This window comes from Mirounga angustirostris, unplaced genomic scaffold, assembly GCF_029215605.1.
Source record: "Mirounga angustirostris isolate CCGP_5_RB_7025 unplaced genomic scaffold, mMirAng1.0.hap1 SCAF_5, whole genome shotgun sequence".
Lineage (NCBI taxonomy): Eukaryota > Metazoa > Chordata > Mammalia > Carnivora > Phocidae > Mirounga > Mirounga angustirostris.
The window spans coordinates 91,851,020-91,911,967 of NW_026991713.1; the positions used below are offsets into that span (position 1 = coordinate 91,851,020).

At 43.0% G+C, this 60,948-nt stretch overlaps 2 protein-coding genes across 5 annotated transcripts; one reads left to right on the top strand and one right to left on the bottom strand.

The window, feature by feature from the left end:
- Positions 1–1,698: 1,698 nt before the first annotated feature.
- CDKN1B (cyclin dependent kinase inhibitor 1B) lies at positions 1,699–6,814 on the bottom strand. Its single transcript, XM_045873836.3, has 3 exons — positions 5,835–6,814; positions 5,179–5,308; positions 1,699–3,060 (listed from the first exon to the last, which is right to left on the bottom strand). Exons 1-2 carry the CDS (start codon positions 6,307–6,309, stop codon positions 5,187–5,189), a joined length of 597 nt encoding a protein of 198 aa, XP_045729792.1. The 5' UTR covers positions 6,310–6,814; the 3' UTR covers positions 1,699–3,060; positions 5,179–5,186.
- An 18,167-nt stretch (positions 6,815–24,981) lies between these two features.
- GPR19 (G protein-coupled receptor 19) lies at positions 24,982–60,730 on the top strand. 4 transcript variants are annotated; one of them, XM_064591551.1, is made up of 5 exons: positions 25,574–25,768; positions 26,319–26,404; positions 38,940–39,096; positions 50,122–50,216; positions 59,240–60,730. In XM_064591551.1, exon 5 carries the CDS (start codon positions 59,262–59,264, stop codon positions 60,507–60,509), a length of 1,248 nt encoding a protein of 415 aa, XP_064447621.1. In that variant the 5' UTR covers positions 25,574–25,768; positions 26,319–26,404; positions 38,940–39,096; positions 50,122–50,216; positions 59,240–59,261; the 3' UTR covers positions 60,510–60,730. The 4 variants fall into 4 exon arrangements, with proteins under 4 accessions (XP_064447623.1, XP_064447621.1, XP_045729794.1 ...); XM_045873838.3 differs by lacking the exon at positions 50,122–50,216 and having other exon boundaries at positions 59,240–60,726; XM_064591553.1 differs by lacking the exons at positions 25,574–25,768; positions 38,940–39,096; positions 50,122–50,216 and adding an exon at positions 24,982–25,232.
- The last annotated feature ends 218 nt before the right edge of the window (positions 60,731–60,948 follow it).

A 60,948-nucleotide genomic window follows, 5' to 3' on the forward strand; every position in this document is an offset into this window, starting at 1 on the left:
GGCGCGGGAACTGCGCGCAGTGACCCCGGCGGCGCGGGCGCTGCAAGTGGCAGACGAGCCGCGAGACTCGATGGGCTTTTCGCCCGGGGCGCCAGCCAGCCGGACCCCGCAACTGCCGCGGCGGTCGGGTGCGGGGCTTCGGGACAGTTTGGGGAGACGAAGACGCACCGGCCTGGGGAGCGGGTGGCTGGCGCCCGCGGCCGCAGCCCGTCATAGGGGCGCCCGCTGCGATCCCCGCCGTCTGGGGTCGGGGAGAGGACGCTCCGAATCTCGGGGACGCACTTGGAGAGTTGACACAGACGTGTAAAGGACCGACCCGGTGACTTGGGGGCTGCGTTCCTGTGAACGTGCCTGGCGCGGCGAGCATCCACTTCTTCCTGGCCCAGCACTCCTAAAACGCAGTCTCTCAAAATTCACATTAAAGATGCCTCTTGAGGAAAGGAAAGTGGGGTACAGGCAGCAATTAAGAGGATTTTTTCCTTTGTCAGAGACACTTTTTTAAAGTACTCTTTTTGGCTCAGAGAAACTAATTTTATTTTATTATTTCCTGACTCTCCATTCCTTCCTCCCCATTTTGAATTGTTTTTCTTGCTTTCTCAGTGTCTTCCTGAAAAACACCCCATCTGCGTGTTTTGAATAGAATCACAAAAACACCTTTAGCCTTTAATTAAAATAATACCTACTTGGAAGATGTAGCCCAGCCACCAAAGGACCTTCTTTTTCCCTTCCCAGCAGCCGAAGAGAGTCAACCTTTTTTTTTTTTTTTTTTTTTTTAAGCAACTTCAGGTCAAAATAAGCTGAAACTCTCTTGTTTAGAGCCCCTTTTGGGGTGCAATAATGTAAATGCAACTATTTGAGGTGAACAGTTTAACCTAAATTCAGATTTTTGCAATTTAGCCATCTGCAGATGCCTAGAAAAAATAATTTACTTTTACACCTTAGCTACATTTTTAAGAGAATGTAAAATAATAGGCATCATTTTTTAGTAAATTTGACTTTAAAATGCCTTGTTTAAATTTTTCTTACTTAAATAAAAACTATCTATCTCTGCCACGTGGATATGAGGCCCCAAACCCTCAGATTTGGTATTTAGATTAACCAGTTTTAGGTTGTGTAGATTATAACCAGGAAATTTCAAAATTGAGGAATTTGTTATGACCAGTTTAATTTGAAGAATACCTTTTCTATCTAAATTAGTGTGGAATGCATGCCAATTTCTAAAGGACCTATGTATATCTTAATACTTTGGACAAGAGGTGTAGATTAAATGGTCTGAACAATTGCTCTCATTTCTCACAACACTTCCATGTGTAAATACAGAATTTAGAGAAGTCACCATGTTACTTTCATTTTCAATCCTGCAAATGTGTGATCAGCCAGCCTACACTTACGTAAAAATTTTTGGTTCTGACACATATCCTATAAGACCTAAATATTTGAACTAATGGAGATTTGACAATCTTATTTATATGAAAATGTGGCTTTTCCACTTCACATGTCTAAAGCTTTGCTCACTCAAACAGAACTAAGTGGAAAATAGTGTCTACTACATTCAGAGCCACATAAACATCACCTCAGACGTGGGCCTAAATTATCAAGATTATTTGCTACTTCATGTTATATTTGTGTAAGTAAGACTAGAATGCCAGGTCAAATACCTCAAGCTTAATAAAGTACATTACAGTTCAACTCAATGAATAGCTATGGAAGTTTTCTTTATTGATTGCTTGATATGTAACAATAATTGGCATCTTTTTCACACATTACAAAAAATTATACTTGGCTCAGTATGCAACCTTTGAAGCATCGCCATTATTATTTAACAGAAGAAAGGAAAAAACCTATTCTACCCAATACAGCATTTACAAATGCACAAAACATGCCACTTTGGCTTGTATATGGTCTAGATTAAAAAAAAAAAAATCTCTTTTTAACATAAATAAGTTAGTATAATTTTTCAGTGTCTTTACAGAGTTATGTACACAGGTACACTTCAAATGGTTTTGTTTCATACACATACACAGGCAATGTAAAAATACTGTTTAAAGATGTAGTATCCATTTCAGTAATTCTACGTGTGCTTTTCTCTCTACACACTTTGCTTTAAAATCACCATTTCCTTTGGGCAAATTAACAAACAGAATGAGAAACTTTAAATTAAAAATTATTTCATTATTTTTTATGTGAAGTTACAGATCTTTAAAAAATATCCAAAGATTTGAATCATTTTTGACTGTGTCTACATAGCCCAAAGTCCAAATAAAATTAAGAAAATTTCTCAACAAACCTGATAAAAAATTAGACGGTTGATTCTGAGCATTCAGAACTCCCCCCATACATCCCACATTTTTGCCCAGAATTACCTGAAATGATTACCTAACTGCTGAATAATTAACTGGTAAATTCCAATTTTAAGAGGAACTGAGGGTGGAAGGGGGTAGGACTGAGGATAGTTTTTTGCTGTTAAAAAAAAAAAAAAAGGCCATTTGCCAGTATATAACGGAATCATCGTATCTCCCAAATGACAACAAGCTTCATGTAAAAATAATTAGCCATTATTTGCAACCAGTGTTCAAATACAGATGATTTTTTTAAATGAAGTATCAGTTTTCACTGAAAGAGACATTACATCTTTAAAGAAAACAATTCAAACCCTTCCCCAAAACTGCTTCTCTCCATGCAAGTCAAATATTTTTCTCCTTGCTCTAAATGGAAGCAAGCTCTTCATACCCCCCCATGCCAATTCCTCAGCCCCACCCTACCCTCCCTTCCCCCCGGAAGTTTATATGCTACATAAAAGGTAAAAACTATATACACAGGTAGTACAATGAAGCAAATAAGGAAAAACCTAATTGCACAATGCTACATCCAATGCTTTTAGAGGCAGATCATTTAAGAGTGCCTAAAATTTTAGTGTTAATTGTGTTGCTGCTTTTCAGTGCTTATACAGGATGTCCATTCCATGGAGTCAGCGATATGTATTTAAAAATTTTAATTTGTATCTTCCTTGCTTCATCAAGCAGTGATGTATCTGATAAACAAGGAAACATGCTCTTAATTCTGCAAAAGAAAAAAAAAGAAAAAAGAATTAGGAGAAAAGCACTAGAATAACATTACCAATGACGTACAGGAATCATTTTGTCACTGTCTTAATTGTGAAATACCTGAGCGATGGAACAGAAAGTGTGTCCTGAATGTTGATGACTATAGTCCTCTCCATACAATGTTTCCTTCACTGGATTTTTATCCTCCTCTGTGTCGTGTATTTTTTAGTGCAGTGGGGCTCACCAGTGGGCAGTTTTGCCCCCCAGGGGACATTTGGCAATGTTTGGAGACATTTTTGGTTGTCACATTGGGGGTGAGGAGGGTGCTGCTGGCATCTGTCGGGAAAGGCCAGAGATGCTGCCAAACATTCTACTAATGCACAGGACAGCATCCCACAACAAAGAATTATTCAGCCCAAAATGTCAATAGTGCAGAGGTTGAGAAACCCTGGTCTAGAGAATCGGGGTCAAAGACAGTAAGAAAGCAAGGAAAATTAAGAAACTGTAATACTTAAGAGTATCAGAATCTTCTAAATTTGAAAAATAACTGGAACTATAACATAAATGCTCTCCAAAGAAAATTCTACTAATGTCTTTTAAAAACCTTCCCGTTTCTTAGTCATATGCAAAATATACACATGAATGCTTTTGAGTAGGTTCTTACTACTATTTCTAGTATTCTCTGAACTGGCAATATTTACTAACAAATGCCTCTCTGTATGTCAGAATGGGGTCACATCAAAATCCAGTAGGTGTGATTCACTGCGGCTCATCTGATGAGCTAGGCTACAGGTCACAAACCACAAGTCCCAAGCTGCAGGTTGCTTCAGAAAATTTTTTTCATCCCATTTTCCCACTTCATATTCAGCTGTAATGTAATATAGAGGTTCTACAGTGATGTTTTGTATAAGCTTTGAAAAATGCGTGATGTGTGTGAAGAAACTATGATCTAAAAACACAGGAAACTGGAATCTCACCTTAATCTCTTATGTTTTTTATTCTTACCTTTTTGTAAATGGGGATTTTTAAAATAATAACATCTACTAAGATCTCTTTATATGTGAAGCTATGAGTGTTTTGGGGGGGGGGGGGGAAGAAGTCCTGGTCCTTGTCCGTAAGAAGTTTTCAAACTATTAACATATGCACTTTGATCATTATGGACAGCCAATCCACAGAAAGTTGAGGGCTGAATTATTCAAATTAGCTCTTCATATTGATCAGATTTTAGTAGATGGAAAACAATCTCCCTTCTCTTGTGTGGGGTAGACCTACCCTTGCCAGCCCTTATATCTATTATCCGTTTTCCCTACAAATATCCCAATCATCCTGTTACAGCACAATTAGACAATTAGCATACACATGCTGACGTGTTCCTGGATTGCTTACTCCAGCAGAGTTAATTTAACTTCTGCTTTGCAACTTCAGTGTTGTCAGAAATTCTGTAGGAAGCTTAGTATTTTTCCATTTTATAGCTTTCCATTTTGTTTTGTTTTGTTTTTTTAAATACACAGCATTCCTTTCCTGTTCCCCAAATTTGTAAGCAAACAGGGAAAGTGGCAGTTTGTGAAAATGATAAAAGAATGTAACATATCTCTCTATTCACATTGTTAATGACTGGATTAACCAAATACAAGCCATCTGTACCTAACTTTTCCCTCAAATTTTAAATTTAATGACTTACTTGCCATGTTCCCACGTATGGCTCAAAATCTATTACTGACTCAACTTGAATCTCTGGGAAATGAATTCTCATGAAGTGGGACTGAAGCATATCCCAGTTCTTGTTCCGTTGGGGGAAAGAAAGCTATTGTTCCCAACAAGTTTTGGTGGGATTCACAAGGAATGGACCTTCCTACTCATCGGGCCTTGGTCACAAGTACCTGGCTAGGACACTTGCTCTGGTTATTCCGTGTTTCAAGGAAAAATGACCTCAGGACGTAGAAACTGTGAAAAAATTCCAGTATCCCCACCAGGGAGTCCCAGCCTTCCCTATTCCTACTTTTTTGACCTCACAAAATATAAGCAAAATAAAAACCCACAAGCTCTAGTCTGCCAGCAACCACTAAGATCGGGTATCTCGGGGTTTGAAAGCCCAATTCGGGTGTCAGTTACTTGCTCCCAGTAATCAACCCACCGAGCAGTTTACGTTTGACGTCTTCTGAGGCCCGGCTTCTTGGGCGTCTGCTCCACTGAACCCGCGTTCGGGGAACCGTCTGAGACATTTTCTTCTGTTCTGTTGGCTCTTTTGTTTTGAGGAGAGGAATCTAAGGGCAAGAGGGAATTTTAAAAAGAACACACACAACCTTTATTAGGAAAACAATGGCTGACAGAAGTTGGCACAAGTCAGGGGATGAAAAACCCACACCTCCACCCACAATCCTGGATCCCTCATTCTCAGTGGCCTTTAAGGGCACAAAATGAGGTTGTTTTCACATAACAGAAAGTGTATTCTACGCCCCAAAGCCCTCTCTCCACTGCAATGCAAAGAGGGAGGCCGTTGATAAACATCCCAACGTAATCACAGACCCACCGCCGGCTAGCGGGTAGGAACTGCGATGTTTTCGGCTGGAGAAATTACCAGATCATACCATCTCGGGCTCCTGACTTTAAAAATCACCCACACACAAGCGGTCAGCCGGACAGCATCTAAAACCTAAGATTAGGACAGTTCGCTCCCCCAAAGCTAAGGCGGAATACTCCGAAAAGAAAGCGGAGGTTAAGGACCCTCAAAGCAGGCCAAAGCGGTGCCCCGGACAGACAGACATTTTCTGTTTGGGGAAGGGTCATTACCGTCTGTGGCAGGTCGCTTCCTTATCCCAGTGCACGGCTCCGCTAACCCGGTCTGGTTGTCGGGCGTATCAGTCTTTTGGTCTACCAAATGTGTGTCCTCTGAGTTTGCCTGAGACCCAATTAAAGGCACCGCCTGGCGGTTCCCGCTGACGTCCTGGCTCTCCTGCGCCGGCACCTTGCAGGCGCCTTTGGGTGGCCGCGGGGGTCTGTAGTAGAACTCGGGCAAGCTGCCCTTCTCCACCTCCTGCCACTCGTATTTGCCCTCCAGGGGCTTGTGATTCTGGAAATCAAAATTCCACTTGCGCTGGCTTGCCTCTTCCATGTCTCTGCTGTGCTTCTCCAAGTCCCGGGTCAACTCTTCGTGGTTGACCGGGCCGAAGAGGTTTCTGCAGGCGGAGGGCTTGGGGTACTCCGCCTGTCTGGCGTCCATCCGCTCTAGGCTCGGGCTCCCGTTAGACACTCGCACGTTTGACATCTTCCTCCCCGGTCTTCACGGCCGCCTCGCGCGCGCGCTCGGAAAACAAAACTGAACAAAACAAAACGCCCCGACCCAGCCCGAACCCCTCTTATAAGCCCTGCGACCGCGCTCGGAGCCAAGAGAAACAAACCCGGACAAGCAACTGCCCGAGCGTCAGGGGCGCGCTGGCTCTGGGGGAGGGGTGAGGGGAAGCCCCGGCCAGGCAGCCGAGAGCCGCCGCCGATCAAGTGTACCGGCGAGCGGGAGGGCGGGGAGGGGAGGGGAGAGGAGAGAGGAGGGGGGTGGCAAAGCCAGTCCAAGTCCGGGCTGCAGCGAGCCCGCGGGTCCCGCCAACCGAGCGGCTCTCCAAACCTTGCCGGCGTCGGAGTCGCGGAGCGGCGAGGCAATGGGGAGAGGGGAGGGGGAGAAAAACACCCTGAAAAGACGAGCCCCCTTTTTTTAGTTGCCCAATATGGCGGTGGAAGGGAGGCTGACGAAGAAGAAAATGATTGACACCGCAAGTCTATTTAAACAGAGGAGGAGATCCATTGGTTGCGGCGCCGGGAGCCGCCCCGCCGAGGCTGGCGAGCGCGGCCTTAAGGTGGCCCGGCGCGGCCGCGACGCCTCCCCGCCTGCCCGAGCGCGCCGACTCCGACAGCGCCGCCCGGAGATTGGCTGGTCGCGTGACTGCCGGAGGTGTGCCGCTGCCAGCAAACCTGCTCCGGCTGGCCTTGGAGAAATTAAAAACGAGACAAACAAACTCGCCAAACGGCCGGGAAGCCGGGGAGGGGCGGGGGCGGCGGGGGCGGCGGGGCCTCGGGTTCAGGTCCCCGCGCGGCGCTGCGCTGCCTGGCGCGCCCGCTCCTCGCCGGGGGGACGGAGGGGCAGGATCAGATGATCTCGAAGGTGGCTAGCGGCTGGTTTTACGCCTCGGTGGCGATCTTGTTTTCCCGGCACTCGCCGAGCCTGGGGCGCGGGCCGCTGGGGGCGGAGGCAGACGGTGGGAGCTCTGCCCCCAACTGTGCTCTCGCCGGTGGCTCCCCGCCTCTGGCACTGTGGGGAGGCAGGGTAGCCTGCGCCCGGGGGCTGGGAGCCCCCCCCCCCGCCTGGGTACCTCAGCTGGGGGTGAGCAGTGGTTAGCTCACTCTTAACCTAGAAGTCTCTGCTGTTCTGGGGGAGGCGGGGAGCTTTGGGAAGAAGCCAAGGCGACCGTAGGCGCAACACTTATAATGTATTCTGAACCCAAGCTCTCCCTCAATAAAAATAAGGATTTCAAGATCAAAAACTCCACTGGTCTCCCAAGTCCCTAATAAACTTTGTAGCTGTCTCAGACACGCTTACGTTTCAAAAGCGAGGTTACACCCCTGACCCAGGTTCTGGCTTCCCTAGCACAGTTAAAGCCATTGACATGGGCTGCGTGTGGGAACTCGTCTCCTCTTTGTATTTTTCAATTCTTTCCCGGGTTGTAGCAGTTTCCTCTACCTGAGTCCGCCGCCAAATACAACAGCCCCTTCCTTCCTCCACCTTTCTCTCGCACCAGATTCACTCCCTCGGCCCTCCCAGAACAAAATTTAGATGCAAGGGAATGCCTTTAGAGGGCTACAAGTCGTTGAAGGGTGAAAGTAATCTGAAAGTCCAGATTATGAAATGATTCATAAAACCCACCGCAACCATATTCTCACGTCTGATACTATTACTTGGGCGTTTCTCTACCCGCCCCTTTGCAGCTGGAAATTACCTACCAATACGATCCTGAGCAGGATGGTGGGACTTAAAACCGTATGGGGAGGGCTGTCATATCCGTGACAGAGCTCAAAGGGTCTTTCACTGTGTCCCCACTCCACCCCATCTCACCCCCATACGTGTAATCTTGGTTTGGGCCAAAGTCAGTACATTTAACTGGAAACTAAGCTCCTTCGGTTCTAATCGTCCACAGCAGCAGTGTTTTCTTACGCATTTATGCTACAGATGAGTTTGATTTTTAACTTGCTTTCTTAAGCACATATTGTTTGGGCGCTCCACTTTGTGTGGTGCCGGCCTCACCTCCGCACCCCAGAATGTAAGAGCTGACAGGGCCCTTCAGAACCCTGTGGCTCAACCCTCTCTTTTTACCAACTGAGGAAATTGAGAGCAGGAGAGGTTTCCTGTCCCGGGACACGTATCCAGTTGATAGCAGAGCCAGGCCTGGAGGCAGGTCTCCGAACTCTCAGGCTGGTTCATTTTCTCTTTCTTTCCTTCCTAATGGTTCAGGTTTTGTCTGGATTCGCCTGGGCTACCGTCTGCAGGTCCTCCTCTCTTACAAGTGATTCAAAATGGCTCCTGCTCATCCCCTGCGCTGCCTGCAGATGTTTCCTTGATGTGGCCTGTGGTCACTGATATTTATACGCAGCGGTCACTGGCCTTTCCTATCACTATGCACTAGTTCAACTAAAATGCAGATTCCAAAAGGACAAGGGTGATCCCCAGAGAGCAGTGAGCGGGGAGAGGCAGTGCCCCAAACTTGTTTCAAAGTCAGGACTTCCTACCTGCTTTACAGAAAATAGTTCACCTGAGATCCAAGTGAGAGCTCTCCTCTTCATTTTTCCACATGGAATGCGCTACTTAATTTAGTGGACTGGAGAAGGGGGGAGAAGGATAGGAAAATTAGGGTAGGCCTCCATACCATAACTTATACCCTATTCCTGAAATTAGGTCCTTGTTGACATTTTTACATAATTGCTAGCCTGCACAGGAATTCTATATTCTCTATAAGCATAAATTCACATGTGTAAGTACCCAAACTACCACATATATGTAAATGGAGACATTCTAGAGCATTACAACATACCACCACAAGAGTTTGATTTTATTAACGGAATTACTATCTTAAGTAAAAGTAGAAAATCAGGGCACCTGGGTGGCTCAGTCGTTAAGCGTCTGCCTTTGGCTCGGGTCATGATCCCAGGGTCCTGGGATCGAGCCCCGCATCGGGCTCCCTGCTCTGCAGGAGGCCTGCTTCTCCCTCTCCCACTCCCCCTGCTTGTGTTCCCTCTCTTGCTGTCTCTCTCTCTCTATTAAATAAATAAAATCTTTAAAAAATAATAAAAGAAGTAGAAAATTAGTATTTCCATCCCCTACACACCCCGAATCTTTCTTGGAGTAATATGTAGGAGCACCATTTTGTTGCTTTGTTAATCTTGAAAAGTAAACGAGCCACAGTCACGCCACCTTAAGACGACTGGCCGCCAGCAGAAAGGCAGCTATGATCTAAAGTGTTTTGTTTACAGTCCAGGCACCGGAGATCGGTGCGGCAAATAATGAGAAGGCAGGCGTCTGCTGTGGTAGCGACCAAGCGTGAAAAAAATACTATGGAGTCCCCAAGGGAAGAGGGAATGTGGAGATCAGAGCGCCATCCTCCTGCGGCAAGCGGGCGGCTGTGCAAAAGAGTAAGCCAGGGCGAAAAATTTCAGAAAAACAGTGTGTAGGCGGAGCTTGGGTAGAAGGCAGAAAGTTCCACTCGCGCGGCTCTAAAATGGGCTCTGCTTCCCCCAGGACCCAGACTCTAGTCCTGAGCGGCGTTTTTGTTGCCGTTTTCCCTCCGGATAGTTTCCTCCTTAGAACTGAGCAATGTCACGTAAGCCAGCCCAGATTTCCGTGTCCTTCACAAACCGAGAGAGGCAGACCCCAAAATAACTTCAAACACCTGTGTCAAGTGTCCTAATGGGGAGGGAGGGCGAGCCCGCCTCCCAGATGCGGTCCTCTCAGGGGGAAGTTAGGCAGCCCCCAAATGTTGTTTCTGCGAAGGTTCTAGTTTCCTGGCCCAGCTGCCCCTCCCACCGCAAGTGCCCAATGTTAATCCTTCCTCGAGGATGTTTATAATGAGGCAGCTTTCGCTCAATTTCACTATTCTCCTAAACCCACATACTTTTAGAGTTTGAAAACTTCACAGTCCACTGTTTTTGACGTTTTCATTCAATGTAACAAATATTTATTGGGCACCTTCTACTAATTTGCTTATCCTTTTTTTCCTTTCAACAAATATTTACTGACCACCTTCCATATATCAGGCATTATTATCCTAGGCGCTGGGGATTCAGAAGTAAACGAACAGATTTAGACTAGGACGAAACTTACGTTCTAGTAGGGGTAGGGGAGACAGAAAAACGCAAAAATACAGGAGGGAAAGATATACTATGTAAGGAAGTGATACATGCTCTGGAGAAAGGATAAACAGGGATAAGGAAAAAAGAGGGCTGTGAGGTCCCAAAATGACCAGAGTGGCCGAGAAATGCCTCACTGAGGAAGTGGCCTTGGAGAGAAGCCCTGAGGACTTGAGAAAGTAAGCCATGCCGATAGCTGGGGAAAGGGTGTCCCAGTAAAGGGAACAGCAAATGCAAACCCTCTGAAGTGAGATCTTGTCTGATGTGTTCCGGGAACAGCAAGGAGCAAGAAGGGTAGTAGCAGGAACTCAGAGCATACAAGACCATCTAGGCCTATGTGGAGTTTTTATCATGGACTGAGTGATATGGGAAGTCACTGGGACATTAGGAGGTTTTAAGCAGCGGAATGATGTGCTCTTACCATATGCAAGGTATTCCCCACAGCATTGATCTCAACAGCATGGAGCTTAACAGGATGACTTAAGTCACAATCCCTGCCTTTAGGGACTATACATCAGGTGTGTGGGAGGCCACCCTGTGCACAAGAAACTGCAGAGGTAGAAAGCAGTACATGGAAGAACAGGGCACAAAGATGGACTACAAAGGAAGGAGAGGAGGAAGCCTTCAAGGAAGTGATGTACGAGTATCTATCTTCAGATCTTGAAGAAGGAGAAAAATGTCAGGATTATCAGGATATATTGGTAGGGGTAGTAATTGGGGGATGGGATCAGACAGTTGGCAGGCCATGGATGGCATGCTAAAAAAAAATCTTTTATCCAATAAGCAATGGGAACTGATGGACCTTTCAGTGAAGTGAATAACGTGATCATTGTCCAGGTTTGTCTCTTGGACAAGGGCAAGCCTGGGCCCTGAGAGATAGTGTCCAGGGACAGAGCTAAGTGGAAAGCTAGGTAGACAGCCCCATTACGGTGTTAATCCAGAGGAGCTGGTTGTTGGGCGAAGTATAGACGTGAGGCAAGAGGGTAGAAGCATGGGTCACAAGACCAGGATGAGAAGATCTGGAACAGAGGGTTGGAGGCAATCTGGTATGATCACCTGAACTGCAAAGGCATAGCTGCAGATCTTGCCTTGGACAACAAGATCTTTGTAGTAGGAAGTGGCATCTGACAACAGAGTAAAAGATGGGTATGAGCCTGAAAAGGCTGACTCAGGGAGGTAATTCTGGTAATTTTGGAGGCTGATTGCAGTGGTTCAAGCAAGGGATACAACAGCATGACGCAGTGCTTTGGAGGAGGGAATGAAAAGCACAGAGCAAACGTAGGATTGCTTAGGTAGTTAGAAGAGCAAAGCGGATTGGGGAAAGATGGAGCAATGGAGGATGAGTTGAAGGACTCACGCTTGGGTGTTTCAGAGAGTCATGCATTAAAGAAGAGCGGTAACACAGAGGGAGGTTGTAAAAGAAATTGCTAGCTGTCCCCCCAAATCCATTCTTGCTTTCTCCCTTTGTCTCAGAATTATAACTGGGCTTACAGCTGCCCAGCCACACTAAATTTCCCAGCCCCTGTGCAGATAGATGTGGACTTGTGATCAAGTATTTTCCAACAGAATGTAAGGAAAAGTGGTATGTATCTTTCAGGTCCAGTACATAAAAACTGTCACATCAACCACCTACTTCTGCCTCTCTCTTTCCCCCTTCCCATGGACTATAAGGGTGAATACTACTGCAACTTTGGAAGCCACATGTTTTTCATTTTGCTTTTGTTTTAAGTAAGCTCTACACCCAACGTGGGGCTTGAACTCACGACCTCCAAGATCAAGAGTCACATGCTCTACCGATGGAGCCAGCCAGATGCCCCTGGAAGCCACATGTTGAAGGTGATAGAGCCACATCAACCTGGGTCCCTGACCTGATTTGAAAGAAAAAACAGGGGCGCCTGGGTGGCTCAGTTGGTTAAGCAACTACCTTCGGCTCAGGTCATGATCCTGGAGTCCCTGGATCGAGTTCTGCACCGGGCTCCCTGCTCAGAGAGGAGCCTGCTTCTCCCTCTAACCCTCCCCCCTCTCATGTACTCTCTCTCTCTCTCATTCTCGCTCTCTCAAATAAATAAATAAATCTTTAAAAAAAAAAAAAAAGAAAGAAAGAAAAAACAAATTTCTATTTCTCATTCAGCCATTACATTTGGGGTCTATTTGCTATAGCATCTTGCAGTCAATTCTAATTAATATAGAGGGGGAAGTTGGGGAGATAAGGAACAGGGAAGATTAAGAATTTGATACAGTCGGTATATGCATTGAAACTGGATCCTCAAGAAAAGAAAGAGAGGCCATGTTTGTTAACAGAGATAGTATTAGAAACATGAATCTGAACCGTAATGTGAAGGGATGTCATGGTTGGTGGGGCTTTGTGAGACCTGTTCATATTTACAAATGTGTCACTAATCTTATGGCCACATCAGATATTTAGCAGATTAAAAGTTACAAAGGTATGGGAATAAGGATGTACGAGGTGTTCTCAATCCCTTTATGTTTGTATCACACTGGAGGTATGCAACATTCATTGTTTCTTCACTGTCCCATGCTCTTTTCTCAGAGAGTCTGTTCCCTTAAACTCTTCTGCTAAGGGGCGCCTGGGTGGCTCAGTTGGTTAAGTGACTGCCTTCGGCTCAGGTCATGATCCTGGAGTCCCTGGATCGAGTCCCGCATCGGGCTTCCTGCTCGGCAGGGAGTCTGCTTCTCCCTCTGACCCTCCCCTCTCTCATGTGCTCTCTCTCATTCTCTCTCTCTCAAATAAATAAATAAAATCTTAAAAAAAAAAAAAAAAAACTCTTCTGCTAAGGGACAGCAGATTACATGACACAGTTCCCATTCTGTTCCTGAATTTGACCCAATGAGGGAAGAGGAGGCGTCCTATCTGACTGAAACATGGCCAACCATAATCTCTCTCCTAAAAATTTGGAACCAGGTCTCAGAAACTTCAGTTAATAAATTGTAAGTTAGAGATTAATAAGGTAATGCAGATTTGGAATTGAAAGAGCTGTTTTAAGAAAGGTATCTTTGACTCATATATGATGGATTTGCAGATAAAGATCACCTGTAGAGTGTCAGAAGAAAGAAATGGACATGCAAAGAGGGGCAGAGAAGAGAGACCATGGGTTTTAGAAAGAAAGATAACCCTTAGCAACCAAAGACCCCCCAGTTTCTGGATCCTGCAGCTCATGAGGTCCCACTCCCTGGACTTATGTTTTGTGGGGCAGTCCTGTGTTTATAAAACAAGTTTCCCCCCTTTTTTTCCCCAAGCTAGTTTGTTAATGGGTTTCTGTTAGTTGAACCCAAGATGTTCTGATGAACACAATAGTTTACATATTTGAAAGCAGCTTCTCTGGTGTCATCACATTTGGCCGTCATGAGACCACAGTTATGAGATGAATGCTATTATGCTCTCTCACAGATGAAGCCCTGAGACAGAAGGCTGAGTGTTCCAGAGCCACGGAAGAGAGCAGAAAAGGCACGAAGACTAGGGTGCCTGCTCTTGTGAAGCAGTCCAGAGTCCATGGTGACGACACCTACAGAAGATGCAATGACGTGGTGGGTTTGTAAATTTTATGACTGAGGCATCATTGCCTAAACTTACCTACAATGCACTATTCATAAAAAGAAGTTTCGGGGGGGGGGGGGGCGCACGCGTGCCTGGGTGACTCAGTCAGTTAAGCCTCCAACTCTTGGTTTCAGCTCAGGTCATGATGTTGTGGGTCTTGGGATCCAGCCCCAGGCTGGTGTCTGATGTTCAGTGGCTCAGGGGGGAGTCTGCTTGAAATTCTCTCCTTCTGCCCCTCCCCCACCACACGAGCGCACTCACTCTCTCAAATAAATAAATAAATCTTAAAAAAAAAAAAAAAAAAAAAGAAGTTTCTGGGGGAAATGAGAGTTAAATTCCTGGAAAGAAAAGTAGCACCTTTGAAAGAAACTGGATTCAAGAAGGGTTTCAAATTGATAAGTGGGGTCATGGTTTAAAGAAAAAATACCTCAAGCATCTCTACTTAGAGATAAATCAGCATTTTCAAACAAAATGTAGTAAGCAAATGCAGATTTACTAGTATTGCTGGTTTCCTAAGTATGGGAAATAAATAGAAAAACCTGGATTTGTGACTGCATACCTGATTTATGTGATTTATTTACCTGATTTATTCAGTTTCCAAGATTGAAACATAAGTGGACAACTTCTGTGACTAGAATGTGGAATTTGGGACAATAAACATGTTCACTACCAATTCACTGTTTTCAACTACATTCTATTCTTTAAACTGAGAAAACATGAAGGAGAAAACTTCCCTCGATTATGATCTCAGTCTTCAGTTTATACACACTTGCACCTAAAAAAAAAGAGAGAGAGAGAGAGGAGAGAAAGTGTTCATTTTCTACTCCTGATCACTCTCTGAATAACTGTTCACATGAATATTTGTTCATTCCTTCATTCATTAAATTTTTAATGAGCCCTTACCAGACGCCAGCTTTTCTGGGGACACAGTAGAAAACAAAGATAGCCAAAGTCCTGCTTTCATGGAATGGAGCTTACACTCAAGTGTGGAAGGCAGACAATACACAAACAAATAAGCATAGTGTGTCATGTTGTTACAAGTGCTAGAAAGAAAAATAAACTACTTCAGGGTACAGAGAGTAATGACAGCAGATGCTATATTAACAGGAAAGGATTCGTTGATAAAGTGACATTTGAATAGAAACCTCAACGAAATGAGGGCATTGACTATGTAATTTTCTATGTTCCAGGCAGAGGAAATAGCAAATCCCAGGGCCCTGAGGTAGGAATGTGCCTGGAATGGCTGAAGAACAGTAAGGGAACTGGTAAGCCAGAAATAAAGTAGGGGCTTGGAGGTAGGAAATGAAATCAGACAGTAAGTAGGGGCCCAGATGATGTATACTTTATAAGCCATGCTAAAGGTTTTGGATTTTATTCCAATCAAGATAAGCTGTCTTTGAGCAGAGAGTTTTGATGGGACTTTAGCTAACTTGATCACTTTGCTGAGTGGGAAGTACTTCAAAGGAGCAAGAGAGAAGCAGGAAGACCAGGTGGTAGACCACTGCAATAATCCAAAAAGAGGTCATGTTGGCTCAGACCAGGATGGTAGCAGTGTAAGCAGAAAAAGGATAGAATTGATAGAGGTGTTTTTAAAGACATAGCCAATGGATATGCTGAAGGGTTGGAAATGTGTGTATTAGAGAGAGGAGTCCATAATGACTCCAAAATTTTTGGCCTAAGCAGCTGAAGAAAAGCTGAAAGGGGGTTGCTGAAATAAGCTTGGCTGAGAGATGGGCATATTTTGCTTTGAATGTGTTTTGCTTGAGAGATCCATAGACATCCAAATGGAGATGTTGAGTAAAAGCAGATGTATATATGAGTCTGGCATTCAGGGGAGAGAGGTTTGTGCTAGAGATACAAATTTGGAAATTTTCAGCATTTAGGAGTTGGGACTAGAAAGCCATGGGACCAGATAAGTCCACCAAGGAAGTTTAGACAGAGAAGAAAAGACGCCTGAGCAGTAAGCCTTATTGTATTACAACTTTTAGAAATCAAGAAGATAGGAAGGATCTAGGCAAAGGAGCCACTGATTGGATTGGAAGAGAGCCTAGAGAGAGGTGATCCAGAGACCAAGTTAAATAATGTGTTTATTATTATTATTATTATTAAACCATGTGAAAAATCAAATGGTTTAAGTGCTGCTGATAAGAAATATGAAGACTGAAGACCTACCATTGGATTCTGCCACAGGAGTCACTGGTGATCTTGGTAAGATGTAGTTTTGGTAGACTGGAAGATATGAAAGCCTGACTGCTATATACCCACATGAATAAAATATGCATACATGTACCTAGTGTAGGCAGAGGGTAGCTAGGTTCTAATATCAGTCAACCAGTCTGGAAGCAGGCCAGGGGTAAGGCCTGAGCCTTGGCAGATGTGGAGTAAACACATTATAAAGGTGCCTCCCGTTGATTATCTTCTCAAATTGTTTCTTTGTATGGTTTCACTATGCTTCTTTCAATATCTTTTCTGAACTTTCCTAAAAAATTGTCATGTCAACAAACTTCCTTAAACCTCTTTGAAAGGAATCACTTTTGGAGAATGTGCTAAGAGATTTAGCACGGAATTAGCTTTGCTTGTGAGTCTCATATTTCAACTAGCTAACGTTCTGCTTAGAAATTCATTGTAGAACAGCATCTTCTGTTCCCACCATAATAGACTATCTTATTTACCAAAGAAACAGTGTAAGGCTCTGTTATAAATTCTTAGCGTATTAAAAGGGCAGTGAGTTGCATTTTTATTTATTCTTGACAAAAAGCCTTTCCTTACTCTGTCATAATGGTATTCTTCTACAAACCTCAACAATCTGCTTAGGATCTTCCTATATCAGTGGACCAATTAGATCTCCAGTGTCAAATGCAATTTGTTGCCTTTTTCCTTAACTCAGGATTAGATTTTCTGGCCTAGAATGTTTCAGAGTAGTTTTCCATCTCTTTCTTTACTGAAGAAAACAGGAACATCCAGAATAGTTAGGCCCTCTGTGGCCACATGAGGACAGAAGAGGGTAAGTAATAAGATAGAATCCCACCCCTCCCACTCCCCTCTCCCCGCCCAGAGCATTCATCAGGCAGGAATGTGACTGACCTGCTGCGCTGTTTAAACAGCACAGGAGGGCAGCACAAGGCCAGAACTGTCAGCCTTAATCCTTGCAGCTATGCCAAACCACAACCATATTTGTAATCCACTTTTTAAAATGCGTACATAAGAGTTTTTAATCCCCACCAAATTGAATTGAACACTAAATTTGCATAGATTCTACCTATTAAACATTTTCAGATTGTCTTATACATTAATGATATGTACATTACTCACATACTGATCTGAATTTAACATTTATTTGATCATAGCAGAGTGTTTTAATAATTGTGCAGTCAGTCAAGGTAAGTATTATAACCCTTAACAAGTGAGGAAGTAGAAATAAAGGTAAAAGGTGACTTGTCTATGGTCACACACAATTAGGTGTAAAGTCAAGGTAACAACTTAAACCTGATCCTTTTCTACTAAGCTCTTTCAGAAAGACAGCCCCCTAACACACACAAATACATACACTGCCTCCATGACATATTCGCCTTGACTTCAGATATAAATCTACATTCTTTAATCTTTTTTTTTTTTTAAAGATTTTTTATTTATTTGACAGAGAGAGATACAGCGAGAGAGGGAACACAAGCAGCGGGAGTGGGAGAGGGAGAAGCAGGCTTCCCGCTGAGCAGGGAGCCCGATGCAGGGCTCGATCCCAGGACTCTGGGACCATGACCTGAGCCGAAGGCAGACGCTTAACGACTGAGCCACCCAGGTGCCCCTCTTTAATCTTTTTTGTATCTCCATTGAGCCCAATTCCAATCCTCTAAACAAAATAAATGCAAAGTATGTAGCACCCAATAGTGGCCAATACACATATTCCAGTATAGCTCAAATAGATAACTCCCATTGCATTCTCTCTCTTTTTTTTAAAGATTTTATTTATTTATTTATTTGAGAGAGAGAGAATGAGAGTGAGAGAGAGCATGAGCAGGGGGAGGGGCAAAGGGAGAAGAAGACTCCCCACCCAGCAGGGAGCCTGACCTGGGGCTCAGTCCCAGGACCCTGGGATCATGACCTGAGCCAAAGGCAGACACTTAACTGAGCCACCCAGGTGTGTCTCTCCCATTGCATTCTATTAGGGGGTCTTAGAAATGGCAGTCATGGAATCCATCAAGTCTGCGGCCCCTTTCGAGAGAAGGTGCCCCACCTACAGGCCCTGACCAAGAGCTGGTTTATGCTGGGGCCTGATACAGAGAGCTCTGCCCAGAAGCAAAATGGTAGTTAGCTAATTCAATCTGACACTCGGACTCAAGATTTAGAACTGGGAAGTATAGTAAGAATCAGAAGGTCATGGTGAAAAGAGAACAGATACAGAGAGGACATGCAGGGGTCCTGCAGTCACTATGTGTTGGAATGACAGGCCATGGATTTCCATGGCAAAGGCATCTAGAACCCCCATCGTCGCAAATGAACTTTTGATTCCTGTTTACTTGGGACCCTTTCAAGGCTCCATAGTTCGGCTTTCTATTTTCTAAGGACTTGGCAGTATGGCTAAAATCATATGAATACACATATGAACACACATGCACACATATTCCACACATTACTCAAGGTAAGAAATGAGACTGTTCCTTACAACCATCACCCACAGATAAGTTCCATAACCAGTATAAACACACATTTAATCCCAACCAAGCTCACGTAGAACCATATGCTTATATGATCAAAGCTGTACTTCATTCACTCCGTATCTATTAATTACTTATTGCATATCAGCCATTACATGGGTAATCTGGAGTTACAGAGACAAATGAGCAACAGTGGCAAATAAGACAAGCTCTCTGTACTTGAGGGCGGCGCAGCAGTAAAGGCATGAGAACATTATACAAGAAACAAAGTATACAAAATTTAGAAAAACTGTATACCGATCGCCTAAACAGTAGATTCTCTTTTGCTTGTAAGTCATTCTGATAGAGCTCTTCTACCCAAGTTCAGTTTATCAGTCAACATGAGATTTGTGTCAACATACTATATACCCAAAGTGAAAAGACGAGAGCCGAATTATATCGTCATTCTTGAATGCCTTGATCACTGGGATGTAGAATGGTGTAATTAGATGGACAGGGTTAATAATTAATAATTTCATCATGACCATTATTTAATATGAATGCTGGCTTCTCAGGATTTTAAATGTGGTTATGATATTTCAGATGTAGGGGTTAGGCAACCCTTGCTGATATCTTATTTTGAGTGATTATCAAATTAGAGAAGTAAAGAAAATACAGGGAGTTTAAAGAGGAGGAAGGGGGAACAGGCACTGAGGAAAGGGAGAAGGGAGATCAGAAAACTAGGATCTTTTAAAACATGAGTCATCACTATATGGATGCATCCAGATTTATCATAGGTCTATATTTACTGTGGTTTAGTCATATAATCACTTGAAATAATTTTTTAAAAATCCACCAGTACATACTCTAACATGTTGAGTTTGATTTTTTCTTTTTTTTTTTAAAAGATTTTATTTATTTATTTGACAGCGAGAGACACAGCGAGAGAGGGAACACAAGCAGCGGGAGTGGGAGAGGGAGAAGCAGGCCTCCTGCAGAGCAGGGAGCCCGATGTGGGGCTCGATCCCAGGACTCTGGGATCATGACCCGAGCCAAAGGCAGACGCTTAACAACTGAGCCACCCAGGCGCCCCGAGTTTGATTTTCTAAAAAAAAAAAACCGCAAAAAACTGTTCTCCCTATATAAAATATACACTATTCTTTTTTTTTTTTTAAAGATTTTATTTATTTATTTGAGACAGAGAGAATGAGAAAGAGAGAGCACATGAGAGGGGGGAGGGTCAGAGGCAGAAGCAGGCTCCCTGCCGAACAGGGAGCCCGATGCGGGACTCGATGCGGGACTCGATGCGGGACTCGATGCAGGGACTCCAGGATCATGACCTGAGCCGAAGGCAGTCGCTTAACCAACTGAGCCACCCAGGCGCCCAATATACACTATTCTATACAGAGGGTTCTGTTGTACATTTTTTTTTTTTTTAGCACTAGAGATGTGAGTCAAATACCAATTCATACTTTAAGTTTTTTAAAATAGTCTGTTGTTTAAATGACCATAGGATATGACACAATTAAATTCAACAAATACTTAAGTGTGCATAATTTGTATGAACCATAACGTCAGTCACTAGAGGAATTTTGAAAAGTGAGTAAAATACAATCACTGTCTTCAAGGGGGGGTGTTATTCTATATATAAAAATTAAACAAAGAGACAATAACATTAATGCAAGGCCAAATATGTATGCTTTAAAAATATAGTACAAGCAAAGTGTTATGAAGTTTTTAGAGCGGAGATCAGGGAAGGCTTCAGAGATTGCTTTTGAAATGGGTCTTAAAAACTCAATGGATTTTGGGGCGCCTGAGTGGCTCAGTCGTTAAGCGTCTGCCTTCGGCTCAGGTCATGATCCCAGGGTCCTGGGATCGAGCCCCGTATGGAGCCCCGCATCGGGCTCCCTGCTCAGCGGGAAGCCTGCTTCTCCCTCTCCCACTCCCCCTGCTTGTGTTCCCTCTCTCTCTATGTCTCTCTCTGTCAAATAAATAAATAAAATCTTTAAAAAAAAAAAAAACCTCAATGGATTTTAACTGGGTGTGGGGGGTGGTAATTGAGCTAATCAAATGGGACAATTTACTAAATGTTAACTTGGTAACCAGAAGAGTCATCTTAGGGGTGTCTGGGTAGCTCAGTTAGTTAAGCGTCTACCTTCAGCTCAGGTCATGATCTGATCTCTGGGTCCTGGGATGGAGCCCCACATCGGGTTCCCTGCTCAGCAGGGAGTCTGCTTCTCTCTCTCCCACACCCCGTGCTTATGCTTTCTCTCTCTGTCACATAAATAAATAAAATCTTAAAAAAAATAAGTTATCCTATTCCCCTGTTATTGTTCACTGGCACTGTTCAAGATAGCCCATAATCATATACCAATCCTTTAAAAATATAGGATTGAAATTCTCTCTCCCTTTTGCCTAGTGGCAATTTTATCTCTCACCATAAAAGCTTTGCATGCCAGATAGAGTCATTATTAGCGCATACGCAATTGGTAAATGGGGGAAATAATGTCAATATAATTCAGAAATTACATTGGTTCACTCATTATATCTCCTGGCATACTTACATTTTGAAGTGATCAGGGGCAAGCCTTTTCACAATCAAGTAGAAAACCTTAGCAATATAAAGACTTTAAGAAAAAAGCAAACAATTCCTCAGGAATGCCTTTCTTTAGTGCAAATAGAGGCTTGTTTGGATCTTTAAGAACCTTTAAGCTTTCACAATGGTGAAGCTGCACAGTGTAAATGAAAGTTTCTCCTATGTGTGTTTGGGGGGGGCACTGATTGAGAAGGCTAAATCTTGGATCATATATATATTTTTAAAGATTTTATTTATTTATTTGACAGAGAGAGAACACAAGCAGGGGGAGTGGCAGGCAGAGGGAGAAGCAGGCTCCCCACTGAGCAGGGAGCCAGACACCAGCTCAATCCTAGGACCCTAGGATCAATCGTTTAACTGACTGAGCCACCCAGGCGCCCTTTGGATCATATTTTTAATTTTGATGAAACTGCTTTTAATTGGAAGCAAATGTCCTCCAGATCTATATGTACAAGAAGGAAGCATGTGTTCCAGGGTTAAAGTTTCTAAAGCAGTGCTATCCAATAGAAATATGAGAAATGTATGTAATCTTAAGTTTTCTAGTAGCCACATTTTTAAAGAGTAAAAAGGAACAGGTGAAATATTTCAACACGTAATCGATATAAAAACTATCAATGAGCTATTTTACATTCTTTTTTTCTTACTAAGTCTTTGAAATCTGTTGTATATTTTACATTTATAGAACATCTCAATTTGGATTAGCATATTTAAATGCCCAAGAGCCACACGTGGCTAATGGATACCATATTGGGCAGCATAGCTCTAAAGGATGACTGTGAAGTTGAACACATATGCCAGTGAAGATTTAATTGGTATTATTTTTTATTAGCATAGTAACTTTTATTGTCCTCAGGTAACAACGTTGCATAGGTCTGCTCCTAAGCCTATATATTTTCTGTAAAGTCCTGTTATTTTTAGTGTACCATTTTATTTTTATTTTATTTTATTATTATTTTTTTAAGATTTTATTTATTTGACAGAGAGAGACGCAGTGAGAGAGGGAACACAAGCAGGGGGAGTGGGAGAGGGAGAAGCAGGCTTCCTGCGGAGCAGGGAGCCCGATGCGGGGCTTGAGCCCAGGACTCTGGGATCATGACCTGAGCCGAAGGCAGACGCTTAATGACTGAGCCACCCAGGCACCCTTAGTGTACCATTTTAAAGAACACTTGTTTTTCCTGTACATGCTTTCTTAGCCTTCCTCTCAGCCATGGGTAGTCATATGATATAGTTCTGAGCAATGTAAAGGGAAGTCTGTGAAGTCATATGGGAAAATTTTTCACCCTGATAAGAAGAGACAGGCCACAAGGAGAAAGCTGAGCACCCCCTTCCCCCTGCCATATCCCTTTCTTTCTGTTTGAAACATTTGATACAAGAACATGATGTTTGAAGCTATGGCAGCCATCTTGTGACTATGATAGAAGACTCTTTAATATGTTGAGGATGGCAGAACAGAAAGGCATCTTTTATTAGAGATGAAAATGCAATGAAGCAGCTAGCCATGCAAATATGGGGGTGGGAGGGAGGCTGGGGCAGAGTTCCCTAGCAGGAGGAAGGGTGCTTCGGCAGAGAAGATGTCCTCAATGTGCTTTGCTTAATATTCACAACTGAGGTTCACCTTTTTTTCTCCCATCCCTCCCTTGCTAACTGATGAGAACATTCTTTCTTTAGGTATGACAAGAGTCCTGTAATTACTCCCAGCACTTAAAAGAGTGCAGAGTTAGAAGCAGCAGCAAAATTTCCTTGAAGTCCCTTATCATTAAGGTTTCATGCACAAACACTGCACTTTGCCTGTTATATATGTATTTAATACTTTAAAAAACGTTTTACGTTATCTATCCTGAAAAAAAATTTCCATGACTCAGTTAATAAGATTATATTGTGTTGATTCAACCAATTTTGAGTAATTGGTAATGCATATCAGATTCATTGTTTAGCAATTTCTTATTTGTCTCGGGGTCACAATAATTCAAGAACCCAGATTCACATAAATATGTGGATAAAAATGGCAGCAGTTTTGTTTGTTTGTTTTTACTGCTTTGTAGTGTCAGGGTAATAACAGGACAGTGTGCCCAGAATGCTGCTAAAAAAATGGTATGGGTCACTTTTTCAGCTACTGACTGGAAATTTTGGTAAGTATATTTCCTGCTGAGTCATATGACAGACTAAATAGGTAACCAATCCATTTGTGATTTTCTTTTACTCATCAAAGCTTTTCAGTGAACAAAGATGAAGTTTTATTTGACCACTTACTAGTCTTACACTGACATTTTTATCACATGTAAACAAACCAAGCGTCTCAAAGGATTCACAGTTCTTTATCAACTCTTCATCCAATTCCCATACTTAATTTTCATTAGAGCCATCTCATCCAGTGCAATAAAAGTATTCAGTTTGTTTTACAGTTGTTGGTTGCCTTGACAAAGTAAGCCCGCCGTCTTTATGAGTCAGTCTTAATCATTAAGGTGAACAAAGAATCAATTCACCTTATCTACATTTCTTTCCCTTCATGAAGAAAATGTCAATTCAATCCTGGCTTAAAAAACTGGTTATCACCTTCCTCAACCAAATGAGTGTACTTCTAGATAACAGAGCAGGATTTTAAAGTCACTTCTGACTTTGGTACAAATATGCCTTAAAAAGTATCTAAACTACCAGATTTACTAAATTTTACTATCATATTGAACATAATAAGAATATTCCAGAGGCTAATTTATTTATTTATTTGAGAGAGAGCGAGAGAGCACACGCAACCATGTGAGCAGGGACTGGGGGGAGGAACAGAGGGAGAAGGAGAGAGAGAATCCCAAGCAGTCTCCAGTGCCCAGTGTGCAGCCCTACCTGGCCAGACCCCATGACCCCAAAACCCCAAGATCACCACCCCAGTAACGCTCAACCAACTGAGCCACCCAGGCGCCCCCAGAGGCTAATTTTTTAAGGTGAAGGCTCTATGTGAACCATACTGCAAATGTCCAAAGCTTGGCCCCACCTGCACACATGTCCATACATTTTCTCTACTGAATTTCCTGCTACCTGAAAATCTCACCTTCGTTTGTAGAAATTTTCTTCTATCCCAAATCCAAGTCTTCATCCCTCAAAACTTAACAAATAGCCAATTGCTAACATCTATGCTTTTATCCAATTCTAAGACAAAGATTCAGGTTTAGCTGAATTTACCAGTTATGTGTTTGTTTCTGAGCACATTAAAATGCATCAATAGAAATTCTTCCGTAAAGATACTTAAAAAAAATCAGCTTGCCTGCCTTGTTTTGTGTGTTTTCAAACAGATTCAGTCATAAATCTATTACACTAAGTTCTACCAGATCTCATTTTCTAAGTATCATAGACTTCTCAACCATCGGAAATGGATTCCGATGGGAACCTAAAACCGTCTCTTAAAATTTGCTTGTTGCTCTGTGCTTTTAATGGCGATTGCTTCTAGAGTTACCCCTTTTTAGTTTCAAAATTTGCATGGCGGCCTTTTTGCCTCTGCTTCAAGAGTCAGTCTTAATCATGCAGGTACTGCTCGGGGTTTGCTCGAACAAGACGGCTTTCGGGCGAGGCTTATTTGCATCTCTTCCATAACAGAGTACACATTTTGCATAAGTGCCTAAATACTACCTGCGCTTTTGGGTTTACGGTTGCTGCTTGCCACTTCTTAGTAATGGTTACAGTGGTGCTAGCGCCTTCCACGGCAGGTCTGACAAGGCAACGGTTTCTGAATATTCAGGGTTTTCATTACCGTTCGTATTTTCACTAGTTTCGGACTTAACACTTCAAATGACCTGTTCTTAACCTCCAGTCCGTGTTCCTGACTGAAAGCAGGACTTCCATTATGAATTACACATCAAGACCGTAAACGCCAGCGCCCGAGAAGCGGGACTGAGCGGTCGCCCGAGTTGGTAAACAAACGCCGCGCAGGCGCACTGACAGCAGGAGGGTAAACCGATGGGTTGGTAGCCACTGGGGGCTTTTTCGTAAAGCTTAAAGTGGAAAACCAGAACAAAACGCTGCTGCTTAAGGTGATAAAGTGCTTGCCTTTTTCTGTTTTTACTTATTTCTGGCTTTTGTTTCTGAGGAACGGGCGCGGCCTTCGGGGCCTTGCAGACAGAATTCCTCGTCCCCGAGAACTGCGGCTAGCGCGTCGGCTAGTTGTTCCAGCCTCATTTGTTCTCGCCGCGGAGTCTTGATCTCCTTTATTTGTTTACAGCACAAATCCACCCCGGTTGGGGGTTGGGGGGAGGGGAAAGGCCGCACTACGCTACAGAAAAAGTCCTAGGCTGAGGCTTCCCCAAGCCACGCGAGATCTGCCCGAGCCTAAGGCGGAACCTCCGAGGCTACGTTTGCGCATGCCCCTGAGTAATCCTTTGTGGCGCGAGCGAGTTTTGAAACTTTCTGCCGCCTTGGTAGTGAACGAAATCTGGCCCTCTAGAAAGGTCTGAGGGCTTCAAGCACACAACACTACATTCTTCGAGACTTTGCCGTCACAACTGTGCATGATTGCATGGTCGTCCCTTCTTTCCGTTACTATATAGTGGCCGTGAATTCTGTGAGAGAGGTAGTTTCAGCCAATCCAGTAGTATAGGAGTGGGGGTGGGAGAGCGGATCCAGGTTTTAAAATGAGAATGATGCCTTCTATGTGTTTGGAAAGATAACTCGGGGAGCGACTTGAAGGAATAAATCTGAGGGGCCAGGTTTTGTTTTTGTTTTTGGTTTTGTTTTCCTTAATGGAGACTCAGGGAGACTGTGCTGAACTAAGGTAATTCAGTGGGAAGGAGAAGATGGGAAAATTTGAGAGAGAAATGAAGGCAGTAACTATACAGCACACGGGAGGGTGAGACTAGAAATGCAACTGTTGGCAGTAGAAAAAGTTCCTTAAAGTAGTGTGAACCTATGTATGTTTGTAAACAGAAGGGTAGAAATGATTAGGGCATGGTTTGTAAGGGGAAAATTGGGAAGTCCCTGAATGAGTGGAACAAGGAGGGTTCTAAAAGCCATAGTTCTGAACACGGGCTGAGGTTAGGATTAGAAAGAATGGTTTAAGGTCACAAGAGTCAGGAATTTGGGAACTGTCTTGAGAGAACTGACTAATCTTACCTCTTTTGCAGGGTACAGGGGACACCTGCACAAGCATTGGATTTTGCCCTGCAACATCTGAAAGGTACCGTCCAGACACCTGAAGTGCTCTCTCCCAGTAAGTCCTCTGGTTCCTACCACCTCCCATCCACTCTATACCTCAGCCAGAATGAAATGTGGATTTCGTGGAGCGAAATAGTGGAATTTAGTTACCAAGTCCCTTAGACATACCACTGGTGCATTACAAAAAGACCTACTTCTAGTTCTAGCTTCCCAGTTCATTAGGTATCAGAGTCCATCTTGATACTGGCAGCAGTTTTATGCAGCTTAGCCACTATATGTTGATTCTTTGTGTACTGTGTGGAGTACAAGGCGGAGGAGGGATGGAGCATATAATTTTACTAGCCGACCAAAGCAGTGGTTTGTAGGTAGGTAATATAGCTTCATCTGTAAGGAAAACTAAATATAGAAAGCCACAGGATTTAAGTTAACAATGATGGACAAAGGATCCAGGTATTAATTCTTAAATGGAAGTATTTCAATAAAGACCCAGACATGGTAGTCCCCAGTCAAGAAGTTCTCCCTTGGAGCCCTTCACTCCATTTTAGCAGCCTAATATACAGCCTAGTAGCTGGGCTCTAGTGTGCCATTCATGGGACAGTGTTCCAGAAAAAAATTCATTGATGTAGTAGAATTGGATTTCTGGGATCTAGCCGAAGAAGGCATGACATCTCAATATGGTGTCACTGAAAGTGTGTGGAATTGGGAATAAGACCTGGGGTTTGCCTCAGTTGGTTATGCCAGTTACTCTGCGTGACTTCCCTGTGCCTCAGTTTCCCTCTTTGTAAAATAAGGATAACAGTGCCTACCTCATAGATGATTGTAAAGATGAAATGTGGTACTGTTTAGAAGGCTGCACGAGTTACTACATAGAACTTGATATATAATTTATGATCAACAAATGAAAGTTTCTTCCCTGAGCCTCCCACATTTATGTATGCCATCTGCCCCTCAAATATGGAAGCTCTATGTAGCATAAAGCCATCTGTATTTAAGACAGGTTCTCTACCTTGCCTTCACATTAGAATTACCTGGGGAGGTTTAAAAAATGCCCAGCCTGCCCCCTAGATCAATTAAAACAGAATCTCTGGTACTGGAGCCTGAAATCAGTATTTTTTAAAACTCTTCATTTTGCTACTAAAGTTAGAACGACTACTTTAAGAGTTCCCTCTAGGGTGCCTGGGTGGCTCAGTCGGTTACATGTCTGCCTTCAGCTCAGGGATCCCGGGGTCCTGTCATCCAGCCCCGCATCGTGCTCTTGCTCAGTGGGGAGCCTGTTTCTCCCTCTCTCCACCCTCCACCCCCGCTTGTGCTTGCTTTAACTATCTTTCTCTCTCTCAAATAAATAAATAAAATCTTAAAAAAAAAAGTTCCCTCTAGAAGAAGAAAATTAGACCTGTGGTTTAAGACCATCTATCTGTATCGCTATATATTTGAAAAATTTCTAGAGGAATAAAGGCTAGTGCTTGAGATGGGCAGATGAGTAAGGCATAGTGAGCTATATTCAGGAAAAGAGGCCACTGTGATAGGAATGTGGTAAGCTTCCGGGTTTGGGATAGGCAGTTGATGAGGTCATTAATACAGGCCCCAGCAGTATATGGGCCTTGCTATAGAGATGGAGGACTTTGAGCCTCCCAAGTTGATCCTTTGAGCTAGCACAGGCAACACAGATGATGATGTCTTTATTGCTTTACCATGTGGTGAATCTTGGGACGATATCCATAGTGGGGTGGGGCAACCTTTTACAGCTGGCTCTGCTCTGTTGGTTGGGGAGGGGCACCATGGCATCACGGTGTTCTTCTCCAGTGGGAAGGTGCTTGTGGGAAAGCATGTGCAGCAGGCCATTGACAATGAAACCTATCAGGGTTGTTGTAACTGTTCTGATGACACAGTAGTTTTGTTGGTACTAACAGATAAGAAAGGTGAGAGGCAAGCCTGTTTTTGTAACCTTTTAGTGAATAGAGAATCTCTAGGCACAGGAGGAATGGCATGTCTGGGTCAGGGATTTGAGTTTCTAAATGACAAGTGACTTTCTAGTAGGACAACTCTGGTTTCTAGGGTTATAAGTGATTCAGAGGTTGAAACCAACATGCTACTTGAGTCTTTGGATGCCTAGACCCAAATGTAGCAGTAATGGCCAGGAGTATCTTCTGCCATATAGGGTAGCCTGTCTTTAATTGGGTCCCTTTTCTTGAGAAGCACATTAGTTTGTCTGGTCCCCTGCAAGAGCACTGGGGAAATGACTAAACATTGGCTAGATAAGGAAAGAGGGATTCAGACTGCAGGGGTCAGTAGTCAAAGTTTATGAAGTAGGAGAATAGCAGAATATGCCCAAGTGACGAGTGGAATAGGGTAGGAGGATAGGAGACTTGGGGTAAGGGGGGAAACATGTTGAAAGTTAGAAAAAGAAAAATCCCAAGCAGTGACAGTTTAGTCTAACTGTTATAAAAATGTTAAAATGGGAGTGCTGCCTGAGGTTCTATGACAAGAAATATCACAGACAGACCTCTCTGTAGGACTTTCACAATATATAGGAGGGTGAGAACTGATTAGACTATTCTTGAACTTTCACCCATATCAAGGGCATAAAAATTCAAGATGAAGACTGGTAAAGGGGTTTCAAAGAGGATATTTGAATGGAGTTATTGGAGTGCTGTTAGACAAACAAGTCAGGGAGAGGGAAGTGGCCACACTCTTTCCCTAAATGTAAGCTTCCCTCTGTAGCAGGCACAAACTGGGAGGAGGAGGAAAGCCTTTAAGTCAGGTGGCAAATTGTGACTATTATACAGGACTGGATATATATATTTTTAAAGATTTTATTTATTTATTTGATAGAGCACACACAGCAGAGGGAGGGGCAGAGGGAGAGAGAGAAACAGACTACCCCACTGAGCAGGGAGCCCAATGCGGCCTGATCCCAGGACCCCAGGATCATGACCTGAGCTGAAGGCAGTTGCTTAACCAACTGAGCCTCCCAGGTGCCCAGGACTGGATATTTTAGTTACTCTTTCTTTCTTTCTTTCTTTCTTTTCTTTTCTTTTCTTTTCTTTTCTTTTCTTTTCTTTTCTTTTCTTTTCTTTTCTTTCCTTCTTTCCTTCTTTCCTTTCTTTCTTTCTTCCTTCTTTCCTTTCCTTTCCTTTCCTTTTTCTTTCTTTCTTTTCTTCCTTCCTTTCTTCCTTCCTTTCTTCCTTCCCTTTCTTTCTTTCTTTCTTTCTTTCTTTCATAAAAACCTCTTTTTTTTTTTTTTAAGATTTTATCTATTTATTTGACAGAGAGAGAAAGAGACAGCTAGAGAGGGAACACAAGCAGGGGGAGTGGGAGAGGAAGAAGCAGGCTCCCGGCTGCGCAGGAAGCCCGATGCGGGGTTTGAGCAGGAAGCCCAATGCGGGGCTTGATCACAGGACTCTGGATCATGACCTGAGCTGAAGGCAGACGTTTAACGACTGAGCCACCCAGGCATCCCAGTTATTAACTTTACTTAACTAAAAGTGACCAGTAAAAGGAATGGGACTGCCCAAGTTTTCATTCAGGAATGGGAGAAGAACCAACCCCTACAGAGTGTTTTCACAGGGACAGTGGAAAATAAGAAGTTGCCTTCAGTTAGTCCCCGAAATCAAGTTTGTTCAATGTGCTGGAACATTATTGTTGAGCACCTTCTTGTATTTTTAATTCTGGAGGTATAAGGATGAACTGGGTGACATTCCTTCCTATAAGAATTTATGAACACAGTGCAATATAATATATACAACAGAAGTAATATATGTGAGAATTAAAGAAGTACTATAGTAAAAAGGAAGATATGAGTAACTTATTTTGGAGGGGGTGGGGGTAAAGAACAGCACATAAGATGAAACCCAACAGGATTTGAGAGAGGAATAGATGTTTCCAAGGTAGACAGGGCAGAGGACACTGTGTGTCAAGTCTTAGCTGTGGAAACAGCATTGTGTGTGGGAGAGCTACAAGCAGAGTGAAGGGTGTGCATAGCCTTCACTCTGTGAAGGGTGATTAAAATACAGGTGAGCTGGAGGCCACAGATATTATGAGTTTAGAGTTGGGCTGTTGGTGGGTTCACCTGTGGAGAGTTAATGGAATTGTAAAAATACATACACACACGCTGAGATGCCAGTCATTTCCTCTATCATTCATTTCCTCCCTCTCCTCGCCCTGCCCTTTTATAAAATTTGCCAATTAGAGAGTGCTGAGAGGGTAGTATGGGAACGCCTCTCCATCCCGCTGATTGGATCCAGCTGTGTATCTGACTTAGGCTGAGTCAGACAGACTCTGCCTCCTAAGAATATAGATCAGAACATTGAGAGACTGGGTCATGTATTTGTCCCCAGCTTTACTGAAATATGATTGACAAATAAAAATTGTATGTATTTAAGGTGTACAGTGTGATTTTTTTTTTTTTAAGATTTTATTTATTTATTTGACAGAGAGAGAGACAGCGAGAGAGGGAACACAAGTAGGGGGAGAGGGAGAGGGAGAAGCAGGCTTCCCGCCGAGCAGGGAGCCCGATGCAGGACTCGATCCCAGGACCCTGGGATCATGACCTGAGTCGAAGGCACACGCTTAATGACTGAGCCACCCAGGCGCCCCTACAGTGTGATGTTTTGATATGCATATACATTGTGAGATTATTACCATTATCAAGCTAATTAGTATATCCATATCACATAGTTAGATTTATGTGTGTGGTAAGAACAGATGAAATCTATCTTAGCAAATTTAAATATACATTATTGTTAACTGTAGTCACCATGCTGTATATTAGGTCCCCAGAACTTATTTATCTTATAACTGAAATTTTGTACCCTTTGACCAGAATCTCCTTATATCGCCCAACCCCCAGTCCCAGTAACCTCTGTTTTACTCACTGTTACTATGAATTTGACTTGTTTAGATTCCACATATAAGTGAGATCATGCAGTATTTGTCTTTCTGTCTGGCTTATTTCACTTAGAATAATGTCCTCCAGGTTCATCCATGTTGTCACAAATGGCAGGATTTCCTTCTTTTTAAAGGCTGAATAATATTCTCTATGTGTGTATCATATTTCCTTTATCCATTCATCTTTTGACAGACACTTAGACTGTTTCCGTATCTTGGCTACTGTGAATGGTGCTTCGATGAACATGGGATGCAGATATCTCTTCAAGATACTGATCTTATTTCTTTTAGAGATATTCCCAGAAATGGGATTGCTGGATCATATGGTAGTTCAGTTTTTAATTGAGATTGGGTTACTTCGATAGGAGCATTGAACTTATAAGGTCATGCATGTTTCAGAACCAACTCGGCCTGTTGGGGCCAGCCTTTGCGGGCCAGTGATGCAGTGTAAAGCAGGATGAGCTGATCTCAAAAGAGAAGTAGGTGAATGTAGCCAATGAAGAGGGAATAGGAGACAATAGGCATTGTAGCCTCATAGAGAAAGGGAGAGTCAGTGGCTGTCTTCGCTCTGACAGCTTTCTGGTCTCTTATTTCGGTCCCATCTTAGGTTCATCTTCCTGTTCTAGAGTTCTATACCGTTCTTCTGAGTCTTTATAATCTTCTTCCACCTACTTAGCTTTTTTCCCCCCAAACAACACTGTAAGTGGCCAATTGTGTTCTCCCCTTCCTAATGTCTTGGCCTCATGAAACCACATACCTTCCACATAAGGAACACACATATGCAGCAGGGATACTTATTTCACTTATTACAGCTCAGCTATGCCTAGAAAGAGTGGGTATCTTGTTTTTTTTCTAGAGTTTTCACCTGTGTATTAGTTATCTATTACTGCATAACAAAATAACCTAAAACTGAGGCACGTGGGTGGCTCAGTCAGTTGAGCGTCTGCCTTCAGCTCAGGTCATGATCCTAGGGTCCTGGGATCAAGCCCCACGTTGGACTCTCTGCTCAGTGGGGGTCTGCTTCTCCTTCTCCATCTGCCGTCCCCTCACCCCCGCTCTTGCTTTCTCTCAGATAAATAAATAAAATCTATAAAACCCAAAATACCCTAAAATTTACTAGCTTAAAACAATAATAAACATTATCTCATAATTTCCCAGGTCAGGAATTTGGGAGCAGTTTAGCTGGGCATTTCTGGCTTGGGGTCTGCCAACATAGTTGCAGTCCCGATGTTGACAAGGACTGCAGTCACCTGACAAGGGCTGGAGGATCTGCTGCCATGGTGACTCACTCAGCTGCTTGCTCCTTGGTGCTGGTTGGTGAGAGGCCTGTTTTCCATATGTGGGCCCCTTCACAAGATGGCTTGAATGTCCTTCTGACTTGGTGGCTGGCTTCCCCCAGAATGAGTAATCCAAGATGTTAGAGAGCCAGGCAGAAACTATCCTTATTATGGTCTGGCTTCAGAAGTTACATAGAATTTCTTCTGCCACATTTTCTTCACTGGAAATAGGCTACTAAGTAAGGCCCCCATTCAAGGAGAGTGGTATTAAATATCATTATTTGAAGGGAGGCATATCAAAGAATTTGTGGACACATTTTAAAACCACCCCCCCACACACACACACCACAAAAAAACCCCACCACAATTATTAGGTTACAGGAAAAAAACCCTAAGTGTCTAATTCAGTTTTGAATATAGTTCAATTTCATTATTTAAACAATTCCTTTAAGTAGTTTAAGTCTCCTTTGGATAAAAATGTTTCATGTTTCATAACTCCTGCCAAGGAAGTCCTGCATCTTTCTCTAAAGATAACATCATTTATATGGGGGGTGGAGAGCAGTAATGTACACATCCTTGTGGAAGAGAGAGATGGTGTCCCCCGGCTTCATTCTGGACCTAGAGTATGTACTGGGAGTTTTCTGGCAAGATACCTCTTGTTGGCCTGATCACTGGGCAACTTGCTGGACTGTGATGCTGAAGCCTGCAGTTGGTGAATTCATGGCCCATTTTTGGCTTGGAGATTTAGGCAGATCTCCCAGGGAGTATTGGCTACTTCCCCTTGCAGACTCAGCTGCCCCTTCGCCCTGCTGTGGAGTTACCTCACCTGGCCATGGCAGCCCCCCTGGCTGTTAGTTCAGCATCCATGCTTCAAGGGAACAGGAACAGCTTAGGATAGTTGACTGCTCTCTTTGTCTGACTACACTGTTGGAGACTTGCCATTGGCCCAAACAGCCATAGAAAGTGCAGAGAGTGAGGTTGAGGGGCCTGGGCAGTCGTCCCAAAAGTACCAATTACCTCAAAATGGAGGTAACTCATTGGTATGCAGAATAAGGGCCCCATAGTGATGTCCATGTCCCAATCCCTGGAACCCAAAAATATGTTACCTTATAAAATAAAAGAGACTTTTTGATATGATTAAGTTAAGGGCCTTGAGAGGGGAGATTACTCTGGATTATCTGGGCCCAATCTAATGACATGGGTCTTTGAAAAACCTTTCCAGTCTGAGGCCAGAGTCAAAGGCAGATGTGACTATGGAATAATGGTTAGAGAGGTACAAAGTTGTTGGTTTTAAAGATGGAGTAAGGGGGCTATGAGCCAAGGAATGTGGGTGGCTGGAAAAGGCAAGAAAATAGTGTTTCCTCTGTAGCTTCCAGAAGGGAATGCAGCCCTCCCATCACCGTGATTTTAGCCCAGTAAGACCCATGTCCGATTTCTAGCCTACAGAACTGTATGATGATACATTTGTGTTGTTTTAAGCCACTAAATTTGTGGTGATTTGTTATAGCCACAGTAAAAAATGAATACACTCAAATCCAACTTTGGCCTAGAAAGAGGTCAGGTCTAGTTTCCTGACAGCTTTATTCTCCTTTATCTCTTTCTCACTAAACCTAAGCTGGAAAGGGAGAGACTCCATGTGGCATGTCCTTGTTCTGCCATAGGGCAGTATTTATTACTTTTTCATTCAGCTGACAAAGTTTAAAGATAAGTACAATATTAAACACCCATATACTCTTCACCTAGATTTCACCAATTGTTAATGTTTTGCCATATTTACTTGCCCTTTCTGTATATGTACATACATATATTTTCTTGTTGTTGAACGGTTTGAGGGTAACTTGCATTTGTCTTGACACTTTATGTTGAATATGTCAGCATTTCCTAAGAATAAGAAAATTCTCCAATAAACCACAATTCCTTTTTCCCACCTAATATAAATAACAACTCTGTGATATTATCTAATATCCATTTCATAATGCAAATTTCCCAAACTGTCCCAAAAATATTTTATAGCTACTTTATATCTATTCTCTCTCCCCCCCCAGTTAGCATCTCAGCAAATCCTATGGTGTGATCTCTAGTCTCTTTGAATCTGTAACAGCATACCCTGCAAACAGCACACCTTTTTAATTTTTATTTCAAGACATTGACTTATTAATTTTTTTTAGAGCATGCGAGTGGTGGGGTGGGGGCAGAGGGAGAGGGAGAGAAAATATTAAGCAGGCTCCATGCCCAGTGTGGAGCTTGACATGGGGCTCGATCTCACAACCCTGAGCATCATGACCTGAGCCAAAATCAAGAGTCGGACGCTTAACCAACTGAGTCACCAGGTGCCCTGTGACATTGACTTTTTGATACGTCCAGACGAGTCCCCTTGTAGAATATTCTGTATTCTTAGTTTGGCTGATTATTTCCTCATAATGTTTTACAACTTGTTCTCCAACCCTTGCCCTTTTTAAGAAACTAGGCATTATGGATAGAAGTTTGATTAGACTCAGATTAAACATTTTTTAGAAAGAATACTTGATTAGTGATGTTGGGTAGGTCACATTGCTTCATGTTAGGCACATAATTTCAGGCTGTCTTACTACTAGTGATGCTAAAATTTGGTCACCTGGTTAAGATGGTGACCCCTACCCCCTTCCAGTCTCACCATGGAAAAGGATACTTTTCCCTTTGCAGTTTGCAAATAATCTACAAACAACCTGTTCTCAACAACTTCTCATTTGATAGTTTGAATACCCATTTTAGTCCTTGCCTGAATAGGTTATTTCATTGGGGGCTGCAAAAATGGTGCCCTAGCTATTATACTCTGTATTCATTAGCTGGCATTCTTCTGTAAAAAGAGCTTTCTTTTAAGAAAACTATTTTAATGAATCTCTCGGTGGCAAGTTGGATAGTGGTTTGCTTTCAGTTTTGTTGAAAGCAATCAGAAAACTCAGGATTTTTAAAAGGATTTGTTACTCAATTTTGGGGGCCGGTCACTAATATCTCAAGATCATCCCCAATATTTCCAGTTGTTCCTTCAGTTCTCAGGAGCTTTTTTAAATTCAGGCAGTGCACCACTGTAGGATTTGAGGTAAAGGTGGGTGAGAGTTCACCATTCTATGATAAAATGGAAGGAAAACTAGTAGGTGGGAACCAAGAATCAGTATGGCATCCTGACTGCACAGGTTTTCAGGAAGATCAGCTTTAGAAAGCATACTTGTGGAAGTTGAGGGTCTAGAAATTAGTTCCCATAAAACTGTCTGCATGCTCTTGGACCTCTTGGAAAGTTTTTGTCTGCCCCCGTCTCAAGACCTCTCTAGAGTACCAAACACTCTAAGCAAATTCTCCCATGTTTGGTTGATGACAAGTAAAAGCATAAATAAAGGAATTTCAAGAATGACTTTCAAAAGAACAGCCTGGATTTCAAGGCTTTTGTCTTGCTGCACACTCCTGTTTTGAATTTCAGAAGCTGAATATATTAATTCCTTCTTTCTTTCCATTCCTTTTGTAACTTGAAACAGTGCCACACTCCCTATTTCCAAGGCAAATTGATTCCCAGGCAAAGGAGAAAAAAAATCACATAAATCATTTTCAAAATATTACCCCAATTACAAGTATTGTGGAGTTTTGATGGAAGACACTGTCTTTTTATTTTCTTCCAAATGACCAGGAATAAGTTTGGTGATTACAAGTTTAAGATTTTTTAAGCACAATTAGTATATTACACCACATGTTTAATAATATTCTGGATTATGATTCCTTGAAAAATTATTATTTTATCATTAAGTCATAATGTACCCATGTAATCATCCTAAAAGGAATGAATAATTTGGTCTTTTTTTTTTTTTTGTCTCAAGTAATTAGAAGCAATCTTTTTGATTTCTCCTGTTGGAGGCCCTTAGTAGTGAATCACATTACATTACATTTGACAACTTATTTTTAGTCTAGTCCATTATTCACGATGCAGAATAGTATAGTATAGTGTGCCTGCTCTGGAGTCCGATTAAATAGTTCCAAAGCCTTGTTCCCACACTAACTAGCTGTGCAGTTCGGAGCACATTCCTTATCTTCTGGAAGCCTCAGTCTCATCTATAAAACAGGAGAGATCATTATAGTACCTGTCTCACAGTTTGGTAGGAGGACTAAGTGACATGTGCTAAACACCTGGCACATGTTACATATTAACTGTTTGTGTTGTTGTTGTTACTATTATTACTGGCTAAGAAAAGGGAGATGATACTGAAGTCACTATCCTGCTGGCTCTCTAAGAATTTCTTCAGACACCTATCTAGCTTTCCTGATAAATGAATTTTCTAAAAGCAGCAAGTATCAGAATTAGCAGAGTTGCAATTCTCTGTGAGTCTTATATAGAAAAACTGGAATTAACCTGACTTTTCTCCTAAAATAAAAAGTAATTATGTCTTTTTTTTTTTTTTTTAAAGATTTTATTTATTTATTTGACAGAGAGAGACACAGCGAGAGAGGGAACACAAGCAGGGGGAGTGGGAGAGGGAGAAGCAGGCCTCCCGCCAAGCAGGGAGCCTGATGTGGGGCTCGATCCCAGGACCCTGGGATCATGACCTGAGCCGAAGGCAGACACTTAACGTCTGAGCCACCCAGGCACCCCAGAAGTAATTATGTCTTAAGCTGTGAATGTTGAGCCAGGAAGGAACTTTGATTTCTTGAAATTATACTCCAGCTCCCCTGTGCAACCTCTTTTTTTTTTTTTAACAGAATTTGCATTCCTGCACATTGAAAGTATTTCTGCCTCCAAAAATAAATATTTAGAATTGCCATGGTAAGGACTCTGAGTTAGAAACAATCAGTTCTATGCCAGTCTCATGAGACAAATGTAGAGCTAGCTTAAATTCCTGATTTGGGGTAGTCCAAATTCTGTCTAAAGGACTGACCTTAAACTAGTCTAATTTATTTTTATTCAAAATGATTGTGCAACTCACATTAGAAAATATTTGTCCTTTCTCCCATAACATTGTAAAGCATTCACAAATTGTTCCTTGCGTCAGCAGTCAGGTGTGGTTCTGAAGTATCTCCCAGTTAAGGCTGTTGGGACTTAGTTGGAGAAATCTGCTCCTGTGTCCTTTCCCCCTCCTCTGGGATGGCACTCCACAGTCATTCTGTGAAGCTGGCATTTTCATTCAGTTGCACCTAAATAGATCTTTAGGAGAAAGAAGCAATGGAATATGGAGGGAGTGACCATCGCAGTGTCCATACTAATTTCCAGAATCCTTTTAATATTTAGGGTCAGCAACAATTCGGTAAGGAGAGGGCCCATGAGGTAAATTTGGCTCTGAAAATGCTAATTGAAAGTCCTCCTCAGCAATTCAGTCCTTTTCCCTCTCCCTTTCTTTAGTCAGCAGGGTCCCATGGTGACCGGTTCTGAAAGAAATCATCCCCTTCAGCAGTCACCTAGCACCATGGCAACAGGGACGTCAGCAAAGCAGGATAGACCCTGCACAAAACAGCTTCTACCAGGCTCCCTCCCTGCCTCTCTAATTCAACCCTGCCTGAGGCCTAGGAATGGGGCTAAGGACATCTTGACATACACACTCAAAAAAATCCTATGTGTTTCTGTGTTTTATTTTGTTTTGTCCATAAGCATAGATATATGGGCATATAGTAGACTATGTTATGAGAATTTCCCCTCCCCCCAAAACATGGAGCGTATCTAAGGGGTGGGGATGGTGGGGTAGCATGGGGACTGGGAGGGAGGTAGGCATGGGATGGTCTTTTTGGGTTTAATGAAACATAAAAATTATATTTATGTTTATAAGGTAACAATAAGTTGATAGTAGGGGAAGCCAGAGCCCTAATTATATGGACTGACTTATATTTAGACACAAGGCCTCAGAGAAATATTTTAAAAATATTTTTATTTACCTGAGAGTGAAATAAACAAATGCCTTTAATGAGCGCTTGAAGGGGGTGTAATGCTGTCCTTGGTGCTGAACAGTCTGTTGTCTCAGACGTGCTAAGGGGGCTCCAGAGGGGAGTGAGGGAGCACCTTGTCACGTTAGGGTGTTGATGATAAGAAAGAAAAAAGAGGCTGGGAAGAAAGTATCCTTCCCCTCCCTACCAAGCAACTCTGAATGTCCAGAATAAAATGTTCAGGTGAAAAATAAAACAAAAAAGAAAGTGGAGAAGGCTGGAGGTTTGGTTGAATTTTCTCCTTTTCATATGGAGATTTTTGGTCAGAGCCAATCAGGTCAGAGATTTCTGCTGCTTTACTCCTGAAAGGAAAAGTGGGGGAAGGGAGATAGAAGATGGCCACATTCTCCCCTTGAGCCACATGATCCATTTCCCATGTGACACATTCCAGAGCCTTGGAAAGGAGAAGGGAGGGGCACCAAGAGAGTGGGCTGGGGGCGGGAAGATGGTTTAACAGTCAACCAGCACAGCGTCATCTTGTCTTCCTACCAGGAAGCAGGCTATGAGCCAAGGGGAAGGCAGAGGACAGAAATGAATGTGCTCCCAAGCTTTTCTGGTGGTGTATGGCATTCTCCAAACTCCTATGCAAGCGCCGTTCCTGACCAAGAAGACCCAAGGAGACCATCTCTGAAATCAAGTCCAGATGAAGGTATGTGCTAGGGATCCCATGGTATCGCGGCTGAAATTTGGCTTACAGGACATAATACCTTCTTTTTTCCAGGCAATTTGGAGATTTTTGTCCTGGCTTAGATTTGGTTAGGGGGCTTTAGATTTGTTACAGGTCTAGAAAAGCTGCTTAGATAGTTCTGTAAAATGAATGATTCACCAGAGTAAGTGCCTGTTGAAGAAAAATTGATGGAAATTGTGTGCAGTGATAATTAATAAAACAAAGCACTAATTGATGACAGTGATTTTTTTCTTTGAGTCCTGGAAAGAGGAAACAATATTACTGAAATCAACTAAATTTCATTGTCACTGCAATAAAATCTTGTCTCCCTTTTCAGTTGCTTATTCTGTGTGCCCATGTTCCCAGAGGTGATTGGCAGTGGCTTAGGGAGCCTGAGTGGGCAGGCGTGCTGTTTCTTTGTGCTGTGCAGTTGTCTGTCTTCTGATGTTCCTGATACCAGGAGAGCTCATGATTATTTCCATCTCTTGTTTGGGATAGTAGAGTGCCACTGACTTCCAAATCTTACAGAATAGCTATCAAGAAGGCTCCCAGGAAGTTCTCAAAGGAATCTTCCAAAGTTACAGCCTAAAATAACCTGCCATGTACTCAAATCTTGGTATCTTTACCATTTCTACCCAGCACAAAGAGGGAAGCTAGCAAATTTAAATTTTATTTCATCTTTAACAATACTTAAAAAGGTCTTGCTATGTGCAAGACGTCATTATAAGCACAAATAGTCATTTAATCCTTATAATAACCCTCTGAGGGAGGTAATAGTACTCACATTTTGGTAATGAAGAAACTAAGGCACAGAGAAGTTAGGGAACATTTCTAAGATCACACAGCTAGCAAATACTAGAAACAGGATTTGGACCCAAGAAACTTGACCCCAGAGTCCATGATTTTAACTACTAACCTATGCTTCTTCCCTGCTTGTGTTATTTCAAATAATGTCAACAGTTGATTTGGCTACAAATTTTGTTCAGCTGACGCTACTAGAAGAACAAATCAGCTTGCCTGGCTGAAACAGATCCCCAGGGGAATCTATATTTAATCTTAAATTATCTCAATAGTCACCTTCTGTACCCCCAGATAACCCAGTAAGTAATTGCCTGTTCTTCTCTTCCTTTTGTGCTGTATAGATATCTGGTAGTAAAATACTGTGTTACTATGGTGACCAAATGATGTCCAAAGGCAAAAAAGAAATCTAGAATTACATCATGGTTGATTTTTTTTTTTTAATTGAACTTAACATTCTTTCATCCTCTGAACCTTAGTAATAATACCAGCCTAAACATACTATCTTTAAAAAGCACTTACTTGGTTTTCAAAATAAAATAAATAGATTAAAAACTTTTTAAAATTATGAATACAAACTGTGGTATCGAACGGACTATATCTATTGCTTTAAAATAATATTACCATACTTCAAGAGAATAGATTACTCTCTTTGCAAATTATATTAGGTTTTTAAGGGAAAAAGGAATTTTTTTCTTAACTTCTAGAAATTTCTGAAATATAAAGATTTCTTCCTTTTGGTCTGTGGAGTTTCCCTTCTGGCTCTTGACAATAAATGATGACTGATCTCAATCTTATATGCTACAGAAAAACTAAGGGAAATTACTAGGTTAAAGATAATAAGGAGGAAGAAAAGGGATAGAAATCTAAAATTGTGAAATTCTTTACTAAATGAGGTATTTCCCTTCAGGGTTTCACTGAAGAATACTTTGAAGAGTGGTTGTGTGTCCCCTACAATACTGAACTTCAGTCTTTTATATTAAGCCCTGGATCCCTGCTGAAATCTGTTTTCCTGGGACAAATACCACATTTACACTATTATAGTCACCTGAAGTGAGCTTCTTGAGTGAAGGGACCATATCTTCCATCATTGGGTTTCTAGCACTTAGCACCAGGCCTGGTGTATGGTAAGCTCTCGATATCCATTTGCAAAAGCTCTGAAAGCATTCTGCTGGGGCCTGTTTGGGGGCCCATGTCTGTTTTGTTCTGCATGTACTTATAGGGAGGACAGTGAAGAAGTACATGTGTAGTGGGAGAGACCTTGACAACAGCCAAAATTATGTCTGAAATTTATACATGCCAGTCAGACTAACTCGAGCAGTAGCCCAGTAGAGTCCAAGAACTATCCATAAATTCTTTCCTGGGGATTACTAATCCCCCTGACATTTCATTTATCTTTAGAATGAAGTTCTCCTGGTATTTTTATTTATATCTAGATATAGAGGCGCCCTAACAGTCTTATTTTCTTCTTGTGTTTGCCTGGCACCATCTACCAACACTGAAATAGTTCACCTTGGGTTGAAACTGAACGTGTTGAGGTCAGTTCCGGCCCCAGGCAGGCTTCTCCTAATCAGCTGTGGCTCCCAGTCCTCAGAATGCTGAACCAAGAGCTCACAGGACTAGAGGACTCCCCGCCCCGAGAACCCTGGGATCGTTAGTGTCAGAGTAGATTGGAGCCAGGCTGCCTTTCCCAAACCATGGCAGCTAGGACTTGAGTGCAAAAGATTTTCTCAGGGTATCTGGAAAGGTTGCTTAGGATTTGAATTCAAGTTAGCAGGCTAACTGGGGTTAAAATAATCCTCTCTCTTGGAGCTCCCGTGCTACTCTTGATCTCAGGGTCATGAATCCGAGCCCCACATTGGGTGTAGAGATTGTGTAAAAAAATAAAAATAAAAAAATAAAATAGTCATGTCTCTCGATGATATTCACAAACATAACCTATTCTATTATTCCCATCTAATTAAGTCACTAAGGAGAGGAAGAATACGGTTTGTAGATAAGGTGTGGGTCCTTGAATCCTATCCACTCATCCTCCTTACCTCCAGTGTTACCTGCTGAGTGAGTTGTGCAAAAGAAACAGCCCTGCTGGAAGCCCAGTAAGGCCAGGCATGCGCTGCATGCCCACCACACTCCTGCAGGGCTTCTCAGAGAAGTGGGACTGGTGTCCTCTACAGCCTTGGGTCTGGAAGCCTCGCTGGGCTTCCCACTCATCTCTCAAATCTACCAGCTCTACTCAACCCAGATCAAACAGAGAGAAAGTAGAGAGGCATCCCCTTATGGAGAGGCCTTGCCAAGTGTGCTTTCAACTTGGAGGCTAGGGATGAAAGAGGAGATAGGAAGGGGGCAGTGAGCATGGGGCACAGATAAGAGAAAGTGAGGCCTGGGTCCTGCCTTTCAGGCACAGTCACTTGCCCGCTGCTAGTAAACCCTGCCACCTGAGTCAGGCCCTGCGAGCCCAATGACTGGATCATTTCCTAGCATATGTGTACGTAGGGAAGGAGGAAGCAATGGACAGAAGAACCAGAGTATGGACGCAACTTCTCCTTTATGAACCATGACAAAAAAACGGCATGAGCTGAGAGGTGGTCTCTCCAAGAGGACAGTTTCAAAAGTAAAAGAGGGGTACCATAATGAATATATTTTCCTGTTTATAGGGTCATTTTCCCTTGGCTAAACTTTTAAAGCTATCATCTCAGGGAGCCTCTCATTCGGCATACTTTCCTAGGCACTGGATGTCTGTCATGTGTAATCCTGATAGAGACTCTGCGATATAGGTTATTAGCCCCCATTTCTGATCCAGGAAACTGAAGCCCAGCGACATTAACCAACCTGCCCAGAGTCCCGCACAGCAAATAGAGCCAGGATCTGAATTCCCCGTGCTCTTTCTGCTCTATCACAAGTAAAGTTCTTTCCTCTGTATTCTTTAAAAATAAATATGTTTTTGGATATTAAGTTAATATAAATATAGTTCTAGAAAATTTGGGAAATGAAGAGAAATTATAGAAGTGTAAGGAGAATAGGGGCACCTGGGTGGCTCAGTCAGTTAAGCATCTGACTCTTGGTTTCAGCTCAGGTCATGATCTCATGGTTGTCGGATCGAGCCATATGCCGGGCTCTGTGCTCAGTGCAGAGTCTGCTTCAGAATCTTTCTCCCTCCCTCTTCATCTCCCCCTTCTTCACTTGAGTGCTCTGTCACTCTCAAATAAATAAAAATCTTAAAAAAAAAAACAAAACAAGAAGTGTAACAAAAATAAAAACCAGTCATGATCTTGCCACCTAGAAACAACCACTATTAAAATTCTGGTATATTTCTTTCTCAGTCTTTCTCAGTACATCCAGTGATTACGAAAGGAAACATTTGTTGAGCACTGGTTTTGTCTCAGACATTGTTCTTAGCTCCTTTCTTGCGTCATTTATTTTATTCTCACAACAAATCAATAAGGTGGGTACCATTATTATCCTAATTTCATTGGTAAAGATAATAAGGACAAAGATGTTAAGTAACTTGGTAGAGGCTACACAGGTATTAAGTGATCTGAAACCCAGGCTGGTTGCTTTATGGCAGGGTTTCTCAACCTTAGCACTGTTGGTATTTGGGGCCAGCTACATCTGTGTGGCGGGGGACTGTCCGAGTTTATTGTAGATGGTTAGCAGTGTCCCTGGCCTCTACCTACTGGATGTCAGTAATACCCCCCTTCCCCAGGTGTGACATCAAGAATGCCTTCAGACATTGCCACATGTCCCCTGGGAGGCAAAATGACCTGTGAACCACAGCTCTAAGAGCCCATGCTCCCAATCACTGCATTATATAGCCCCTTCATATTTAAAATCTGCTAAGAGTTCTTTTCTTCCACATCTAAAGAAGGAAACATACCTTCGAGTTTGGTTGCAGCCTATAAACCTTTTGGAATATCAGCGGCTTTATAGATCATAGGTAGGAGATTAGTCACTTCCAGAAAAATGCTCCTTAGTAGACTTTTATAACAGGTTTATAGTTTCCCACCGTTGCCCAGTTGGAAAAATAACCGTATTTCTCTCTCTTACAGTCTTTTTTCCCCGGTTCTCTGTGACAGGCACCCTTAGCCTTCAAGAATTCAGATTTCAGGGACACCAGCATGGCTCAGTCGGTTAAGTGTGTCTAACTCTTGATTTCGGCTCAAGTCATGATGTCAGGGTCATGATCTCAGGGTCCTGAGATTGAGCCCCGCTTCAGCCTCCGTACTCAGTGGGGAGTCTGCTTGAGATCTCCCTCTCCCTCTGCCCCTCCCCCAGCTCATTCGCTCTCTCTCATGTTCTCTCTCTCAAATATATAACTAAATCTTTTTTAAAAAATTCAGATTTCAGGTGTACACTTATGGTGTAGCAGGGCAGCGCTTATCAACCATGGTGTCAAAATATGTCCCAAACAAAGGATGTCTTTTGCAAATTATTGCGTGCTAATAAATCAGATACCAAGATTTGCTAGTGATATATTTTTTAATTAATTAGAATAAAATTAAGGATGTCTACATAATAATTTTCTTCTCCACATGATTTCTTAGGTTGAGGACTCTGCTGGAGTTACAGATCAAGCTCCTAAAGTTGCACATAATTCTGAATATATCTGTAGGAGTGTGTTGCATGTATGAACACATTATCACATCTGTCTCTGAGGAGGAAAGACTAAAAATGGCTGGTGTTGGTGATTTGGGTTGCATGACTGATGCGCAGAGGGGATTAAAGTAGGAAGCACTGAGAGGTGACAGCAGTATCATTTTAACTTAAAAGATGTCCGGGGCGCCTGGGTGGCTCAGATGGTTAAGCGTCTGCCTTCAGCTCAGGTCATGATCTCAGGGTCCTGGGATCGAGCCCCACATCGGGCTCCCTGCTTGGCGGGGAGCCTGCTTCTCCCTCTCCCTCTACTGTTCTCCCTGCTTGTGCTCTCTCGCTTTCTCTGTCAAATAAATAAATAAAATCTTTAAAAAAAAAAAAAAAGATGTCCAAAAATATACAGTACTAAAATATATATTAACCATGTGAAACATGCAAATACACAGTCAACATATTTTCAATGACAGCTGACTACGTACAATTGCATAATTTGTCCATGAAAAATGCACATGAATGCAAATTCAAATCTAACTTCTCCATGAACTTAAAGGTTTGCTTTCTTGGAACACCCTGATTGAGGACAGTGGTGCAGATCAAAATTTACCTTGAGTGTTGCTGTGAATTTGATGTAAGACAGAATATGTTTCTGAAAAACAGTTCTTAGTAACTCTTTGTTTAGTGTTTGTACTCCGTGCTTAACAAAAAGTTCACCTTCTTTTCAAATTGCTGTAAATTGCACCTACTGTGTAGTTCTTTGCTTTGAGTGTGATGCATCTGGTCTTTGCCTCCTCACTTCTTTCCTATTTAAGTTGCACAACTAGAGATGTTGATACTGAAATACAAGCTTGAAAATGAAACTGAATGCTTATCTCCAGAACAACTGTTTGCCTCTACTTTAGACTCAGCGAGCACACAGCAGCTATTCAAAAAATGAAATAAATTGAATTAGGGGAGGTGCAGATCCCTTGGCCAGACTGTTTCCTTCAGAATTTGAAAGCCTCCATACTGAGAAGAGAGGTGTAGGAAATTGTAGAGGACAGCCAGGGGTTCTAGTAAGTGTCTCTCCCCTCTGAGAAGCTTGGTAGTAGATAGAAAGGCAGACAGACACAGCTGGAAGTCCTCTTTGACCAGACAACTTCTTGCAGGGAATCTTCAGTAAGAAATTGTTGGCCCTTCAAAGGTAATTATTGGGACAGGGGTGCTTAGCTGGCCTCTAGGGAAAGAAAATTTATCCCTCCTTTGGAGACCCATACTCTTGATCTTGGATATCAGAAGCTCAGAGAAGCCCCAGCAGCCCTAACCAGCTTCCCTCTCCTCCCATCAAAATGCACTCTTGGGGTGAGCTCTCTGCCAGGTGAAGGTGGTGAGTTATAAATTAAACAAATGTGTGCTGCTCATCACAATGTCTACCTATCAGTTTTAGTTCCTAACGCTAAAAGGACCTCAAAAATCATCTAGACCAACTCATTTATATTATAGCCATGGAAACGGAGATTCCGAGAGGTTGATTTACTTAAGGGCCTTAGAAATAAGACCTTGTGTCTCTTGTCTTGCTGTTCAGTGCTTATATTCAGAATTAGAGCCCAGGTTTCTTAGCCCCCAGTCCCATGTCTCAGGTGAACCAGAAAGCACTACACTATTCAAGCTTCTCAAGGTTTCTGATACTCTAGATGCTGATGGGGTAGTGGAAAGTGATAGAATGGCTGGTATGAATTTTAATGTTCACACTGAATTATCTAAGAAATGGCTATATTGAATTAGTTTTTATTACTGCAGAACACATGAGCACAAATTTAGTGGCTTAAGATAACAGATGTTTCTTATGTCACAGTTCTGCAGGTCAGAAGTCTGGGTGGGTTGGCTGGTTTCTCTGCTTTGAGGCTCATAAGGCTGAAATCAAGGTGTTGGCAGAACTGTGTTCCTTTTTTTTTTTTTTAAGATTTTATTATTTATTTGACAGAGACACAGCGAGAGAGGGAACACAAGCAGGGGGAGTGGGAGAGGGGGAAGCAGGCTTCCCGCTGAGCAGGGAGCCCGATGCGGGGCTCAATCCCAGGACCCTGGGATCAGGACCTGAGCCGAAGGCAGACGCCTAACAACTGAGCCACCCAGGCGCCCCACTGTGTTCCTTTTGAGAGGATGATTCCCCTTCCAGGCTCTTTGCAGTGGTTGGCAGAATCCAGTGGCTTGTGGTTGTAGGACTAAGGTCACATTTTCTTGATGGCTGTCAGCTGGAGGCCATCCGTAACTCCTAGTGGCCTCTCCCTGGTTCTTGCACGGGAGCCCTTGTATCGCAGAGCCAGCTCCTTCTCATGCTTGGAATCATTGTCTGACTTCTTTTTCCTCATCTTTCTGCTTCTAACCAGAGAGGATCCTCTGTTTTTAAGGGCTCATTAGTTTGTGCCCACCTGGATAATCCAGCATAATCTTCCCATTTTAAGTTTCATAACCTTAATTGTATATGCAGAGTCCCTTTTGCTGTGTGGCATGGACATCCTTAGGGGGCCATTCTGCAAGACTCCATCCTACCAGGCTAATGGGAAAGTCAGTGACAAACATTACTGGGACTCTCTTCCTCTTTCTAGGTCCTGGGGCTTGTAAACCCAGCAAAATGTACGGGTGGTCCCTCTAGCCTTGGATCCCCTCTGGTCATAGCAGACATGTGATTGTCTGAGCTGGTGTGTGTCCTTGAAAGCTGGGAGATCTGTGGCTTTGGTACCCCGCTGGGGCGGCAGACTGTACTTCTAAGTCCGGCCTTGGATCCAGCCCCCTAGCTGTACTCCCCCATTACCACTTGTCACTTACCTGGAGTGCAGTGGGGAAGTGAGGCAAGGGTCCCAGGCTTATCTTTTTCTTTTCTTTTTTTTTTTTTTTAAACAGCTCTATTCGTATAGCATAGCACCCACTCATATTAAGTTACAAGGCGGTGATTTGTGTTAATATTTACAGAGTGGCCCAACCATCACCATAATCAAATTTCAGAACGTTTTCGTCATCCCCAAAAAGATCTCTTCTGACCATCCAGGCCTGCCTTTTGCATGGCTCCAAGGGCCATAGCCACATCCAGGTTCAGACATCCTTGTTTCTCCCTCCTACGCTCTGTAGAAGTCCTCTCAGAGAACTCAGCCTATAACACACGAAAGCCAAGGAAGCAGGGTTGTCTCGGGGCCCAGCGATACGACTCTCCTCCAGGACAAGGCAGCATTTAGGGTCTGGATTCATTCTCAGAAGGGAATAGGAAAATCTCAGCGAGGAGCACAGCACAAATCAGTACCCGCAGGGACTTGTCTTGCCTCTGTACAGTGTGGTGGAGTCTTCCAGTTGCAGTTATCAGTGGACAGCACTGACTCCATGGAGCAGTGACCTGCAGGAGAGGGAGTCAGGCCTCCTCCTTTTACCCAGCTTCCTTCCTCCTCTAAGCAGAAATGAAGGCATTCTTTGCTTCCTGCCTAAATGACCTATTGGGGACATAGTGTGGGAGAATTGGGGAACCCATCTGGTACAAGAGTGCAGGGAAGTTCCCAGAGGCATTTTGTCCCTCCAGGCCCCCGCTTACCCCTTTTTATCTCTTCCCCCCTCCACCCCCCACTGTGTGGTAGGTTCTTTGGACTGCAGAGAAATCTGAGTTGCCTCAAGGGAAACTGCCTATCACAAGTACTAAGGCCAGGCCCCAAGGAGCCTGAAACATTTCTCAGGATCTGAAAGGTGGCTGGTATCCAAGGCAGCTTGGTGACTTGATTTCCTTGTCCTGTCATCTGTCTGCAGCAGGAGTCCTAGAGAGTCTACCCATAGACGGTCCTGTTCTTCTCTGTCTTGGTTCCTGCTGCTTTCATTGCTTCCCCGGCCACCCAGCCCAAAAGCGGGCCCTCCTGCCACGCTCTTTTCTTTCACAGAACTCATTACAACTTACTGTCTTTATTTTTACTTATTACTCTTCTCCGCATCCCTCCGCAACACAGTCATAATTAGACCGTGATCTTCATGAAGGTAAGGACACAGTTTTATTGGCCATTGTATACATGGTTCTTAGCACAGTACATTCTGGCAAAGGGTATGATCTTAAAATGTGTTTACGGAAAAATGAATGAATTAATGAAAACAGGCAAAGAATCTGAATAGACGTTTCTCCAAACTTTAATATTCATCTGCCAACTGGGTATCTCTACTTGGGTATCCAGTAAGAATGCAACTCACCCAAAATAAAATTATTGATTTCCAGCTCCCCAAGCTTTTCTCCCCGCATCTCAGACCCTCAAACCTAGGGAGTCATTCCTATCCCCAAACCCTGTCACACATCAGCAGAAGTTGTTGGCTGTCCCCAAAATGTTTTCAGTATCCATCTACTTTTCTCCACCTACATGGCTACTAGCTATCAGCCATCAATATCACTTATTTAGGTTATTGTAATAACCTCTTAACTGGTGCCCCCCACTTCTCTCAGCCACCTACACAGCAATTAAAGTTGTATTTTTAAAACATAAATCAGGTCATAATCTTATCACTCCTTAGAATAAAACCTGCACTGGATTTCACTGCGGTAGGACTAGTACCTGTGCCCTCCAATGCCGTGTGATCCAATCCCCTGCCCACCTTTCTGATTATATCAGGTGCCATTTTCTTCCACATTCATCTGCTCCAGCTACATAACAAGTTTATTCCTGCCCCAGGATCTTTGCACACATTGCTTCTGCCCAGAATGCTCTTCTGATTTTCACATGGCTGGCTTCCCATCACTGGGGTTTCCGCTCTAGTATTACTTCCTCAGAGAACCTTTCTCTGGCCAGTCCATCTGAAATAAGACCCTGTGTCAGTCAGGATGATTTTAGAGGCAAATAACAGAAACTGAAAGGGGCTTAAAGCCATAACATATTGCTTATTTAATAAGTCTAGTGATGGCTATTCTAGCAGCACCACAGTGTCAGGACACTGGGTAGTATCTTTGTGAGTCTCTGGACTTCCCCTGACTTCACAAGATACCACCCAGTGCCCTGACGTCTTCACATGACAGTTTACAAAGGAGAAGCAAGGGGCAGCCAGGCCCACAAAAGAGAACCCTCTCTGCATGCCTCTTTCCTCTTACCAAGAAAGAAACATTTTTCCAAGAGCTTCCCAACACCCTCCTAGAGATTTCCTCTTATCTTGCCAGAAGCAGATGATGTTCATGTGACCATCCCTAGCTGCAAGGGATAGCGGAAAGTGGTTATCTTGCTTTTTCAGCCTCTTGATAGAGGAAGGCAAGGGAGAAGTTGGGAATGGCCATTAGGCGACCATCCAGTCACCTGTCCTTCCATTTCCCGTGGACCCTTGGTCCCTCATTCTGCTTTGTTTTTCTCCATAGCGCCAGCCATTTCTTTACTATGTATGTATTTGTTTTACTGTTATTTGTTTTCCCCCCTAGAGATAAGTTCCACAAAAGCAGGGACCTTGTCTATCTAGTTAACTTCTGTACTTCAGCAGTTAGCACAATCCTGGTTCATACTATGTATGAAAAGACTATTGGGTAAATGTATAATAGAAGATGATTTTACATATACCATCGTAACAACATAGTCATTTCTTAGGGTGAAGTTTCTTGGTGTTTATTTCTCTTTTTTCCCCCCATTTTATCTGACTTTACAGATTTTGCATGAACAGTAGAGAGAGGGGAGAAGTTCAGTATTATTAAATCTGGAGCTGCATCCCTCCTACGCAGGACTCTACTAAGTGGCAGTAGGGTGAGAAATATTGGCCAGTGTCCTTTATACTTACCCACAGTGGGGTGCCAATATGACCTAACATTTTCTCCTGCAACACTGTTCGTAAAGAATTTGGGGAGGACTGCAGCTTGCGGCCAACAGAAACCATGTGGGGTAAAGCTTGGGCTCCTTTCTGTTACATTCTTTTTGGGTGCGACATTTATTCCAATGCTAGCCATCCCTACACAGAACCGTCAAGTAGGTGCTTCTCCATCAGTCTTTCACCCTTCACCTGCTCCCTTCCATAACGGCACCCCATTCTCCCAGATGCTGACTGTCCTCAAGGCTTTTGTTTCAGCATCTCTTCTGTTTTCATTTCCACTAAGACCATAGATCTCAGAGATCACCATTCTACTGATAATATGTAAAAATATGTACTCTTTAAGAAGCATTTACATTCTGGGGCGCCTGGATGGCTCCGTCGGTTAAGTGTCTGCCTTCAGCTCAAGTCATGATCCCAGGACCTGGGATCAAGTCCTGCGTTGAGCTCCCTGCTCAGTAGGGAGTCTGCTCCCTCTCCCTCTGCCCCTCCCCCCGACTCGTTCTCTCTCTCTCTCAAATGAATAAATAAAATCTTAAAAATAAAATAGTTTTTAGAAAAAAAGAAGCATTTACATTTTAATAGGGGCCTTGACTTTAAAAGAATTATGCCCTAGTGGTAAGAGAAGTTGGGATAGAAGCCTTCCTCACTTCCAGAAATCACTCCTATGATGCTGACTCTTTATTACTGATATTTTAAAATTCACATGAAGGACAAAGAAAGATAAAGGTGGTAGAAGAGTAATCTAGTTATTTGGACAACCAGTATCCAAATACAAAGATGGTGTGCCCAGTCTGATCTTAGGAAACTAAGCTTGATCCCAGTCGGGAAACAGATTGAAAGGCACAGAGCTGGAATATTATGGAGGAATACTTGTATGTATTATATAATATATAATATATAGCAGGAAAGGGGAAAGTGGCATTCAAGAAAATTCTAGGCTTATAAGCCTATGATACTAGGAGTCTCAGATGGTGGAGGGGAAAGTTCTTTTCAGTGGAAATGTGAGGTTGTTTTGCAAGTATTCAAAATTACCTAATGGAAGTAATTTAGCAGAGTGGATTTTAGATGCTTTTGAGAAATACTCAATTCATTGTATTACATGTTTTGGTTTAGGGTATAGAAAAAAGTTTTATGCGTTAATATAGCACTAAAAAAATCATGCCCAACTTGGAGAAAGGTTGTGTTGATTTATTTGGATCTCAGTGATTTTCCCCTTAAAACCAACAATGTGAATGATGATTAGGTACCTAGGCTCCTCCCCAAAAGCCATTCACTCTTAACACAGCTAAATTATGTGACTAATGTTAGTATTATCACTCTATAGTATGTGATGTGTGATGTGGTTACTAAAATTTGCTTGTCATATGGCTTTTAAGACTTAATGGGCTAACAATAGGAAGAGTGCTAATTAAAAAAAATTTTTTTTAAATTTTTTTTTAAAATTTATTTATTTGACAGAGAGAGACACAGCGAAAGAGGGAACACAAGCAGGGGGAGTGGGAGAGGGAGAAGCAGACTCCCAGCTGAGCAGGGAGCCTGATGCGGGGCTCGATCCCAGGACCCCGGGATCATGACCTGAGCTGAAGGCAGACGCTTAACGACTGAGCCACCCAGGCGCCCCTTTAAAATTTTTTAATAAGTTTTCATTTAAATTCCAGTTAACATACAGTATAATGTTAGTTTCAGGTGTACAATACAGTGATTCAGCACTTCCATACATCACCTGGTACTCATCACAAGTGCACACCTTAATCCGCATCACCTATTTAACCCACCCTCCTATCTGCTACCCTGTGGTAACTATCAGTTTATTCTCTATAGTTAAGAGTTTGTTTCTGGTTTGTCCCTCTCTCTCTCTCTTTTTTTTTTTTTTTTTTTTAGATTTTATTTATTTATTTGACAGAGAGAGACACAGTGAGAGAGGGAACACAAGCAGGGGGAGTGGGAGAGGGAGAAGCAGGCTTCCTGCTGAGCAGAGAGCCGAATGCGGGGCTCGATCCCAGGACCCTGGGATCATGACCTGAGCCGAAGGCAGACGCTTAACGACTGAGCCACCCAGGTGCCCCCTCTCTCTCTTTTTTCCCTGTGCTCCTTTGTTTCTTAAATTTTTAGTATAAGTAAAATTATATGGTATTTGTCTTTCTCTGACTGACTTCTTTCGCTTAGCATAATACTAACCCCATCCATGTCATTGCAAATAGCAAAATTCCATTCTTTTTTATGGCTGAGTAATATTCCACATACATACATACACACACACATACACACACCACATCTATTTATCCATTGATCAGTCGATGGACTTGGGCTGTTTCCATAAGTTGGTTATTGGTGATAGTGCTGCTATAAATATCGGGGTGTATGTTTCCCTTTGAATCAGTATTTTTTTATTCTTTGGGTAAATACCAAAAGTGCAATTGCTGGATCATGAGGTAGTTCTGTTTTTAACTTTCTGAGGAACCTCCACAAGAGTGCTAATTTTTTTAAAAAGGTTTTGAGAGAGTGCGCGAGTGAGCGAGCAGGAGCAGGGTGAGGGTTAGAAGGAGAGGGAGAGCGACAAGCAGACTCCCCACTGAGCGCAGAGTCCGACACAGGCCTGGATCCCAGGACCCTGAGATCATGACCTAAGCCGAAGTCGGGCGCTTAACTGACTTGAGCCACCCAGGTACTCCAAGAGTGCTAATTGTTTAAGCACTTGCTATGTGCGAGACACCGTGTTAGATAGTTTATAGAACCATACAGGGATAACATTTACTGAGTATTTTCCTCATACCAGGCAGATTGACTTGTGTTAACTCATTTAACTCCTGTGCATGTATTATCTCATTTAACCTTCACAGTAATCAAGTGAGATAGGGGCTAATTATCCTCATTTTACAGGTAAGAAAACTGGAGCTCAAGAGGGTTAGATAATGTGTCTGGGTGACACAACTAGTTAGTGTGTGACAGAGGTGGGATTCGCACTTCAGCTGTCTGACCTCAAAGCCTGCGTACATATCCACTTTGCAATATCCCTGTATTGTGAGATGATAAATAGATGTTTTTCAGCACAGGATTCCATTCTGGGTGTAAGTTTGCCAGATTTAGCTAATAGTAATAGAGGACACCAGTTGAATATTGTATGGGCCATATCTATGCTAAGAAAATGTCATTGAAAATGTCATTGAACCAGGCATCCTGTATTTCATCTGGCGGCCGTACCTGGATAGCACGTTGTGAGAATGTGTCTTATCCTCCCTGGTTTTCCTGTGCCCCCACCAAAGTCATGAAGCACTTAGCTCAGTGTGCACACCAGAGCCAAAGCTCAGGGCCAGATAGCAAGAGAGCCACTCGGGAAGCTTCTGACGCCTTCTGTGGCCTCCTTCGCCATTTGTAAATTCAGGGCTTCGGGAGATGTCGCCCTGTAAATGGTGTTCTACTGGAAGTTGGTAGGCTGGTAAATGTGGGACAACTGGCTGCACAGGGGGCAAAAAACCTCATTTGTGGTGTTTGTCCATTTCCATGGTGTGACTGTTCCTCCTGTGGCTGATTTATGCCAACATGATGTCATTGAACTTGGAGTTGGGAAGAAATGTGCGCAGCTGGTTCTGGGCAGCTTAGGCAAGCCAGTCACCCACCCCTGTTCTGGGCATTTCTTATTTTCACGTATACACAAAGTGTACATCACCATGAAAGGTTTAAGAGAAAATCTCCACCATCATGTTCTCTAAGTTACAACAATTAAAATTTAAAGGAGACAATTTCTTACCTGGGCTAATACCACTGATCAGACTTCTCACTTCAGTTCACACTGGTTTAGAGTTCTGCTTTCATCCTGTGTTTAAAGGCTACAACAGTTCATCATCTGTCATAATGGATTTCCAGTAGTCTCATACTCTCTATTCTGAAGAAAGGCTGTATTTCCAGACCAACATGTCTACTGCACTTTTGATGCCAAGCCTCCGTGCAGTATGTGGTGGGAGTGATTTTTTTTTCCCCCCAAATGTTCACTATGTCACATATTTCTGAGCTAGCATATTGAACAGATGTATCTGTGGGTAGGCAAGAGGCTGTGGCAGAATAATTTTACATTCCTCTGTTTGATTGAGGAGTCAAGAAAAACCTATCCGTGTACAGCCAGTTTGACCCTCTGAATTCAGATCCCGCCTTTTGTGGCCTCCCCAGGGGTGGTTAAGAGCATGGGCTTTGGAATGAGGCAATCCTGTGGTGACTCGTTTATAACTATGATCTTGGGGAGGAACTTCAGTTTTTCCCATCTGTGAAATAGAGCTAATAATATTACCTACCTCAAAGGTACCTGACACATGATAAGCACAAAATATCTATCAACTCTCCGTAGTATTAATGTTATAACTGCTGTCCTCATAATTAATCTTATTGCTCATTAATAAACAGCCTTATCTTATGTGTTGGCTTCGGTCCAGCAGATGCTTACCATTCTACAGAAAATGTTACAGTTTTTTTTTCCCAACCAAATCGTGTAAAAATTCAACATTCTAAAAATTCTAGTTTGACATTAAATTTTTGAACAAATGTCAGAAATAAAAATGGTCCTCCTATGTTGTGAGAATGTCTGTGAATCTTTATAATTTCATGAGGGAAAAGAAATCAGTTGTTAGGGTTCTTGGACTTGAGAACAAGCCTAAGCAGAAGTTGATGTGCTTGGCCAGGAATCGCCCCTGGCAGACCTGTGACTACACAGAGTTTGTCAGCTGAGCCCCTCTGTGCCTCTTTGTGGTCCTTTCTTGTGTTTCTCATCATTCATACATTCATCCACCTCTCAGCGTGATTTTCAAAAAGCTAAGATCATGATTCTTGGGGTGCCCGGGTGGCTTAGTTGGTTAAGCGTCTGAGGCTTGATTTTGGCTCAGGTCATGATCTCAGGGTCATGGGACCAACTCCATGCTGGGTGTGGAGTCTGCTTAAGATACTCTGTTTCTTGCTGTTAATATTACTGCATATGGATGACCCAGACATAATTAGTTAAGCAGCCCTTGTATTTCAGAAACTCTCCCCTGAAGAGGGATTTATTTCCAACTTAATGGAGTAGGGGAGACCTTTTTGAAATTTTACTTTGGGACCCTAGAACTTACTTATAATATGGCAGACTAATTTTTTTCCAGAGTGGGGATTGCAGAAGCCTGTCTGAGGACACCTCGGCTACCTTCACTCTCCCCTCAATGAGAATTCTGCTGCAGGTAGCAAAGTAGTCCAGGGTGACTTCAATTTCGCCTGCCCTGCTCTGCTCAGGAGTGTGTTTTCCCCGTCTCCATGGTCACCAGTGTTTCAGCTCAGAAGACACAATCACTCTCTGTCTCTGGTTGAATTCTCCTAGCAGAGCCCCCTAGAGCAGGAGTCATGCATTTCAGTTCTCTGTCCTTACAGATTCCATTCAGTAAATACTTAATAAACAATTATTAATGTAAAGAAAAAGAATAACATTCTTCCCCTGGGAGCCCCCAGCTTGGTGGGGGAAGACAGAAACATGGAAACAGTTCTAAAGCAGGGATTCCTGATCTCAGCTGCCCATTAGGATCACCTGGGGAACCCTGAAATTTCCCACTGCCCAGGCTGCCCTCCAGACCAATTAAATTAGAATCTTTGGGGGTAGGAACAGGGCAGGGGTATTTTTTTAAAGCTCCCTGGAAGAGTCCAATGCGTTGCTAAGCTAGAGAACCGTTGCTATAAAGCAAAACACACTTGGAAAATGCTGTAGTAAAGTGCTGTGTGAACGAGGATACCACAGCCATTCTGGATATGTCAATATTCTCATCCACTGTCTGACCACATCGCAGCCCATGAATGCAGAAAATGTGACCTCTCATTGTAACCTTGGGGAAAAGTTAGGTCAGTCTGATTGTAGGGCATTTAGAAACGATAAACTCTGGGAGGTGTGGTTTGCAGAAAATGTCGTCTCTGAAAGGAAAAGGGCCCCAAAATGATCAACCCAGAAAAGATGACCCCCCCCACCAACCATTCCACGTGCTCTGTCTCTCCCTTGGAATGTTTTTTTCACTCCCTTGTCTTCCTGAAGAAGTTCTAGTCTCCACGTCCCCAACTCAGACCTCATCTCCTTTGTGAAATCTTCCCTTTTCTTCTCCTATCCCATACAAAATTGGATCCTCGTTTTTCTCTGCCACTTAGCTCCTTGTCTTGTTAGCATCAGTTATAATTATTACAGAATTTAGTTATAATATGGTCAGGCAGCTTGTTTATACATTTGCCCTCTTCTGGGCCTTACTAATCTTTGTTTCCCTAGTACCTAGCATAGTGTCTTGGTTTACTGAATGAAAAAACAGGGCTGCAGCAGTTTTAGGTAGAGTCAGAACAGCCGTGCCATCATCAGGGGAGACCTGGACTCAGGAGCTCCTCAAGGCTCCCTTGTCCAGTTTCTGAGGAGTGGGATCCTCTGCTTCCCATTGGTGGGGCTAGAGGAGTGGGCAGACGAACTCACTGGTGACATGCAGCTGGAGGAAATGATGGCAGATGGGAGGCCTCACGGTGCCTTAGTTGTGGTGGTGAACTTGAGTTTCACGTGCAGGGTTTTGCTATGAGAGGAAGAGAGAAACAAAAGTAAGTTCACAGGTTTCAGAATATGTGTATTGACTGCAGCATCGTGCCTATGCCACCAACTTCTGTTTTATTTAGGCTACAGGCATCCCCAAAAAGTTTAGAACAGCTCCTCCTGCCTGGGAAAATTGCTCATCTGCTTTAAACTTTAAATATTTTATTTTATTTTATTTTATTTTATTGATTTTGTTTGTAAGTAATCTCTAAACGTGGGGCTCGGAACCCATAACCCTGAGGTCAAGTCGCATGCTCCACTGACTGAGCCAGCCAGGCACCCCTAAAGTTTAAACCTTATAAAAAAATTGGGGGCATTTTGTAGGTTTTACACATACGAAGGTGAAGAGATAATTTCAATTTTAGAAGTAGAAGGGTCATGCATTCCAGATTTTCTAGGACAGTGCTAATTTTAGATCTTATGTTCTGTTTTCAGTCTGCGTATCCTGATTTTTTTATATGGAAGTATGGTTGCTCTTCTTACAACTATCAACCAGCCATCCATGCTTAAAGGTCTTCTAGTAGTCAAATGCCTAATTACGACATTTCTTTTGAGAAATCAAGTAGGGCTGCCTCATGGACAAAAAAAGCCTGAAGATAATACGGGACTGGCATTTACTACATTATTGCCCTGAGCTCCAGATTTTTGTTGAATGTGGTTTCTTGGTGAGGACAGTATATATTAACACTCTTCTCCCTGCCACAAATTAGCGCAAAAGTCCTTCAAGGAAATGCGGGCCATTAAGAACGTTCTTTCATTAAGAGCTGTCCTTAGGGCACCTGGCTGGCTCAGCGGTGGACTGTGCATCTCTTGATCTCGGGGTTTTAAGTTTGAGCCGCATGTTGGGTGTAGAGATTACTTAAAAAAATGAAATCTTAAAAAACAAACAAACAAAAAACCTGTTCTTTAATCCCACCTCTAAAACTTCAGGAACGTTTCTTTGTGAGGCTAGTCATAGGAGCCCACCGTGGGGGACACTGGGCCCTGCTGGAGCCTGCTGCTGGAGTGCCCTCCCCTTGTCCACAGCCCACATGGAATTGCTCTGGTTATTTTTTTTTTAATGTTTTTTTTTTAATTTTTATTTATTCATTCGAGACACAGAGATACAGAAAGAGAGAGAGAGAGCATGAGCAGGGGGAGAAGCAGAGGGAGGGGGAGAAGCAGGCTCCCCGCCGAGCAGGGAGCCCGACGCGGGCCTCGATCCCAGAACCCTGGGATCATGACCCGAGCCGAAGGCAGACGCTTAATGACTGAGCCACCCTGGCACCCTCTGGTTATTTTGGATTTAGGTGCTGTGCTTTCTCTTTTCTGCTTCATAGATTCAGATCAAATTAGACCTTAATAATCCAACTGCAACCCAAGTCACCCCAGTTTTAACTGAATAGCCCACAATTATATAATCGTTTTACCTATTAAAAAAGATAACTTTTTTCCTCACCAAATAGTTCCCCCCAAAATTAAAAAAAAGGCTAAACTTTATAATATTCTTCTATATCTAAGGATCATAAGCTTTTAAAAAGCTGCTGAGTAACAGTTAATAGTTGGTTGCTTTTAATCATGCAGAGGCCATAAGCTTTCCAGTAACCTGGGTACATTCTTTAGAGGACGTCTTGTATGTTCTCCTGTCAATATGTCCTTTTGTGAAACAGTAACAGCAGAAGGACATCAAGATATGTCCTGGATACGTGGCAAAGCTATTAGAACATGAAGCACATCATCTTTGGGGAAAAAAGCGAGCCGTTCTCAGATGTCATTTAGTTAGGTGATATTCTGGCTCTTCTAAGTGTTACATACAGTGGCTCCGTGTACTTCCCTAATGCTTCTGAACTAGAAACTCTGCAGAAGGAAGAACGGGGCCACTTGCAGGAGCCAGCCAGTCTGACTGCAGACTCCTAGGAGCTATTTCCATAGCTGACATCTGTGTGTGTTTCCATCTGCCCACGTCTTCCACTCACAGCCTCACTGCTTTAGTGTCATGACATTTAGGAACTTCTCACCTACTGGCCCCGCATTCCACTGGCTCTTCATTTGCGGGGTGGTGCCCTCACCGTGAGCCAGATCCGAGCACCCTCACCCTTTGTGGTCCCCAGTGAGTGAAGGCGCCAAGGGGATGTTCAGGGGTGGGGCTTGGAGTCCACCTCACTTGACGAAAGGTCAAGAGAAGGGGAGGCCAGAGAGAGCTTGAGCTGGGATCAGCTAAAACAGCTCCTGAAACGAAAGAGAGACGGAGCCAGGGCTGTTTCCGGATAGGAGTCCAGTTGTCCTGCCAAGGCTCAAGTCCTCCTTCCTGGCGAATGACAACCCATCTAAGTGTCAGATAAGATCGTTAGCCTTAGGAGTCGCTCTTTATGACACCGTTTTAACAGGAGGCCTCCTTCTTCTTTTCTTATCCAGAACTGAAAGGAAACAAGTGAGTATGGTTTTCGCTCACAGAATGGATAACGGCAAGCCGCCCTTGGTTATTCCCACGCTGCTGGTGCCCCTGCAAAACCACAGCTGTGCGGAAACAGCCTCCGCCCTGCCACGCCACGAGCGGACGGCGTTCCACGAGGAGCGCGGCTGGAGGAGCAACACAACAGACCTGCAGCCTGGGCTGAAACCCGGCGAAGTGGCCACAGCCAGCATTTTCTTTGGGGCCCTGTGGTTGTTTTCTGTCTTTGGCAATTCCCTGGTTTGTTTGGTCATCCACCGGAGTAGGAGGACTCAGTCCACCACCAACTACTTTGTGGTCTCCATGGCATGTGCTGACCTTCTCGTCAGCGTGGCCAGCACGCCTTTCGTCCTGCTTCAGTTCGCCACTGGCAGGTGGACGCTGGGCAGCGTGATGTGCAAGGTTGTGCGCTATTTCCAGTATCTCACTCCCGGTGTCCAGATCTATGTTCTCCTCTCCATCTGCATAGACCGGTTCTACACCATTGTCTATCCCCTGAGCTTCAAGGTGTCCCGAGAAAAAGCCAAGAAAATGATCGCGGCTTCATGGATCTTCGATGCCGCCTTTGTGACCCCCGTGTTCTTTTTCTTTGGCTCCAGCTGGGACAGTCACTGCAACTATTTCTTCCCTTCCTCCTGGGAAGGAACTGCCTATACCATCATCCATTTCTTGGTGAGCTTCGTCATGCCGTCTGTCCTCATCATCTTGTTTTACCAGAAGGTCGTGAAGTACATTTGGAGAATAGGCACTGATGGCCGAACAGTGAGGAGGACCATGAACATTGTCCCAAGGACAAAAGTGAAAACGATCAAGATGTTCCTCATTTTAAATCTGTTGTTTTTCCTCTCCTGGCTGCCTTTCCATGTGGCTCAGCTGTGGCACCCCCATGAACGAGACTCTAAGAAAAGTTCCCTTGTTTTCACAGCCATCACGTGGATATCCTTTAGTTCTTCGGCCTCTAAACCTACGCTGTATTCCATCTATAATGCCAATTTCAGGAGAGGAATGAAAGAGACTTTTTGCATGTCCTCAATGAAATGTTACCGAAGCAATGCGTATACTATCACAACCAGTTCAAGGATGGCCAAAAAAAACTACGTTGGCATTTCAGAAATTCCTCCCACGGCCAAAACTATAACCAAAGACTCGATCTATGATTCATTTGACAGAGAAGCCAAGGAAAAAAAGCTTGCTTGGCCCATTAATTCAAATCCACCAAATACTTTTGTGTAATTTCGCAGAATTCTTTCAATTATTGTTATGTGCCAGAGATTAAAAAGCTTTAACTCTAAAAACAGGAGCTTTTTAAATGTTTTTTTTTTTAATCAACTTTCTGAGGGAAATGTTTTATGCTGCAAAATGCATTTAATTATTGATTATCATTTCTGTGGTTTTATTTTGGTTGCTTTTGGTTTTAGAGGAAGCTTTCACCTTGAGCTATGGTTGGTAATCCTTTTACTATGTTACACGCATAAAAAAGAGAATGCTTTTCTACTTTTTACTTACCCTGATTGGGTCCAAAAAACATAAACCATACACACAGTCTTTGATTCATGACTCTACTTAGTTTTATTCTGTCTGCTTTTTCTCCTCCCTACTGAAATTTTGTAACTGTGGGCTTCTGTTGCAAATGAAATCTAATGTGACACATTATTTCAGAGACTTGTATTAC

Bases quoted from the DNA above. Each gene is read 5' to 3' on its own strand.
- CDKN1B (XM_045873836.3), bottom strand. From the start codon at position 6,309: ATGTCAAACGTGCGAGTGTCTAACGGGAGCCCGAGCCTAGAGCGGATG. The intron at 5,309-5,834 runs GTAATGACCCTT...TCTTGCCCTTAG, and splicing joins GAAGCGACCTGCCACAGACG to ATTCCTCTCCTCAAAACAAA.
- GPR19 (XM_064591553.1), top strand. From the start codon at position 59,262: ATGGTTTTCGCTCACAGAATGGATAACGGCAAGCCGCCCTTGGTTATT.